The sequence below is a fragment of the Lampris incognitus genome, chromosome 5, assembly GCF_029633865.1.
Source record: "Lampris incognitus isolate fLamInc1 chromosome 5, fLamInc1.hap2, whole genome shotgun sequence".
Taxonomy (NCBI): Eukaryota; Metazoa; Chordata; class Actinopteri; order Lampriformes; family Lampridae; genus Lampris; species Lampris incognitus.
Genome location: NC_079215.1, coordinates 6,874,016 through 6,946,104, shown reverse-complemented (window position 1 = coordinate 6,946,104; position 72,089 = coordinate 6,874,016). Strand labels below are relative to the sequence as shown.

General features: G+C 45.7%; 2 protein-coding genes across 2 annotated transcripts; one reads left to right on the top strand and one right to left on the bottom strand.

Annotated features, from left to right (window-relative positions):
* Positions 1–471: 471 nt before the first annotated feature.
* Positions 472–11,543, bottom strand: lgals2b (lectin, galactoside-binding, soluble, 2b). The gene is made up of 4 exons (XM_056280013.1): positions 11,462–11,543; positions 5,101–5,174; positions 2,781–2,952; positions 472–1,173 (listed from the first exon to the last, which is right to left on the bottom strand). The coding sequence occupies exons 1-4, from the start codon at positions 11,462–11,464 to the stop codon at positions 1,027–1,029; spliced, it is 396 nt and encodes a 131-aa protein (XP_056135988.1). The 5' UTR covers positions 11,465–11,543; the 3' UTR covers positions 472–1,026.
* Positions 11,544–22,871: 11,328 nt separating this feature from the next.
* Positions 22,872–68,635, top strand: LOC130112746 (GTP-binding protein 1-like). Its single transcript, XM_056280226.1, has 14 exons — positions 22,872–22,974; positions 23,217–23,416; positions 23,941–24,052; positions 30,370–30,550; positions 34,755–34,938; positions 40,926–41,090; positions 41,839–41,962; positions 45,464–45,578; positions 51,809–51,953; positions 54,941–55,123; positions 55,411–55,546; positions 57,344–57,522; positions 59,165–59,311; positions 67,999–68,635. Exons 2-14 carry the CDS (start codon positions 23,228–23,230, stop codon positions 68,110–68,112), a joined length of 1,974 nt encoding a protein of 657 aa, XP_056136201.1. The 5' UTR covers positions 22,872–22,974; positions 23,217–23,227; the 3' UTR covers positions 68,113–68,635.
* The last annotated feature ends 3,454 nt before the right edge of the window (positions 68,636–72,089 follow it).

Sequence of the window (72,089 nt, the reverse complement as noted above, 5' to 3'; positions counted from 1 at the left end):
TCATTGTGTTTGCCTGTCAGACAGACATACAGATAGATGGACGGACAGACAGACGGAAATACTGCGTGTAGGTGGCGTTTCAATCTGTTGCATAAAAAAAAATTAGAAAAATCAAAACTGATATCCCAACAACAACAAACAAAGGGTTTTTTCCTTCCCGCAGGTTTTTTAATAAAAAAAAAAAACTAGAGTGGCGTCCACAGTATAATGTCAAGTTGCGCCCTCTTGTGGTCATTTATTATCACTACAATACAGCTGAAGTGGAGGTATGCATTTTTCTGGGTCTTTCACATTTATAAATGTCAAGCTGTGTGGTCTGTCGCCCTCTTGTGGTCATTATCACTACAAAACAGCTGAAGCATTGGTCGTACGCATTTTTCTTGGTTATCCAAAGGAGTTGAATCAAGTCCAGCTGCACTTGATTCAACTCCTTTGGATAACCAAGACCTGGATGAATGAGAACATTCACTGACATTTATAAATGTCAAGCTGTGTGGTCTGTCGCCCTCTTGTGGTCATTTATTATGACTACAACACAGCTGAAGCGGAGATATGCATTTTTCTGGGTCTTTCACATTTATAAATGTCAAGCTGTGTGGTCTGTCGCCCTCTTGTGGTCATTATCACTACAAAACAGCTGAAGCATTGGTCGTACGCATTTTTGATTCAACTCCTTTGGATAACCAAGACGTGGATGAATGAGAACATTCACTGACATTTTTCTGGGCCTTTCACATTTATAAATGTCAAGCTGTGCGGTCTGTCGCCCTCTCGTGGTCATTTATTATCACTACAACACAGCTGAAGCGGTACGCGTAAGTGGTGTGCATTTTTCTCGGTCTTTCACTTTTTTTTCTGCATGAACTTCACCGGCTCCGAGAGATTATCAGGTTTGTGCTCGTTGCTTTCTATATCAGATCAAACTTAAAACGGTTATGGATAAAAGGTGATGGATAAAAGGTTATGGATAAAAGGTTGTGGATAAAAGGTTATGGATAAAAGGTTATGGATAAAAGGCGTCGGCATCTACTTCATCTTGATGCCGACGATCTTGGCGTCTCCAGTGAGCTCGAAGTGGTTGTACTGCGGCGCCCCCAGGCGGTTGGGGAAGTTCATCATGCAGCCGTTAGGAAGTCTGACGTAAAACTGGGAGCTGTTGAAGCTGATGTAGAACTGGAGGAACGGGACGACAGGAACAAGAGACACAAGGGAGGGGGGGGGGGGAGAGAAGAGAAGTGAGAAGAAGACCCGCCACATCAGAAGACATATATGACTCAATCGCAACTATGAAATTGTTGAGCAAAGCTTTAAAATGTGAATTTTTCTTGAAAAGATCTGTGTAAAGGGGGGCTACGCAGTTTACCACAAGGTGGCGCTAGAGAGACATCTAGGCAGACGTATAGCTCAGCCGCTCCGTTTCATGAGTCCATACAAGCCATCGTCTTCTCGATGTAGTTATGACAGATTGACGAGCGCACCATTTGGGCAGGGTGGTGTCTGTTGACCCCCCACAGTGTCACACCACACATAAGGGTGGTGGGGGGGGGGGCACCAATTTCCACCCGCTGCCACAGATATTAAGGAGCTAAGATCCCGAGCCAACGCTTTCGCCTGTCAGAGGATCGCTGAATGGCTATAACACAGCTGCTCGGATGCGGTTGCTGTACTTGGCAGCTGCGAGCTGTGAAGGGGTGTGTCTGTTTAGTTTCTGCAAAACAACCCAAAACCAAAAATGCATGCATGCTCAGAAATCTCTCACCAGGAAACCACAAGTAAAAATGTTTTTTTTTTAAAAATTAGCAGAAAAGTTTGGTCTGCAAAACCTCTACCGGAATATAACTTGTGGGCTATGAACCCCCAACAACAAATATGTGTGTGTATGTGTGGAGGTGGGGAGTGGGGGGGTGGGGGGGGTGGCTCTCGAGAACACATCCAACATACCCCAGAAGTTACGGGGGCAAACTGGGCCGCACCTGACCGAACCTCTCCCTGGCTGGGAATAACGAGTTGTGGAAGCTGCGGTTGAAGATCCAGTCAAATAAAAACCACCTCTTCCAATCTCAAGGCCCTTTCTGTTTTTTAACAGAAAGTTGTTTAACGTGAAATAACCTAAAAATTCATCAGTCACTCTGTCAGTTGGTCTGTTTCCTGTTTTAAAAAAAAAAATTTTTTGGACCCCCCCCCCTTTCCTCCCCCTTTTCTCCTCAATTGTACTTGGCCAATTACCCTATTTTCTGAACTGTCCCAGTCTCTGCTCCACCCCCTCTGCCGATCCGGGGAGGGCTGCGGACTACCACATGCCTCCTCCCAGACATGTGGAGTCGCCAGCCGCTTCTTTTCACCTGACAGTGAGGAGTTTCACCAGTTTCACGCTATTTCCCCCAGTTCCCCCTCCGACCAGAGGAGGCGCTAGTGCAGCGACCAGGACACATACCCACATCCTGCAGACACGGCCAACTGTGCCTGTAGAGACGCCCGACCAGGCCGGGGGTAACATGGGGATTCGAACCAGAGATCCCTGTGTTGGCAGGCAACGGAATAGTAGCGGTTGCTGAGCAACTTCATGCCAGTTAACAAGCTAGCTAGCTAGCTAGCTAGCAATAGTCTTGTGAAGTCAAGGCCACACCACCTCAACCTCTCAACTTAGCAAGGAATGGCTGTGTTTTTAGAAAGGGCTGTGCTCCCTTTTTCTAAAAGTCTCCCACTCCAAACCACACCGAGGAGGAAGTTGTACTGTTTAGGCACCACACACACACACACATATACACACACACACCCACCTTGGACTCCATCCCACGTACGAAGGGGAAATTCCGTTCCCGGTGCTCGGATCCCCAGCATCCGCCGGAAAGGGAATTGCAAACAATGGTGTTGGTGTCGCCGCTGCTGTTGAAGCGGGGATTGAAGTGCAGGGCGATGTTGCTCGGGTCATGGCCGATGTTGATGGCAAACCTGCAGCAGAGCCAGTAAGAGACGGAGCGGATGTTTATCTGAAAGGCCGGTCACTGTGGCTTCCCTCTTGATAAAAACCTCCACCCGAGCCACAAAATCAGAACCTAAGAGACTACGGCCCCAAACTCAAAACGCAGTATTCTCATTAGACGACAAAATCAAAGAGTGCTTCACGTTTTTAAGCATCTGAGTGGTTGGTCAGCTGGACCTTCTAATTAGCCCTCTACTATTACATAACATCTTGGCTAGAATTTAGTTCCTGTCCAATGTGCCACCCCTGGGTTAGCATAATAATTCTCAATTTACACGCTGGAGTGAGTCAACCCTCAACCTGGTAGCCAAAATAGAAAAAGGTACCACTGTACAATAAGACATACTGTATACAGGGCTTGTAAGTGGTTACTAATTAATTCATTGGTCAAACTTCATGGTACACTAATAAGATGTATCGAGCCATACTTTGTATCAAATTAGACAGAAACTAGAACTATGTTCTCTATTAGACAGTACACAAAGTTACACCCTAACTAGACAACATATACCTAAATTGTGCTGTAATTAGAAACTGCATATAATGCAGTATTACACGATAAATATATTATACTTAGACACTACTACTACTACTACTACTACTACTACCACTACTATTACAACTTTCAGCTGCTCCCGTTAGGGGGCACCACAGCAGATCATCTGTTTCCGTCTCTTCCTGTCCTCTGCATCTTCCTCTGTCACACCAGCCACCTGCATGTCCTCCCTCACCACATCCATAAACCTCCTCTTTGGCCTTCCTCTTCTCCTCTTCCCTGGCAGCTCCATATTCAGCATCCTTCTCCCAGTATACCCAGCATCTCTCCTCCACACATGTCCAAACCATCTCAATCTTGCCTCTCTTGCTTTGTCCCCAAACCGTCCAACCTGAGCTGTCCCTCTAATATACTCGTTCCTAATCCTGTCCTTCTTCATCACTCCCAGTGAAAATCTTATCATCTTCATCGCTGCCACCTCCAGCTCCTCCTGCTGTCTCTTCATCAGTGTCACTGTCTCCAAATCATATAACATAGCTGGTCTCACAACCATCTTGTAAACCTTCCCTTTAACTCTTGCTGGTACCCTTCTGTCACACATCACTCCTGACACTCTTCTCCACCCACTCCACCCTGTCTGCACTCTCTTCTTCACCTCTCTTCTGCACTCCCCGTTACGTTGACCCCAAGTATTTAATCTCATATGCCTTCGTCACCTCCACTCCTTGCATCCTGACCATTCCACTGTCCTCCCTCTCATTCACTCATATGTATTCCGTCTTGCTCCTACTGACTTTCATTCCTCTTCTGTCCAGTGCATACCTCCACCTCTCCAGGCTCTCCTCCACCTGCACCCTACTCTCGCTACAGATCACAATGTCATCTATGAACATCATCGTCCATGGAGACTCCTGCCTGATCTTGTCCGTCAACCTGTCCATCACCATTGCAAACAAGAAAGGGCTCAGAGCCGATCCTTGATGTAATCCCACCTCCACCTTGAACCACTCCTACACACTTCTCTGCAACTCCTGACTTCCTCATACAATACCACACCTCCTCTCTCGGCACCCTATCGTATGCTTTCTCTAAATCTACAAAGACACAATGCAACTCTTTCTGGCCTTCTCTATACTTCTCCATCAACATTCTCAAAGCAAACATCACATCTGTGGTGCTCTTTCCTGGCATGAACCCATACTGCTGCTGCTGATCATCACCTCTCCTCCTCTTAACCTAGCTTCTATTACTCTTTCCCAAATCTTCATGCTGTGGCTGATCAACTTTATACCTCTGTAGTTGCTACAGTTCTGCACATCACCCTTGTTCTTGAAAATCGGTACCAGTATGCTTCTTCTCCACTCCTCAGGCATCCTCTCACTTTCCAGGATTGTGTTAAACAATCTAGTTAAAAACCCCACTGCCATCTCTCCTGAACACCTCCATGCCTCCACAGGTATGTCATCATACATAACCTTAAACACTACCTAACCTTATACTGAAGCTTAACAACTGTAACTGTGGCTGCCTTTGCTCGTGTGGGAAACGTTGCCCATGCACCGCATGACATTATTAAAATGTGTAACTTGTAAACTGCATTAGCATTATTCAGAAGACTTACCTGGCGCAGTGATCGGCGGGCTTGACGCGGACCTTTAGCTCCTTTCCCTCCTTGAAAGTCATGTTTTGTATTTTCTGAAACAGGAAATAAAACCAAAGATGAGGAAAAGCAAAGAAGATGCCGAGTATTTTTTTTTTACAAAGGAATGGGTGGATAGTTAGAGGACAGATGGATAGACTGATAGCGATAGACTGATAGATAGATAAGATGGATGACCAGTGGAATCAATGGATAGATGACCGAATGAAAGGAGACTGATAGTGGACACTTCAGCATATGACCTCTCATAGATGGAGTAACACTCAGAGGACAGCAATAAGATAGACTTCCCCTAGTACAGCACAAAAGTGACAGTACTGTTTCATAGAGCTTTACGACATATTTTGTGAAACTACTTGAGTCCAGGGAAAATCCACAAACAAACCTGTATTTTAGTGGTATTCCTTTACATAAGAGTGACCTGAAGGATGCTTCAAAATGTTTACAATGGAGCTGAAAGAATGTTGAGAATGTTTTTGTATCAATAGTAATAATCATAATAATCACTACATTTATATAGCCTTTTCCTAGACACCCAAAGTGCTCCACATTGGTGGGGGTAACTCACTTCGACCACCAACAATGTGTAGCACCCACCTGGGTGATGCAAGGCAGCCATTTGGCACCAGAAAGCTCACCTAACATCCTCTTGAGGTGGAGAGGGAGGACTCATTGAGCCAATCAGATGGAGGGATGATTAGGTGGCCAGATGAAGACAGCCAGGTTGGGAATTTTGCCAGGACACCAGGGAACCCCCTACTCTTTGTGATATGTGCCCTGGGATCTTTAAAGACCTCGGTTTAACGTCTGATCTGGAGGATGGCATTTCCTACAGCATAGTGTCCCCATCACTGCACTGGGACTTATTTATTTTTTTAATTAGGACCAGAAGGAAGCCTGCCCCCTACTGGCCCACCAACACCACCTCAGTATGCCCGGGAGGTCTCCAATCCAAGTACCAACCAAGCCCACACCTGCTTAGCTTCTCTCATTCAGCAGAGCCAGAGTACATGTTGGTATGTCTGCCGGCATCCACGGTAACTGTGCTAACGGGTGGTCGAGAACCATAACACACATTATAATGATGGTCACCATGACTTGCCCTTTTTACCCCAGGCTGACAGTAAAGGACTTCACCGTAGTATCATTTCATATTTAAGACAACCTTTCAGTCATGGGCGTAACTCATGGGGGGGGGTCAGGGGGGACATGTCCCCCTCAATATTTAGAAGAGGTGAATTTGTCCCCCCCAAAAAATATATCATGAATGATCATGTTAACTCCCCCGCCAAAAAAGGTAAAATAACAACACAGACAGTCGAACTACTTAAAATGTCATTCATACTTGTTTTCCTACACCCCTATGCTTGGACCGTACCATTTTAACCTTGCCGCCGGGCTTGCCGACCTCGTTGCTGTCTTGCAGTTGCCCCTGACAACCAGGAGAGCGGAGCGTGAATGATGGTGTAAGCAAGTGTAAGTAACATAGCTAGCCAGCTAGCTTGTCTAGCCCAGTACACCACCCTTTCTTACCTTTGGGGTTTCTGAGTTGGATTTTCTTACGTATTTCCGGATGAATTATAGCCTTACTTGTGTTTGGGGTTATCAGTTCAGACCCCCTCACGAACTAGCCAGCTAGCTAGCTAGCTAGCTAGTGCTTGCTAACAGTAGCCCCTTGACGCTTATGTTAGCTTAAATGAACTTGAACTGAGATAACATAGTAGGCACATGAGATAACATAGTAGGTACATCTACAAACCAATTTGTGCCAAGGGTATTGTATTAGTTCAAATGCATCTACATTTCCACAATAAATTGATGTAGAAAAAGAGCAAATTGGTGCATACAAATTCACCAGAATGCAGGAAATTAAATGTGTGATGCTCAAAATGAAAAGGGGGAAGTTCCAGAGGAAGGTACATGAGTGCTGTAGTGTTTCCTGACGGTGATTCATTAAAACCGTCAAAAGCTAAATAAAGCTCCCATGCAAGCATTTACATGGTTCCAACCATTGTTCGTTCCAGCCCTCACCTAGGGTCATGAGCTTGTGGTAGTGACTGAAAGGGTGAGATTGAGGATACAAGCAGCTGAAATGAGTGTCCTCCGTAGGGTGTCTGGGCTCAGCCTTAGAGATAGGGTGAGGAGCTCAGACATCCGGAGGGAGCTCGGAGTAGAGCCGCTGCTCCTTCACGTCGAAAGGAGCCAGTTGAGGTGGTTCGGGCATCTGATTAGGATGCCTCCTGGGCGCCTTCCTTTGGAGGTTTACCGGGCACGTCCCACAGGGAGGAGACCCCGGGGTAGACCCAGAACTCGCTGGAGGGACTACATGTCCAATCTGGCCTGGGCACGCCTTGGGATCCCCCAGGAGGAGCTGGAGGGTGCTGCTGGGGAGAGGGACGTCTGGAGTGCCCTACTTAGCTTGCTGCCACTGCGACCCGACCCCGGAGAAGCGGCTGATGCTGAATGAACCTTCTAGTTGCCAGCCAGAGAGTTTCATGGCATAACGATAATTTATAAGACAGTCAGCTTTTTGTAGAGATCAGAGTCATTTATTGGATTTTTTCCCCCTGTTCAAAATTAGTTGAAGCACTTTGTTCTGAAGTTACCAATACCTACAACGAGTGGCAGTGAGCCAGACATACAAGAAAAGTGGTTTCTGTTAAGTTTTGCATCACAATTTCAACAAGTGTACGTTTGATTTTGCGGTACAACTTCTTAATTTCCATGTTGCAAGGGAGGTTTGGCAAGTCAAAGGCGGCATGAGAGAAAATTGTAAATGATTATTCGTACGGTGAGACCACGGTGGCCTATAAAATGACGCACCAGAGGGGTTATCTTGACTTTGTTGATGATCAACCAGAGCGGGGTAACCGACAGCTGTTAAAGTGCTGAGAGGAAGAGGTCACGACGGGACAATAAAGCCATAAAGAGATGCTCATTCAGGAACCCTCTACCGTGTGTACTTAGTCTTCCAGGATTAGTGTGTTCTTTTGCCTTCTGTACAATCTATTAGATGCACCTGTCAGCCAAATATGGACAATTAGATCGTAAAATTAATAAAGACGTTAAATTAACTGTGTGAGGGTGCTTGCATGCGGGTACATTCGTGTGTCCCCACACACGAATGCAATTGTATGCATATGTCCCCATGCAGCCCCCGGGGACCAGCTCCAGTTGGTCTCGCCATCCCTCGGTCAAGGGCACAGACAGGAGTATTAACCCTAACATGCATGTCTTTTTTGATGGTGGGGGAAACCGGAGCACCCGGAGAAAACCCGGGGAGAACATGCAAACTCCACACAGAGGACGACCTGGGATGACCCCCCCAAGGTTGGACAACCCCTGGGGTTCGAACCCAGGACCTTCTTGCTGTGACGCGACAGCGCCACCGTGCCGCCCCATAATTTACCAATACGAGTAATTTGGTAATTTGGACATATGGGTGCAATGTCAGCAACTGCATGCGCTCCCAGTTAAATACCGCTTTTAAATGGCTTCTCCTTGTTTATAAATCTCTCCATGGCTTCGCGCCTCCCTACCTATCCAATCTTCTCCGTCCCTACACACCTACTTGCTCACTATGTTCCTCTGACGCCCATCTACTCCCCCTTCCCACCTCCTGCACCACGAGTGACGGGGCCTTCAGTGTGGCCGGCCCCAACCTCTGCCAGCCACCTGCATGTCCTCCCTCACCACATCCATAAACCTCCTCTTTGGCCTTCCTCTTCTCCTCTTCCCTGGCAGCTCCATATTCAGCATCCTTCTCCCAGTATACCCAGCATCTCTCCTCCACACATGTCCAAACCATCTCAATCTTGTCTCTCTTGCTTTGTCTCCAAACCGTCCCACCTGAGCTGTCCCTCTAATATACTCCTTCCTAATCCTGTCCTTCTTCATCACTCCCAATGAAAATCTTATCATCTTCATCTCTGCCACCTCCAGCTCCACCTCCTGTCTCTTCATCAGTGCCACTGTCTCCAAACCATACAACATAGCTGGTCTCACTACCATCTTATAAACCTTCCCTTTAACTCTTGCTGGTACCCTTCTGTCACAAATCACTCCTGACACTCTTCTCCGCCCACTCCACCCTGCCTGCACCCTCTTCCTCACCTCTCTTCTGCACTCCCCGTTACTTTGGACAGGTGACCCCAAGTACTTAAACTCATACGCCTTCGTCACCTCCACTCCTTGGATCCTCACCATTGAACTGTCCTCCCTCTCATTCGCGCATAGGTAATCCGTCTTGCTCCTACTGACTTTCATTCCTCTTCTCTCCAGCGCATACCTCCACCTCTCCAGGCTCTCCTCCACCTGCTCCTTACTCTTAATACATTACATTACAGCCACTTAGCCGACGCTTTTATCCAAAGCGACTTACAACAAGTGCATCATTTAACGTAGGAAATCAGGAGAACTACTGGTCATCAGAGGTCACAAGTGCGTCTAAACAAGCATCTAAGAGCAAAACCAGTGCTAAAGTAAAAGCGCAGGAAAGAGATTTATTTTTTATCTTTATTTTTTTTAGGAGTGAATCACATCACAATCGTCACGTCTGTGGCGCTCTTTCCTGGCATGAACCCATACTGCTGCTCACTGATCCTCACCTCTCCTCCTCTTAACCTAGCTTCTATTACTCTTCCCCATATCTTCATGCTGTGGCTTTCCCCCCCCCCCCCACTGTTACCTTTTATGAACTGTCTTATCTGGTTTGTAAAGTGTGTGACCTCAAAGGCGCTCATAAATATATTATTATTGCTAGATCACCATCCAACTAATAAACCTATAAATAGCTCTAGTGTCACCTGATCGTAGAGGCAACGCTCACGCATTGGATTTGAACATTTTGGGCCCTATGTACTTTGCCCACGCCAGTAGTGACCGTGTCTGACCTAGCACAGATCAATGCTGGTTTATCATTGACCACACAGTGCTTCCTCTTCCAGAATAATACTCCGTTCATCCGGAGTTTGCACGTTTTCGCGGCGCTCTCGGAGGCCGTCGGGCTCAGATTTGTGGATTTCTTACATTCGTCGCTGAGCTTTGAGGCCCGAGTGTCCGTTTTCACGCGCGGCTATATTCGTACGTACAAATTCACCGTCACGTGAAAGTGATCTGACCGTGCTGATGGATGCTGCCAACGTGGGTGGCCATATCCGTGCACCAGCCGCGGCAACCGCACAACAGCTGGAGCGCGTGACCCTTATCTCTCGAATGTCTCTGTGGGACGCGCCGATAAGTTGGGTTAGAAAAAGAGCTGGGAGGAAAGAGCTCGACGTGTTTAGGTTTGTAAAGTCCCAAAAGCTCGCGTATTAATATATAAAAAAAGAAAGAATTGATCTGGCTCTGCAGAGTATTTCACTCCTGTACCTCCTGCATTTCGGCCAAGGCCAACCAGGCCGTCCTTCTACGGTTATTCGATGGAGCTGAAGAAGAAGTCAAAACGTGCCGGTCTCCTTCTGACAACGTAAACGCGTGTTACCTGCGGACGTAAAATCAACGTACGGGTGGCAGTCTGACCGTGAGATGTTTGCACGGATCTACTCTTGTTTTTCGCTGGAGGTGCAACTCTTGCAAGACACAAGGAGGCTGATGTGATGCCTTGTAATTAGACCGCAGAGAGAGTTCACGGCCAAATGCATTGTTCAAAACAGAAATCTCTTGCCTCGAACAGGATGCTCTGCACAGACTGTGCACACCACTAAAGCTGCACAAAAATACTGTATGACACCTTGAATCGGGGGGCCTCCCTTCCTCTTAAAAGTTTGCAGAGTCCTCGTGAACATGCTACCGATAAAATCCTGTTGAAGACGAGACTGCCGTTGTGGAAATTGGGTTCTTCGTCTCACTCTCGGTCCCGGAGGTTGATCAGAAAACTGATGTGACAGAAGCCGTCAGGATGTTGACACAACCGAGAGTAAGATAAACACCGGCAAGCCCAGTAGCTTTTAAAATGATGTCAGAGCAAATATCAGATTAAGAGTGTCTACACCGGCCACCAGGCACCACAAAAAATACTACCGAGGGTATTCAATAAATGATGCAAGAGAGAAGTTTAAAGTACAAGACGGCGTTAAATATGGCTGTTGGGTTTTTTGTTTTGTTTTTTTGTGGATTGTGTTCAGTAAATGTCTCTGAGCGACGCCTACCCAAATACATTGACCCAACAGACCTACAGCAAAATGTGCAGGAGTCAGACTATAATAAATCTTATCCATCCATTACCCCAACTGCTTATCCTGCTCTCAAGGTTGCAGGTATATATATATATATATATATATAGGAAGTATGATATGGTGTTTCCCCTGGTTTCTCTACTTACCATCTTGGCTGTGTTCGGTGCTCGAGCCCCGGGTGACAAAGGCGGTGCTTGCGTGCGAGTGGGTTTATGTAACACTGGCTGGTGCCGTTAAGCAGGAAGCATGCAGTATATTGTGAAGGCTGTTAAAACTTCAGCCAATCCGGGTCAAGAAAAAGGCTACACGTCCCCAGCACGAAGAAGATTTGCAACAGATATGCCAAGAGAACAGCTGCTGCTATTTTATATTTTTTTACATTTTTTTTTGTGGAAATGTTTACGCGTCCATCCGGCGAGGACTTGCTGAGCATGTTCACACTTAGTCAGCAGTGATTCAAAGCACCGTCACGTGCTGTTTATTACGGCGCTCTCTGGTGCAATCTGAATGTCTTACCGAAGGCCTGTTGAAAGTACCCAAATCTCCGCTTCAACCGCCAACGTTTTCTGAGCCGGTCGAGGGTTTCAAACCAGAGACTCCCCGTCAACAAGTCTGTTTCTTTGTCACGCTCTAATAGTTTCTCCCGCTTTCGTGTCGCGGGCCCCGAACATATGTATTAGGGTTAAGTCGCAGGGATGTGATTTAGGCATTGATTTGGGGGGCAAGCAGGATTAGGGTTGACTCAGTGGGACAACAAACAACCCCTGTGTGTAATTAAAGCCGGGGTAGGCAGTTTTCTGGAAAAGGCGAGCAAAAAAAAACAGAATTTGAAAATATTTGAAAATGCAGCGCTCCTTCTGAAGCCCCCCCCCCCCATCGCCTTAACTCCTAACCACAGGAGATGAAGCAGAACTGCATGATGAAACCTGTAGTTCACCATAGGAGATGAAGCAGAACTGCATGATGAAACCTGCAGTTCACCACAGGAGATGAAGCAGAACTGCATGGTGAAACCTGCAGTTCACCACAGGAGATGAAGCAGAAGTGCATGATGAAACCTGCAGTTCACCACAGGAGATAAAGCAGAACTGCATGGTGAAACCTGCAGTTCACCACAGGAGATGAAGCAGAACTGCATGATGAAACCTGCAGTTCACCACAGGAGATGAAGCAGAACTGCACGATGAAACCTGCAGTTCACCACAGGAGATAAAGCAGAACTGCACACCAGAACCTGCAGTTCACCACAGGAGATAAAGCAGAACTGCACGATGAAACCTGCAGTTCACCACAGGAGATGAAGCAGAACTGCATGATGAAACCTGCAGTTCACCACAGGAGATGAAGCAGAACTGCACGATGAAACCTGCTGTTCACCACAGGAGATGAAGCAGAACTGCACGGTGAAACCTGTAGTTCACCACAGGAGATGAAGCAGAACTGCATGATGAAACCTGTAGTTCACCACAGGAGATAAAGCAGAACTGCACGGTGAAACCTGTAGTTCACCACAGGAGATAAAGCAGAACTGCATGATGAAACCTGCAGTTCACCACAGGAGATAAAGCAGAACTGCGTGATGAAACCTGTAGTTCACCACAGGAGATGAAGCAGAACTGCATGATGAAACCTGCAGTTCACCACAGGAGATGAAGCAGAACTGCATGGTGAAACCTGCAGTTCACCACAGGAGATGAAGCAGAACTGCACACCAGAACCCGCAGTTCACCACAGGAGATGAAGCAGAACTGCATGATGAAACCTGCAGTTCACCACAGGAGATAAAGCAGAACTGCACGGTGAAACCTGTAGTTCACCACAGGAGATAAAGCAGAACTGCACGGTGAAACCTGTAGTTCACCACAGGAGATAAAGCAGAACTGCATGATGAAACCTGTAGTTCACCACAGGAGATGAAGCAGAACTGCATGATGAAACCTGCAGTTCACCACAGGAGATGAAGCAGAACTGCATGATGAAACCTGTAGTTCACCACAGGAGATGAAGCAGAACTGCACGGTGAAACCTGTAGTTCACCACAGGAGATGAAGCAGAACTGCATGATGAAACCTGCAGTTCACCACAGGAGATAAAGCAGAACTGCACGGTGAAACCTGTAGTTCACCACAGGAGATGAAGCAGAACTGCAGATTCAAGATTCCGGCCTTGATCGCTGTGCAGCGCCTGTGGTGCTTGGTAACGGCACACCCACTCCGAGGCCAGCACTCTGGCTACAGTTACGGCCTGCTCACTGGGTAGGGGGAAGGCTTCCACCCATTTTGTGAAATAATCTTGCATCACGAGCACATAGCAGTTGTTGGCCTCTGTTTCATTCAGGGGCCCCAGGATGTCCAAGGCGATGCGCTCCATGGGGGCTCCTACTCAGACGGTGCCCATGGGCTTGTGGTGTCTTACGGGGCTTGGCTTTGGATGCTCAGCTGGTACAGGTGCCCCACCAGAGAGCGACATCCTCGCTCATCCGGTACCAGAAGTATCGGGTCCGCAGCCAGGCTACAGTGCGCTCCACACCAAAATGTCCACCTACTTGCCCCTCGTGCATTTGCCTCATGACATCAGACCGGAAGGCACTAGGCAGTACAACTTGTGGGTAGAACTGGGTGTCATCCAGGCAGTAAAACCGCCTGACCAGTGTCCCATCTCGGATGTAGAGCCGTCTCCACTGGCTCCAATATGTCTTCGTAGCTGGGCTGCATGGGGAGACTGTTACCCATGGGGGGCGCTCTCCGCTGGCCTCCATCCATGCCCTGATAGGTGCAATATCTGGATCAGCTCCCTGAGCCTGTGGCAGCTCCTCTGGGGACCAGCCGCCGAACTGTTAAGGGTAACGACCACGGATGTGTAGACTGGTTAGTCCTTAGCTAACGGGTCGGACCTTTCAGTCAACCGGTTAACGTAGTTGCCCGTGGCGCGGGAGACCCGGGTTCACGTCCCGGCCGTGGCAGTTCCCGGCTGCTCCCCCGAATTCGCTACAATACAGTCAAATGGGCATATACTATATGAACTGTTAGCTGAGCATGTGTGGGAGGAGTAGTGGAGCGAAACTACCCACAACTGTAGCTGTGCTGCCATAATGAGGCTGATTTGACATCTGCCATTTCGAGCAATTAGCATGTTGCCATCCCAAATTATGTCGCGTTAAGGAATTCTGTTGTAATTCTCTCAAACTGGGGTCATGGTATATTTCATTCAGGCTACGTTTCATGTGGCTAGTAGGATTGCCTTTTGGTGTAAAGAATATTATTGGAAGTGCAATCACTAAACTTAATACAAGAACTACGCAGCCGCATCCTAGCCGACTGAAGGGATCGCCACGGCTTTGCTGTAGGTGTCATGGTTTATACTCAGCAGGGTTGGAGCTCTTATGCTCTGTAAGGGGTGGCGCTTTCTTGCAATGGGAGGCGTGCACCCACGTGGCTCGGCTGATCACCTGAGCAGGACCTGGCACGGGTTGGACCGCGCTGGCTTTCTCCAATGGCTTCTTTTAAGCATTCTTATCGCCGCCCAATCTCCAGGTTTCAGGTCAGGTAGGGCTGTTGTTGCAGGTTTAGGTAGGGTTTCTTTTACTTTATTGTGTATGGATGCCAAACTGTTGGACAGATTAGTACAATACCTGATCATTTTATCTTCCATAACTTCAGATAGAGCCATCTCTTCACTACATAGATGCCAGTAGTCGTTGGCCTACCACAGAGAATTTCAAATGGAGATAATCCTGTCAATCTGGCTCTGGCTCTCATATGGAGGAGTACCAGAGGCAGTGCTTGTACCCGACTGAGGCCTGGTTCTTCACAGGTTTTGCGAAGTTTAGCTTTTAAGGTGCCATTTTCTCTTTCTGTTGCACCGGCACTTTGTGGCTGATATGCACAGTGCATTCGCAGATCAATCCTCACATATCCAGAGATAGCCTTTATGCGTTGCTTTACAAAGTGTTGTGCCATTATCACTTGAAATCTTTAGGGATTGTCCCTAGGTGTGAATGTGTCGGCCCTGTGATGGACTGGCGGCCTGTCCAGGGCGTCTCCCCGCCAGCTGTCCAATGACTGCTGGGATAGATTCCAGCATCCCGCGACCCCAATTCAGATAAGCGGCTTGGATAATGGATGGATCTTTTTTAGGGACTCCCCATCTAGGAATCACCTCTCTGATCAAAATCTTTGCCGTAGTTGCTGCATCCCGGTGTCCTGTAGGAAAAAATGTCAACTCATTTTGAAAACGTCAACAATTACCAGACAATAGCTCTTTTTGTCACATTGTGTTAGTTCAATAAAATCCATCATAAGATGTTTGAAGAGTAATGTTGGAGGTAGATGTCCCCCGGGGCTCTGCCTTATTGCCCCTCCTGCATTATTTTTGATGGAAGTAGGGCATGCTGATCGACATTTCTGGGAGTCATTTGAGAAGCCTTTAGTAAACCAACATTCTTGACCTAATCTTAGCATCTCTCCTCTCGGCCATGCATCAATTCAGCCAGAAATGGAAATAGGACTTTAGGCAGGCAGGGTTTACCCATGGGGCCCATCAATACTCCATCAGCCCTACGCCAGCTGAAATTAAGATATGGCCCGCGCGTCGCCATATCTTAATTTCAGCTGATGTAGCTCTTTTCTGTGCCTGTAAGAGATCAGAAAAGTCCGCGTTGAATTTATAATAAAGGAAGTGCTACTTCCCCGGAGTTGCAAGCTACTTGTTTATTAACTGTGTCTGCAGTTCTAGTTCCTATAGAAAGCAGATCTGTGGCGCTTGTGTGTGCAGCACATTTGCATACAGCCACCTGTTTTGGAGGCAAATAGCATTTAGTAAATCAATTACCAATTTGTGATGGGTTATGTGATGCCCGTGGATGTCAAAACCCCCTCTCATTTTCCACAATGTACCAAAGTCATGTACAACGCCAAAGGCATATCTGCTGTCAGTGTAGATAGTCACTGTTCGTCCTTCAGAGAGTTGGCATGCTCCGGTAAGGGTGCACCGTTCTGCTACTCGAGCAGGCCAACGCTGTGGGAGTTTGCCGGACTCCAGCATGGTATGTTCAGTGCCTACTGCATAACCAACATGAGCCTGCCCTGTCTGTGGGTCTTTGCTGCAGGAAGCGCTGCGTCCCCGGAGTTGCAAGCTGCTTGTTTATTAACTGTCTGCAGTTCCATTTCCTATAGAAAGCAGATCTGTGGCGCTTGTGTGTGCAGCACATTTGCATACAGCCACCAGTTTTGGAGGCAAATAGCATTTAGTAAACCATTTACCAATTTGTGATGGGTTATGTGACGCCTGTGGATGTCCAAACCCCTCTCATTTTCCACAATGCGGGAGCCCAGACGCCACTGGGTCTAATTTGAAGGAGAAATAAGCAATTGGCCTCCTTCTATCTCAGTGTTTTTGCATTAGTACTGGTGTCATGTAGCCAATCTTTTCATCTACTGTCTGAGAAAATGGTTTAATGTGATCAGGAAACCCTAGAGTTGGAGTGCACGTCAACTGTTGTTTCAATTTTGGAAATGATTCCTCGTCATCAGGAGTCCGAGTCAGTCTGTCACGTGCTTTCAGTCCATGTCCATGCGTTATCTGCTGTAATGGACCTGCCATTTCTGCATAGCTGGGTATCCACTGTCGACAATAGCCTGACATGCCTAAAAAGGTCATCATTTGCGTCTTAGTCCATGGTTTTGGTAGCTTCGTTATCGCCTCGATTCTGTCATTTTTCAGCGACTTCCTTTTTTTATGACACATTATGTCCCAAAACAACATCTGCTTCTGCCAGGGTGGCTTTGTGCCCCTGTTCTGCTGCATATTTTAGCAATGCAACTGTGTCCTTCTCAATTTTCAGTGGCGTTTTAGCACAACAGCAGATCCTCTACACACTGAATCAATGTGCTGCCACACGGTGGTTTGAAACCTTCAAGATTCTCACGTAGCACTGCAGAGAATACTACTGGGCTCTCACAGTAATCCTCTGGACACTGCGTTCATGTGCAGATTTTGTTTTTGAATTCAAATGCAAACCAGATTTGTGAGTCTTTGTGTGCTGGTATGCTGAAAAATGCAGTTTCCAGATCTGCTACAGAGAATACACAAACCTCCATCCCTGCGGCTGGCCATCAACTGGAGCCTTCTTCACCGGGAAGATGTGGATCCTGCATGGAGAAGTGAGACAAGGCACAATTGTTCTTGCCTGTTTCGATGCTTCAAATGCCAGAGAGATGCCCTCCACTACTTCTCTTTTCAGTGGGTACTACAATCTTTGAGGCCTGTAGTCAGATTTTGGCGTGACAATCAGTGGGGGTGCATTTTTCATTAACCCTACAATTGTACTTATGTTATGCCCATGGGGGCGGATGGGATATCCTTCAATCCGGGATCATCTGGCTTCACCCGAGTTGCTATCTCAGCGGGGTAATTTCCTTTCATGCCGATGTGAACTGCTCTTTTCCCCGTGAATACCCAGTTCAAAGGTTTCATGCAGGTTTTCATCCTGTAGCTGTATCGTACAACTGGCCCTTCGTCTGGCGCTGGTTGCCAATCGAATTCATCGTTACGCTCGGTGACAAAATTACCTCCATCTTTCCACCGTCTCTGTCTAGCCTTCGTCAGTGAGATGTGCAAATCAACCCGTGTGCTACAGCAAGACTTTTCCTGTAACTCATCTGAAGCTTTCACCCTCACAGCACAGTACCCTGTTCCAGAAGAGATGTCTGGCTTGCAACGTGTCTGTGGTTTGTGGGCTCTCTAACCACGCTCACTCAAACTCTTTGTCAGGCCCCGTCTGTGCTCTGTCATACACCGGACAATGCAAATCATCTGTATTCATCTATTTTGTGTCCTAATCTTCGTCTACTGCCTTTTTCCCTGTTTGCGGAAGCGCCTCACTCATGCTTCGTGGGTCTCTGTCTTTATTCACTAGGTCCCAACTATACCAATAGTTGCACTCTGTGGGGCAGTGAGCCACCCCCCTGAAAGTTTCCTTCTTTCGTTGTTCTTTCACCTTTTACTCCATTCTCGTCATATGTTATTATTATTATTATTCCTTTGCACACAACAAGCCCCTTTCCATCAAATTTATCATACAATTACTGGACACCAAACATGAATTATAGGAATTGCAAATCTCTTTAATGGTAATCCCACTGCTCCAATTATTTTTGATGTGTCTTCCACTGTATTTTGGTGGTTTATCAGGCCAACACATCTCTTACTACTGAATGTATGGCACCTGAGTCAACCCAAAAATGTTACCTTCTCCCCTTTAATCAACAAATCAACTTGTGGTAATTCACCCCATGTGGAAAAATGTGGTAATTGGCATACTGTGTCATTATAGTCATCTGGTAATTGTGCATAAGTGTGAAAGTGTACTGATCAATGAGTTGGAGGAGTAAATCAACAAACTTCTTACCTCCACACGTACAGGGGTGTGGGAGTCCTTCCATCACCTTTTTTGTAGACCAGCATCACTCTAGGGTTGTCCGGGCCTTCGTGTGCATCGATGTCAAAAGCAGGGTTAGGCGCTTTTAGCATGGGACAGAGAGGAAGAGCAGGGGCAATGAATGTTTCAGCCTTGATCCCGGCACCTCCTATTGGTGAAAGCTACCCCCAGTACCCCTAAATTTACCTGGAGGGTCCAGCAGGACTGTCTGGCTAGGCATGTAGGCTGAGGCAATTTAACATCAAATTTTTTCCTCTATCTCTCCGCCATTGATTGGCTCCCATCTCTGTTGGGTCAAGTTGCTGGACAACAGGTTGGTGCGACAGACATACCACAAAAGCAGGATCTGTAGTGGGTTCAAGCTGTGGATATAGCTGAGAAGTTGATTTAACAGCTGGGTTATATGCTACTAAGTGCTGGGCTGTCTCAGGGGCATCTTTGCGCAGTCTGCATCTTGGGTCTTGTCTGGAGTGGTAGACCCCTGCCTCAACCAATCTGGTCCTGAGTGCCTGTTCTTGTGCTGCTATGAACAAGAGCCTCTGCGCTGTCAGTCCAGCCTTTTCTAGCCACTGATAGGATTTCTTGATATCAGCTACTTCTCGATATCAGCTACATCTTGTATCTGTTGATGGTACATCCCGTGGAGGAGCTTGATCTTCCATGATACCGCCTCTTCTCCTTCCGCACTCTCTGTCTTCTGCTGCCTGAGGAACTCACTCAGCAATTCATCCTGGGGGGCCCTTGTTCTTGTGTACTCATAGATGTTCCTTGTTTCATCCTGGATAGTGGCCCTGATACTCACTAACCCTGGCCCCCATCTTTTGGCTTATCTTACAGTCTCAGGCTGCTGGACTTTGGGTGGGACCCTCTATGCATTGTGAGGAGTTTCTGTGTCCTGATACCTGTGGCCTTTATCTCCTCCTTTGGCCAGCTTATTATTCCAGCTGGGTAGCTGATGACTGGTAGGACACATGTGTTGATGGCTTGGATCTTATTCTTCCCATTCAGCCGGCTCCTCAGGACCTGCCTCACTCCCTGGAGGTATTTGGCTGTAGCTGACCTCCTTGTGGTTTCCGTTTGCCTGAAGAATACCCAGGTACTTGTAACTGTCCTGTATGTCTGTTATCCTGCCATCTGGTAATTCAAGCCCTTCAGTCTTCACCACCTTTCCTCTTTTTGCCACCATTCAACCGCACTTGTCCAGTCCAAATGACAGTCCCGAACGTTTTGTGTCAAGTAATGTTGGTAGCCAAGCTAACGCAGTTTGCCGGCTAGATAACGTAAGGTTCGCATCAAAACCCACGTCGGAGAAGCAGGCGAGCAAGACGATAGCGGTCCTCCTCCCGAATTTGATTTCACTCACCCAGAAGAATGGTCGCAAGGGTTCAGCCGCTCTGAGCGCTTCAGACAAGCATCAGGCTGAGACGAGCGACCTCAGGTGAGGCGAGTGAATACGTTGCTGTACTCTGTGGGCGCCGAGGCGGAGGCTGCCGTGCGCTCTAGAAACCTGCTGAAAGTCTATGACACTGTCACAGGGCAGCTTAATGATCATTTTGTTCCATAACGTAATGTGGTATTTGAAAGAGCCACATTCAACAAAGGAATCCAAGAAAGTGGAGAATCAGTTGACACACTGTGACTATGGACAACTACGTGATAAGGAAACAGCAAACCCTGCTAGGTGATGACAGTGATCCAGGACAAATGGTAGATGCTATAGCACACTCCGGGGCTCCACCACAGCGTTTTACACGGCAAAAAACATTTCCAAATAATCAGAGTGAACCAAGCAGGCCAGTGATTGCTAAGTTGACCTCAACCACATCAGGCTCAGCGATAGAACGAGTGAAGTCGTGGTTCTCTTGTCTGGGAGTTCCCCCCCAGGTTAATCAGGGACAATGGCCCCCAGTTTGCCTCAGAGACTTTTCGACAGTTTGCTGACACCTGGGGCTTCGCACACACAACCTCAAGCCTGCTGTTCCCCCAAAGCAATGGAGCAGCTAAGAGAGCAGTTCAAACAGCGAAGCAGCTCCTGTGGACATCACCAGACCCCTACGTAGCCCTTTTGGCATACAGTCCAATGGACTCAGCCCAGCAGAGCTTCTGCAAGGCAGGGAGCTGCGCATGACCCTTCCCACTTTGCTCCCACTGCGGGCCCCCAGGTGGCCATACCTGTCTGAGTTTGTAGAAAAGGACGGACAGTCCAAGCTCAACCAAAAAGCACACTTTGACCGCCGACACCGTGCAAAGACCCTCAGTCCTTTGCACCCAGGAGACCTGGTCTGGGTACAGGACTCTCATGAAAGGGGTGTGGTACAACAGCATGCAGACACACCACGGTCCTTACAGTGTCCAGGGCCAAACAATCGTAAGAAACCGTCGTCATCTCACTCAAGCCTACCCAGACACTGGCCCTCCATCCACTGACCCAGTCATGGGGATCCCCCACTGGCTGAGACTGATAATGCAGCTCCTCCCCAACAATCACCCCCTTGACGGTACCCTGAGAGAATCAGGTGCCCCCCAATGTACCTCAAAGACTTTACCAGTACATAGTAAACCCACACACCTTGAACGGGGCCAGAATAATGCCCCAGGTATGTGGAGAGAGTTACAGGTAGTCTACCCTGTACTCTGGGGGGGGGGGGGGGTTGTGTCATTGTTCCATGTTTAATGCATTGTTCCCCAGTTTAAAAAAAAAGGGGGGGCAGAAGTATTGTTCTCATGTTGAATGTTCATTCAGGGTACTATTTGCATGATACTGAGTTCAGCATTATTATGTGGTTTTTTTTGTTGTTGTTGACATTTTAGAATCTTAATTATTTGTTTACAGAGTTTGTTGTTCCTCTAGAACAGTGGTTCTCAACCTTTTGGGGGTCCTGGACCCCCTGCGTATTTTTGATCTACCCTGAGGACCCCTCCACCTGATCTTGGGGGAGGGGGGTTGCAATTTGATAGAAACAGTAGAAACCGCATTTTAAATTGCATTATAGCATTTATTCACTCTTTGGGGCAAAAATAAGAGCTTTCAGTTGTAACTTAGATATAGTTAACAAAACAGAATTCTTATGCAGTAACTTTCAGATATATGTAACAAAACAGAATATGTATTCAGTAACTTTCAGATATATGTAACAACACAGAATATGTATTCAGTAACTTTCAGATATATGTAACAAAACAGAATATGTATTCAGTAACTTTCAGATATATGTAACAAAACAGAATATGTATTCAGTAACTTTCAGATATATGTAACAAAACAGAATATGTATTCAGTAACTTTCAGATATATGTAACAAAACAGAATATGTATTCAGTAACTTTCAGATATATGTAACAACAGAATTTTTATGCAGTAACTTTTAACAATGCAAACGGGAGCGAGATCTCTTATTAAAATACAATAAATTACACTTGTGAAACAGATGTAATTAGAGAAAAAAGTCCTGTTACCCTTTATAGTTTAGGTAGATAAAGGTCGCAGTCACCTTTGAGTAAAATAATCCTATTTCTATAAATGTCATAGGATCTTTTTTTAAAAGATATTTTATTTTCACGGACCCCTTGCAATCACACCACGGACCACTAGGGGTCCGCGGACCCCCGGTTGAGAAACACTGCTCTAGAAAGGGAGATGTGGGAGTGGTCTCATCCCCCGGATAAAGGGGGCGCGAGGGAGTTAATAAAGGCAGTCTTGTGTACACGGTGTCAGAGTGTCTCTCTTATAACTTAACATTTGTCATAGTTCAAAAGATTCAGGTTAAACGATTCTATCAGAATCTATCATCGAGATCGTAGTGTTAATATAATTGTAGTCGATTAATGTGACGTTCAGAGCTCAGGTCCAGATTGCTCGCTCAGACACGTCATCATTTTAACATTACTAACTAACATTTTATTGCTGGTAACGTTAAAAAAAGAAGAAAATTGACGTCGGATCCTTTTACAAACAACGTACAAAGAATGAATAGCAGACTATTCAAAGAATGAGAATTTAAAAAAAATAAACAAAAAGAAATGAAAGGATAGTACCACTTTCAATCCAGTAGAGGGCGGCAAGGCAATGTTTCGTCCGAAAGCGCGTTTAAAAACCAAGGAGGAGGAAGAAGAGTTTCGCGTTCTCTAGCCAATCCGGGTTGAGCATTTGATGGTGGGCGTGGCATGAATTGAAAGACCTGACTAGCTGACGCTGCCACGTTAGCTTGGCAGCTACGTCTGGTACGCCGAAACATATTTTGCAGGTTTTCTACACAGTGGATGTTAAAAGTGGATCTATGAATTGAGTATTTTTAAGTGTTCCGTGCAACAAAAGTGGATAATTAGTTGGCATTGGCTGCCGTGAGATACTGATTAACGCAGCGTTAACTCTCTCTGCTAATGGCTTTTTGGCTAACGTAGCCAGCCGATCGCAGCTAGTTTGTTTACGTGTTTGATTCTGTTTGTATTATGTGTCTCTTAAGGACCGGCAGAAATGGCGTCGTTGACGGCGACAGAGCGAGGACTAGGGTCGGGTGCAATACCGCCAGCCGAGCCAGTTGTACCCGCCTGCATGTTTGCACCGGACCGGGGGTGCTCCGGCGATCAACCCGGCGGAGAGGGTTTTGAGGACAGCGAGGCTACAAACGGCGAGTCTGTGGATCATTTAGACTTTAGTAGTAAGGTAGGCCAGTCTGTTACTGCAGTGTTTGAGTCTCCAGTTGTTCTTTATATTCGTGCAGTTCAGCTCCTGACTTTGCAAAACTCCCTTAGTGTTGTCTGGTTTGCTTGACAACCCGTCACTGTATGCAGCCAGCCCGACACGTTGCATGTTATGGTGGCTCCACATAACATAGGAAAGGTGACACGTATGTAGTCATGGACTGCAACCAGCTGGCAGCCGACCCTGCATGTCATGATGCTGTTTGCTGTTAATTGTATTAGAACATAGCTGTTTTGAGAACAATGCTGAATATAGATTTGATTAAAAAAAAAACTTTGTCACTGTAATTAACTTGAGCAGACTAATATTAAACCTTATGAACATATTTTGTATCTGTTATTGTTCATCTCTTTGAAAAACTCCAGTTTCGACTTCTGAAAATTGGATGAAAATTGATCGTCGGTATAACTGTTGGTCCAAAAGCGTCAGCTCAGCACTTCCAAATATGCTTTTTGTCATCCTTCTTTCTACCTCCATTCATTCAGCTGGTCCTAGTCAGTCCGACAGGGGAACAGTATGAATCATTACTACGGCAGCTGAGGCAGCGGATGGATGAGGGCTGTGGGGAGACCATCTACGTGGTGGGAGTGGGCTCAGGTAAGGGACAACCTGTTCAAAGCAACACAGATAGTCGCCAATGGACAGATCTGATGTGACTGTTAAAGATCACTTCATGCCAGGCGTCTGGGTAGTGTGGCGGTCTATTCCGTTGCCTACCAACATGGGGATCGCTGGTTTGAATCCCCGTGTTACCTCCGGCTTAGTCGGGGCGTCCCTGAAGACACAATTGGCTGTGTCTGCAGGTGAGAAGCCGGATGTGGGTATGTGTCCTGGTCACTGCACTCGCGCCTCCTCTGGTCGGCCAGGGCGCCTGTTCGGGGGGGAGGGGGAACTGAGGGGGAATGGCGTGACCTTCCCACGCGCTACGTCCCCCTGGCAAAACTCCTCACTGTCAGGTGAAAAGAAGAAGCAGCTGGTGACTCCACATGTGTTAGAGGAGGCATGTGGTAGTCTGCAGCCCTCCCCGGATTGGCAGAGGGGGTGGGGCAACAACCGGGAAGGCTCAGAAGAGTGGGGTAATTGGCTGGATACAATTCGGGAGAAAAAGGGGGGGAAAAAAAGATTGCTTCATGTCTATGCTTCTGAGTTGAGACAAAATGCTTCCTGAAGTATGACCAGTTAAACACAAGAATGTCTTGTTAAACACAGGAAGGCAAAAGGATCTTCTTATAACAGATTCACCTGTCTTTTCCTTGAACCTCCTAAATGGGGTTCTCTTCCATGAAGGGAGAAATAAAGAAAAATGTATAAAGTCCTATTCATAGCACTCAAGCAAGTACTGAGCATAACTCTAAGCACAGCTGCTGCACTGACTTAGGCAACTCCTTAATGATGATCATCATGTATATCCAAGTCCTGGAAAATGATTTCATATAAAGAGGAACCCTGACATGTCCTCCCTCGGAGTAAGAAAAATACCTTTTCATGCATTTCCCATCACAGTTGAAAGTGTCGTAATTGCAGGCACTTCATATATTTTATTTATCAGATTAGGTCTAAAATGGAAATGGTTTGCACTAAATGATTACTAAGGTTTCAACTGCAGTGATAAGCTGAGTAGCCAAATTGATCAATTTAAATCAACTGTTGAGAATAAGGGTGAAATGTTCGCTCCTAAATTTGGACTAATGTTGGCTGTGAAATTGCTGCTTCACTTGGAATATAATTTTCCTCAATATGTAGTTTAAAGAGAATATCATCTCCTTTCAGTTTATAACCACTGTTTTATTCCCCTGATGGTTGGCTGTTTGATTTCAAAACCCCCAGCTAAAACTCTCATTCATCAGCCACAAACACACATACACACATGCAAATGCTTTTGTTGACAATTGGGTTAGTTTCTGCTCACCACAGCAAATGTCTGACCCATGTGACCTGTTAGGGGTCAAAGGGCATGTGTGGTAGGGATCTCCTGGTACCCGACTCTGCACTGGGATAGTCGGTAGTTTAAAAGTTGTGCTCAGACGACTTGGCTGACCGAACACATCAGGCTGCCATGACCAGTGTCGGTCGGGGACGTTTTGTTTACATTTACCGCATGTAGTCAAACACAGGTGGGGTTATCTGAAGATTAAACAATCGGTGTGTTTATTGATTTAGGTTAGGTGAAGGCCTAACATGAAACTGAAAAAATGGAAAGTCTGTGCGCTTTCGTTTGAATCAAGTCAAATTCAGATAATCCCAGCTGAGCTGTATTTTATACAGCACTTTGATCAAGAGGTCCGTAAATCAGGAATGAGATACTTGACTTGTTTTAGTAACACTTCACCATCACACATCAGCACATGATAAAATCATTATTACAAGTCATGTCTGCTGTAAACCGCAATGCCTTAATTACTAAGGTATCATTGTAAAAAGAAAAGTAATTTCAAAGATGACTCCATGACTTTTCCTTTTTTCTTTTTTGTAGTTTACATAATCATGGAATATTAGCAGAGGTACCTGGAGTTGCCCGGGGAAAATGTTGTAACCAAAACAATCAACACAATCTGCTGCCGCCGCTGCAAATCACCACAAAATAAACTCAATTTCGCAAATAAATCAAATTTTTTTACTTGGTTTTTGAAATATTTTTTGAACTGTGCAATCCTTGGAAAGTGCTGATTCTAAAGATACCTTTCTTTTTGTTCTACAATGAGTATTTCTGGAGTTTTAAGTGAACATACAAACATACAATCTTGCTTTATATATATCTATATATATGTAGATATACACTCACCGGCCACTTTATTAGGCACACCCGCCCAACTGCTCGTTAACGCAAATTTCTAATCAGCCAATCACATGGCAGCAACTCAATGCATTTAGGCATGTAGACATGGTCAAGACGATCTGCTGCAGTTCAAACCGAGCATCAGAATGGGGAAGAAAGGTGATTTAAGTGACTTTGAACGTGGCATGGTTGTTGGTGCCAGACGGGCTGGTCTGAGTATTTCAGAAACTGCTGATCTACTGGGATTTTCACGCACAACCATCTCTAGGGTTTACAGAGAATGGTCCGAAAAAGAGAAAATATCCAGTGAGCGGCAGTTCTGTGGGCGAAAATGCCTTGTTGATGCCAGAGGTCAGAGGAGAATGGCCAGACTGGTTCGAGCTGACAGAAAGGCAACAGTAACTCAAATAACCACTCATTACAACCGAGGTATGCAGAAGAGCATCTCTGAACGCGCAACACGTCGAACCTTGAGGCAGATGGGCTACAGCAGCAGAAGACCACACCGGGTGCCACTCCTGTCAGCTAAGAACAGGAAACTGAGGCTACAATTCGCACAGGCTCACCAAAATTGGACAATAGAAAATTGGAAAAACGTTGCCTGGTCTGATGAGTCTCGATTTCTGCTGCGATATTCGGATGGTAGGGTCAGAATTTGGCGTCAACAACATGAAAGCATGGATCCATCCTTCCTTGTATCAACGGTTCAGGCTGGTGGTGGTGGTGTAATGGTGTGGGGGATATTTTATTGGCACACTTTGGGCCCCTTAGTAGCAATTGAGCATCGTGTCAACGCCACAGCCTACCTGAGTATTGTTGCTGACCATGTCCATCCCTTTATGACCACAGTGTTCCCATCTTCTGATGGCTACTTCCAGCAGGATAACGCGCCATGTCATAAAGCTGGAATCATCTCAGACTTGTTTCTTGAACATGACAATGAGTTCACTGTACTCAGATGGCCTCCACAGTCACCAGATCTCAATCCAATAGAGCACCTTTGGGATGTGGTGGACCGGGAGATTCGCATCATGGATGTGCAGCCGACAAATCTGCTGCAACTGCGTGATGCTATCATGTCAATATGGACCAAACTCTCTGAGGAATGTTTCCAGTACCTTGTTGAATCTATGCCACGAAGGATTAAGGCAGTTCTGAAGGCAAAAGGGGGTCCAACCCGGTACTAGCAAGGTGTACCTAATAAAGTGGCCAGTGAGTGTATATATAGAAGATGAAAGTGTAGCAATCCTGGTGGGGACATTGGGTCATCATGGCAATACAAGTTGGGCGTACTGAAGGGGGGTGTAGCACAACCAGAGATTTTCTACGACATCGGTAGCCGAAAACAAGAGTAGACGCCTGTAGATAAAAAGTGACGACGAAAGGGACAAACGATAAGATGATATATCATCCAAACAGAGACCTGCCGTCTCTATTGTTGTACAGTCAAGTGGATGTGTTGACGTACATCACCAGCGGCTCTCAGGGTACGGGAGAGCCGATTTAAAGATGTGCAAGTATTCTTATAAAGTACAAAGACTAGGTTTAAACACAACATGGAGATAAGTTTAAAAAAATCTCTTGTATCTTAAAGAATAATAGTTGTTATTTTTGGGGTTTGAGTTTTTTTTTAATTAGCTGCTTTTGACTAACCCAGATTCAGGCAAGCCATTTTCAAGTACATTTTTTATTTCAATAGATAAATCTTAAAATAATCAAGTTATAGTGTAACATACCATACAGGAAGTTAAATCTCAAAAGTCCTTCTGTCCCAACTATACTTAGCACAAAAAGTAAGGAATTTGTGTTTGGTAGATTATTTCTTTGTTGTAGCAATGCTTCTTGGCAATAAATCTTATAGCGTTGGAAAGCCTGTTTATTTCCCTTTTAAATGGGGCCACATTTGTGAGGAACATGCATTTGTGGGATGAGCAGCAGAGCTGAGTATGTGGGTTGCGCCCATGAAAAATTTGCCAAATCTTCTCTGCCAATGCCAAACAGCTTATTTTGCTGTTGCTATTGACTCTTGTTTTGAGCTTCTGGTACCCCAGGTGCTGACAATCAGCTGCCTGATATAAGATTTATTGCCAAGAAGCATTGTTACAACAAAGACATAATCTACCTAACACAAATTTCCTTACTTTTTGTGCTAGGTTTAGTTTAGGATTGTTTGCATTATGTCTGAGGGATATTTTTAAACGTGGAGTAGGAGCTAACTGTTTGTTTTCCAGTCATTTAGCGTGGTGATGTGGTTATGCTATGGGAGGGTTCTCTCATCTGTGCTCCCACTCCCTTTTCTCCCTTCAGATCCTGTGTTTTCTAACCTTTCCTTACAGAACGCATTGTCTCCTCATTCTAACAGCCTCCTCTCGTTCGAGCATCTCTATCTCCCTCCCTTATTTTCATATTCTCTTCATCTGTCCTTCATTATTTTCCATTAGGCAAGGCAAGGCAAGTTTATTTGTACAGCAGCTTCCATCGCAGAGGTCATTCAAAGTGCTTTACAGGCAAAAGATAAGAAAAGCATTATAAAAGCATAAGATAAATAAAAGTAGAGACAAATTTTATAAAAGTACAGACAAGTTTAAAATTGAGTAGCTAAAATAAATAAAAGTGCCCTAAAAACTGATTTATTAAAAGTATCAGCAATCACAGCAGAATATATAAAAATAGCAAAATATACAAGACACACACACACCAAGAACTTGGCCATAGGCTGTTTTAAAAAGTAAGGTTTTTTAACCTGCTTTAAAATGTGTCCAGTGTGGGGGCCTCTCTCAGGTCCTCAGGCAGGGCATTCTATCTACTTGGGGCGTAAATACAAAATGTAGCTTCCCCTGCTCTAGACCTAGCATGAGGGGTGGTTAAAAGACCACTGCCATTGGACCTGAGAGTTCTTGCTGGCTTGTAAGAAGTTAACGTGTCTTATATTGTGTGGTGCAAGGCCATTTAGGGCTTTGTATACAATTAACAGAATTTTAAAATCGATTCTAGTTTTGATGGGGAGCCAGTGCAGAGATCTAAGAACAGGTGTAATGTGTTCATACTTTTTAGTTCTGGTGAGAACACGTGCTGCCGCATGTTGAATTAACTTTAGTTGGCGCACAACTGATTTTGAGAGGTTGATGAATAGTCCATTACAGTAGTCTAGTCTACTTGTTGAAGGTAGTCAGACGTCCTGGGTACGACATTAAACTGCAATCGTCGTGTCGCTGGCGACTAAGCTGGCCCCCCCACTTCAACCCTTGGGTTGTTGTGAGGAGGGTGTGTGGACACCCAGCAGGACCCCTCTTTCTATGTTGTATTATGTAAATTGCGTGAACACAACATCCATTGCACGCTGTCCGTCTTGGGAGAGAGATCCCTCCTCTGCTGCTCTCCCTGAGGTTTCTTCCTATTTTTTTTCTCCCTGTTAAAGGTTTTTTTTTTTTTAGGGAGTTGTTCCTTATCCGATGAGAGGGTCTAAGGACAGGATGTTGTGTTGCTGTTAAGCCCACTGAGGCAAATTTGTAATTTGTGATATTGGGCTATACAAATAAAATTGATTTGATTTGACTAAAAACAAAACCTGTCAAAGGGCGGATGAGTTCCTCTGTGAACCAACGCCCATCCATACCTGGAGAGGAGATAGGGACCGCCAGGTACTCCCCCTACTGAAACACAATGATGACTCAACCTGAGGCATCAGCTGTGCTTCTACGACCTCCATAGGTTACAGAACTGATGATGATGATGATGAGTCTACTTGTTAGAAATGCATGGATTAATTTCTCACAGTCTGATTTTGATAGAAAGCCCCTTAGGTTTGAAATGTTTTTAAGATGGTAGAAGCTTTACCTTTCCATCTGCTCTGCATGTTCCTCATTCTGTCCATACTCGACCATTTCTTTGCCTCTTGTATTTTCTTATTGTTCTGTATAGCTTAGCGGTTAGAGCTAGCCACTGTCATGGTCAGGTGTTTCAAATATATTTACTCATGCTACTGATGGGGATTTGGATCAAAGTGTCTACTAAATGGCATTCTCTGAATTTTACATACAATCTGCTCATCTTAATTTTTGTATCGCACCTTACTTTCACCTTCCACCATTTTTACCCAATCCTTCCATCCTCTGCTTCAACTCCTCCTCTCTGTTAGATGGGGGGGACTATGGTTTAGATGAGAAGGACATGGAGGCATCGGTGGCCACAGTGCGGTCGATGTGCGAGCAGATTGAGGCTGACCTGATCCTTCTAAGAGAGAGGATGGACACAGGTGGCCAGATCCAGGACTATCTCATCCGCCGACGTGTAGGTGAACAGGACTTCCTGGAAGTTAGGTAAAACAAATCGAAAGGGGCATGTGACTGGAGCATCACCATTTCAAATCCTGGAGCAAATTGTAACTAACCCCTAATTCAGGTATGGGCAACATGATCCAGAAAGAGCCGGTGTGGGAGCAGGTCTTTGTTCCAACCAAGCAGTTACACACCCGAGTCTACAAATCAGGGTCCTTAGCAAAGACTATTGGTTGACTTAAAGAATCAGCTGTGTAACTGCTTGGTTGGAAAAAAGACCTGCACCCACACCGGCCCTTTCTGGATCATGTTGCCCATCGCTGCAATTCCTCCAATAGACCTGCATACAAATTTTAAATGATAGAGCAGGGGTGGGCAGTCTTATCCAGAAAGGGCCGGTGTAGGTGCAGGACTTTGTTCCAACCAAGCAGTTACACACCTGATCCCACTAATCAACCAGTAGAGTCTTTGCTGAGGAACTTGATTAGAAGACACAGGTGTGTAACTGCTTGGTTGGAACAAAGACCTGCACCCACACTGGCCCTTTCTGGATAAGATTGCCCACCCCTGTGATAGAGGGAAATTGGATGAATGAGTGATGAGTGTCATGGTTGTGTGGTCTGGGCCATCAAGGCTCACCTGTTCCCTATCCCCTGACTGGTGTTTCTGTTCACCCGTGCTCCATTTGCATGAGTAACCCTGACTGCCCCATGATTGCCCCATTCACCTGATTGCCCCTGCTTTTCTCACCCGTTCCCCTTTCCCTGATTGGCTTTTCTGTCCCTGCCCTGCTCATCTGTGCCCAGTCTCCCTGATTGACTGCCCAATGTTACATATCCCCCCTGGTTGCCCTGGCACTTTGTCGGATCGACACACACACACAAATACATATTGACTTTTGGTAGCCAGATGCTTCGCCTCTCGTCTCGAGTCTCCCTTGCTCCCTGAATCTACGTTCCTGTTTTGTAAGTTTGTTTGTTTTATGAAAACATTGTTCTAGTCTTTCTTTGAGTCGTGCATTTGGGTTCTCAATTCCTGCCCTCGGCGTGACAAGGAGTGCAATAATAGAAAGCAGATCATTGCTTAAGAAGAGGGTGTGTGTGTGTGTGTTTTTTAAGAAGAGGGTGTGTTTAACTAATCCCTCTGAACAGGGTGTGTGTTGTGATATGTCTTTTTTTTTACATGTTAGTTTTCTTTAACACCAGCGCTCATTGTTTTGGCCGCTCCCTGCTCATTCAGGACTCCTTGTCTGGATGTGGCCAAAGGGGTTAGACAAGCTTTGCTGTAGATCTCCTCGGTGTGAATGTGTGTAAATTTAGTGCCTTTGAACAAAGGTGTTGCTGAAAAAAGGGCATGTTTGCACAGCAGACCTAGCCTGAATTTGTAGAGGTTATATATTACAAATGTGGCGGCACGTTTGGGGTTTTTCTTAAGTACAATAGTAAAGGATGAGCTGCTAGGCTCCCACTACCCAGACCTTACCACAGAAGTCATTTATTTGACCATTAAAATATGTGGGTCATTCACTAATTATATTGAAGGCTTGTATTGTTAAAATAAATCTTTTTTAAATATATCTTTATTAGTTCTTCAACGACTCAATCATTCAAAATTTGGGGCAATAATATTGCTCTCTACCTCCAGGCGAGTGCCTTCCTGCTTCTCTTGAGTGATAGCTGTTGACAGATATGCGTTCCATGCTTATCTCCTTCAGGCAGGGAAAGTAGCATGTCACAAAATGTAGAGACATGGCCTCTGTCATGCAGATTGTGTTCTCAGTAGTTCTTGGAGGTTATTTGAAAGTTTTAATTTCCGAGTTTATGAGGCATCTTAACTGCAGTAATGAGATGGCACCATAACTCCATCTTGGCAGTCGGAAAATTCTTCAGCCTAGCCTGGTACACATCCAATATCTGGCTACTTTTTGGCATCTTTTTCACTGCTTTTTGTGAATGTATCCTTGACTGAAATGTGGTATTAATCATGTATTTTGTTAATGGGATGGTAAATAATGTATATCCGCTCTCTGAACATAGTCTCACTTGTATATCAGCCCCCAATTTACACTTAAAAGTCAGCCTGTGCCTTGTTTCTTATAGTTCCCCTGAAAGGCGTTAGATCACAGTCATTACTACATGATGCGGTAACACTTTAGTATGGGGAACATAGTCACCATTAATTAGGTGCTTATTAGCATGCAAATTAGCAACATGTTGGCTCTTAATTGGTCATTATTACGTACTCATTAATGCCTTATTCTGCATGGCCTTATTATACAACCAGTAAGCCATTAACTACGAGTTTTCCCTCTATAACCTCAGAATTATTGCTTATTAGTAGTACCATCTCAATATGCTTTGCTTAGTATGGCCTTTATAAGGTGGTAGTACCACAAGAAGAGTTATTCTCCCTTACTAACACTTAATGAATATGGTCTGTTCTTGCATAACAAAACACAAAACTACAAGTGTTAATAGTGTTAAATTACTGTAAATTAAGTTTTTGTTACTTAGAATATGTTCCCCATACTAAATTGACATCTTGATCATTACTAATTCACTAGTAATTAAGTTTTTTTATGTTCCCCATACTAAAGTGTTACCCATGATGCTATAAAATTCATAGAAATATATATATTTTTTGATCTTTCCACGAAATTAGCATTGATTAGCAATCTCATGGGAAAATAAACTAATTGGCAATTGCACTTGCCGTTAGTGATGTAAGGTATTTTTAGACCAGGATGAATGTGCTGCATGTAGCAGATGTTCCAAATGACACTCGGTCTTGTGCTGGAAAAAAGGTAAAAAATTAGAACCTATTTGCCACGTTAGTGTATTAATAGCATGTACTATGTCAAAAATTCTTGTGATATGCAGCGCTGTAGTAACTACAGTGGTACAAAGTTGATCAGCCACAGCATGAAGATATGGGAAAGAGTAGTGGAAACTAGGGTAAGAGGAGAGGTGATGATTAGCAAGCAGCAGTATGGTTTCATGCCACGAAAGAGCACGTGATGTTTGCTTTGAGAGTGTTGGTGGAGAAGTATAGAGGAGGCCAGAAGGAGTTATATTGTGTCTTCGTGGTTTTAGAGAAAGCATATGACAGTGCTGAGAGAGGAGGTGTGGTATTGTATGAGGAAGTTTGGAGTGGCAGAGAAGCCCTTTCTTGTTTGCAATGGTGATGAACAGGTTGACGGATGAGATCAGGCAGGAGTCTCCATGGACTATGATGTTTGCAAATGACATTGTGATCTGTAGTGAGAGTAGGGTACAGGTTGAGGAGAGCCTGGAGAGGTGGATGTATGCACTGGAGAGAAGAGGAGTGAAACTCAGTAGGAGCGAGAGGGAGGATAGTGGAATGGTGAGGATGCAAGAGTAGAGATGATGAAGGTGGATGAGTTTAAATACTTGGGGTCAACTGAGGATGCAAGAGTAGAGATGATGAAGGTGGATGAGTTTAAATACTTGGGGTCAACCCACTCCACCCTGCAGGCAGGGTGGAGTGGGTGGAGAAGAGTATCAGGAGTGATTTGTGACAGAAGGGTACCAGCAAGAGTTAAAGGGAAGGTTTACAAGATGGTTGTGAGACCAGCTATGTTATATGGTTTGGAGACAGTGGCACTGACGAAAAGACAGGATGTGGAGCTGGAGGTGGCAGAGTTGAAGATGCTAAGATTTTTGTTGGCAGTGACGAAGATGGACGGGATTAGGGACAAGTATATTAGAGGGACAGCTCAGGTTGGACGGTTTGGAGACAAAGCAAGAGAGGCGAGATTGAAATGGTTTGGACATGTGTGGAGGGGAGATGCTGGGTATATTGGGAGAAGGTTGCTGAAGATGGAGCTGTCAAGCAAGAGGAAAAAGAGGAAGGCCAAAGAGGAGGTTTGTGGATGTGGTGAGGGCGGACATGCATGTGGCTGACATGACAGAAGAAGATGCACAGGTCAGGAAGAAATGGAAACCGATGATCTGCTTTGTGGCCTCTAATGGGGGCAGCTGAAAGAAGATGACTCTGTCAAAGCTTTGGTTCACATTTTATCTTGTGCTGTGAATTAACAGATCCAATTTTGTGGAAAAAATGGTCCAACCCCTTAATTCTTCAGGCCCTGTGGTGTGTGTGTGGGTGTGGGTGTGGATGTTTCTGGCCTTTCTTGTGATTTCATAAAGAAATGTTTCATCATAGAGTGGTCAAGTTAAAGTTGCCTCCTCTCTCTCTGCCTCTTGTCTGTTTTCTCCTCCCCAAGGGTGGCAGTGGTGGGGAATGTGGACGCTGGTAAGAGCACCCTGCTGGGGGTGCTGACCCATGGTGAGCTGGACAACGGCAGAGGCTTTGCCCGCCAGAAGCTGTTCAGACACAAACATGAGATGGAAAGTGGAAGGACCAGCAGCGTGGGGAATGACATCCTAGGCTTTGACCAGGAGGGGCAGGTGGGTGTTTTAACAGTCTACAGGATCAGATCTAACTATTGCTGAAGATTATAAAGGTTATGAAGGAGAACCTCCCAATACTAATATTAGTTGAACTGGGACCACAACATCTCTGCAAGACTCAATAGTAAATTCTGGTGGTTTCGAAGCATCCATCGTTCTAAGCCTGCTCTCAGTCAGGTATAATCAGCAAAGCTTAGAAATCATTGGGTCAGGCTGAGAGGGATTGCGATGGTTTTGCCATATTGTATAAATCAGAAATTCCTACAATATGACACCAAACAATTCAGTGTGACGAATCTCAGTTGAATTCTTAAACATAGTATTTTTTGCATATGTAAGTAGATATTGTGATAAATATATCGATATTGTGTAATATTGTGATTATCACAATATTGTCCATATCACCCAACACTACTACCATTATTGGTGTCTACTGTTACTTTTGTGCCTTACAGGACTCCCTATTTGTATACCATTTCATCCGATAACGCCTCCTTAATAACCTTTTCTGATCTTATCGTTTTTAACCTGAACCCCAACCCAACCCTGGCCCTAACCCTCATGTTAACCTATCATGAACCCTTATCTTAACCTAAAGGTAACCCACATGAAATGCCATGCAAATAGTGTGTCCATGCCCTTTGCTTAGTATTACTGGTATCTACTATTGGGCACTTCTATTTGCACTTGACATATGCACAGATAGCAATGCTGTGTCTGTGATACTGATATGCGGCATTGTTCATCTAGTTTTCTAAAATTTGATTCTCCCATCAATCTGTTGTAATGATCTAAAGCACTCTTACACTAAATGTACTCGACCCCCTGCAGTTTGCCTACTGAGCAAACAGGTCAGTAGAGGATGCAGTCGACATGGGATTGCACTACATCTTCGAACACCGACTCCCTAGGGACATACACAAGGGTCTTGTTTGTGGACTTCAGCTCAGCGTTCAACACCGTCGTCTCGGAGATCCTCCACTCTAAACTCGCCCAGCTCACTGTACCAGCTCTCATCTGCTCGTGGATTAAAAACTTCCCGACAGACAGGAGGCAGCTGGTGAGGCTGGGGAAACTCACATCCAGCACCTGGGCAATCAGCACTGGCGCCCCCCAGGGATGTGTGCTCTCCCCTCTACTCTTCTCCCTCTACACAAATGCCTGCATCTCAGGTGACTCACTCGTCTGTTAAACTCCTGAAGTTTGCAGACAACACAACCATCATTGGCCCTATCCAGGATGGTGACGAGTCTGCATATAGTAGACGGGAGGTTGATCAGCTGGCCCTCTGGTGCGGCCATGACAACCTGGAGTTGAACGCGCTCAAAACAGTGGAGATGACACTGGACTTCAGGAGGAGTCCCCCCAGCACTGCCCCCCCCACCATACTCAACAGCACGGTGTCTGTGGTGAAAACCTACAGATTTCTGGTTTCCACAATCTCCCAGGACCTTAAGGTGGGCATCCAGCATAGACACAATCATCAAAAAGGCCCAGCAGAGGATGCACTTTCTCTGCCAGCTCAAGAAGTTCAACCTGCCTCAGGAGCTGCTGATTCAGTTCTACACTGCAATAATCTAGTCTGTCCTCTGCACATCCATCACTGTCTGGTTTGGATCGGCCACCAAACAGGACAGGGACAGACTACAGCAGACAGTTAGGTCAGCATAGAAAATCACTGGTGCCAACCTGCCCTCCATTCAGGATTTATACACCTCCAGACTCAGGAAACAGGCAGGCAACATCACTGCAGACCCATCACACCCTGGTCACAACCTGCTCCAACTCCTTCCCTCTGGCAGGCGCTACAGAGCACTGTACCCCAAAACAACCAGATATAAAAACAAGTTTATTTCTGTGGGCTGTCATTCAGATTAACGCTTAACACGTTCAATAAACCCAACCATTTAGTATACACTGTACTGTACATTTGTACGTATTCTAGTACTCTGTCATGTCCATCTACCTCATGTATGTATGTATGTATGTATATAAGTACTGTTTACTGTTGCATTGCTTTTCGTTGGCTTTGTTCTTCTCCCTACATGTTGTATTTGTTTGCCTAATGTGTTGTGTGGAGTGTTTGTATGTTTAAATGTTGCCGCTGTTACACAACAATTGCCCCTCTGGGGACAAATAAAACCTACTTGACTTGATACCGCAGACATGTATGTAAGTAACCTGCTAACATCTATTTCAGCATCTCTGATACAGTCTCTGCACCATTGCACCTTATCACCTCTTTATTTCGCCTGTATAAGTCAATCCTTGTGTATATATCTGAAGATTGTTGTGTTGTAGTGTTGTTATTCTATGTTAAGTACACTGAGAGAGCCTTGAAACTGGAGTCAAATTCCGTGTTTATGTAAACCTATATGGCCAATAAACAGGATTCTGATTCTGATGGTGTGCATTCTTGGTGTATTCATGGCCAAAACAAACTAATTGTCCAGGGCAAGTAATTGCCTGTCAGATATGTTAATATTTTCATATGAAAGTGTCATTTAGTATGCAATTGCTAATTGTAGGTCAAGAGGAGAGGTGACGATTATCGAGCAGAAGTATGGTTTCATGCCATGAAAGAGCATCTCAGATGTGATGTTTGCTTTGAGAATGTTGATGGTAGAAGTATAGAAAAGGCCAGAAAGAGTTACATTGTGTCTTTGTGGATTTAGAGAAAGCATATGACAGGGTGCCGAGAGAAGAGGTGTGGTATTGTATGAGGAAGTCGAGAGTTGCAGCGAAGTATGTAGGAGTGGTGCAGGATATGTATGAGGGTGGTGTGACAGTGGTGAGGTGTGCAGTAGGAATGTCAGATGGGTTCAAGTTGGAGGTGGGATTACATCAAGGATCGGCTCTGAGCCCTTTCTTGTTTGCAATGGTGATGGACAGGTTGACAGACAAGATCAGGCAGGAGTTTTCATGTACTATGATGTTTGCGGATGACATAGTGATCTGTAGCAAGAGTAGGGTGCAGGTTGAGGAGAGCCTGGAGAGGTGGAGGTATGTACTGGAGAGAAGAGGAATGAAAGTCAATAGGAGCAAGACAGAATACACATGCGTGAATGAGAGAGAGGACAGTAGAATGGTTAGGATACAAGGAGTAGAGGTGACGAAGGCGTATGAGTTTAAATACTTGGGGTCAGCTGTCCAAAGTAACGGGGAGTACAGGAGAAAGGTGAAGAAGAGCGCGCAGGCAGGGTGGAGTGGGTGGAGAAGAGTGTCAGAAGTGATTTGTGACAGAAGGGTACCAGCAAGAGTTAAAGGGAAGGTTTACAAGATGGTTGTGAGACCAGCTATGTTGTATGGTTTGGAGACGGTAGCACTGATGAAAAGACAGGAGGTGGAGCTGGAGGTGGCAGAGTTGAAGATGCTAAGATTTTCATTGGGAGTGATGAAGAAGGACAGGATTAGGAACGGGTATATTAGAGGGACAGCTCAGGTTGGACAGTTTGGAGACAAAGCAAGAGAGGCATGATTGAGATGGCTTGGACATGTGTGGAGGGGAGATGCTGGGTATATTGGGAGAAGGTTGCTGAAGATGGAGCTGCCAGGGAAGAGGAGAAGAGGAAGGCCAAAGAGGAGGTTTATGGACGTGGTGAGGGAGGACATGCAGGTGGCTGGCATGACAGAGGAAGATGCAGAGGACAGGAAGAAATGGAAACGGATGATCCGCTGTGGCGAGCTCTAATGGGAGCAGCTGAAAGTAGTAGTAGATTCAGTATGCAATTGAACACTTTGTTTCTCTAGACTGTTCTTTATGATTAGTCCAGTCATCTTTTATTGGCAGCTTTGTAAGTTTGCACATTCCAGAATCTGACTTGGTGGGATGCTTCAGTGAAGAACACAAAGGACATAGAATGTTCTTAGATACCTTTGTTTTGTTTTTTATTTAAGGTTCTTTTGCTTAGGATGTAAGGTATCTAATTTTCAAAGAAGGTCTAAGTTGATGAGCGGGGTACTCTTGTTGCTTAACCAGAACTTGATGAGGATTTCACAGGGCATCTCCGACCCTGATTAGGATGTCATCACCTTGGCGACATCCTTTTCATAACGCTTAGTTGTGTAAATTACATGTTCATTTAATTAAATTTTGATTCGTTCTGTGAAAGAATAATCAGTTCCTCACCCCCCCCCTTCTCATGCATGCAGAAACATAATTACTCTGCAATTCTCTCAAATTCTGTCCAAAAAACAAAACACACACACGCACGCACGCACACAGGCCTTGTTCAGACTTCAAGCCCAAATCCGTGTTACCCAGATTGATATTTGAAGGTCTGGACTGTAAAAAACCCCACATGAAATGGGATTTTTGCAGATCCAATCTAAACCACCTGACCTACATTTCTTTGGACTGTGGGAGGAAACCCACGCAAACACGGGGAGAACATGCAAACTCCGCACAGAGGACAACCTCGGATGACCCCCCCCTCCCCCCCAAGGTTGGACAACCCCGGGGTTTGAACCCACACACTCCCACAGTCCAAAGACGTGTAGGTCAGGTGAATTGGCCATACTAAATTGTCCCTAGATGTGTGTGTGTGTGTGTGTGTGTGTGTGTGTCGGCCCAGTGATGGACTGGCGGCCTGTCCAGGGTGTCTCCCCGCCTACCGCCCAATGACTGCTGGGATAGGCTCCAAGCGTCCCGCGACCCCAGTTGGGATAAGCGGCTTGGATAATGGATGGACGGATCTAAAGCACATTTGGAGGTGGTTTGAAATCCAGTTGGAATTCTACAGTTGCATCTCAGTCCGAATGCTCTGGGTTCCCAAATCAGATTTCTAACTTTGTTTTGCGTCACTTGCAAAGCTACGCACAGTGACGACGTCAAATCCAGAGCGACGGAAGTGCATCAGAGTGGCCTCCATGCTGCTACTAGCAGAGCGGTATGGAGGAAAACGTGGCGAACAACAGTCTGTGGAGAGATGCTGAAATTGTGAAAAAATAAATTTAACAATGCCATTGTCGGGAGGGTGAGACGATGGATCTCCATTTCATATTGTTTCACGTTGGTAATCCACGTCACCAGCATACTAGGGGTGTAAGAAAATATCTCACACTTGAGTAACTTAAACTTAATTCCGTTTCCCGCAGCCCACAGCAGTGCAACACAAAGGACAAAAACCTCCAAAAACATACAGAAATGGAGAGAACAAAGCAAAAAAAACAACAACACACAAATGGCCAACAACACCGTCCACCCAGTGCAACAGTCCAAAAACTCCACTGTCCAAGGGAACCAACGCCAGCCAGGATGACTGTCGTAACTGCTGGTCTGCATGGGCTAGCAGTTAGCCTACCCTGCCCCGCCTACGCTTCCCGTCAGCCTGCCCTCAGCGTTTCCCCGTCGGGCGCAGCTCCAGGCAGGGCCGTGGTCCCTGGGCCCAGCGGACCAGGCTCCCCCAGCCGATCCATCGCCAGCTCTCCAGCCAGACACCTTCGACACACCTCCCCCACACGATGACACAAATGCAGACAAAAACACTGCACAGTTGATGCTAGGCGAGGCCGCCGCCAGGCCTCCTCGGTGTTTCCTCTCGGGCAGGGTTGTGGGCTAGCAGTTAGCTTAGCCTGCCCCGGTTCCACGTCCTGTCAGATGGCCCTCAGTGTTTCCTTGTCGGGCCCACAGGACCCAGCAGACCAAGCTCTCTCAGCCGATCCAGCGCCAGCTCTCCCCAGCCAAGCGAGATCGACGATCAAAATAAAACCTTAACACAATGACACAAACATAGACGTTGACGTAGACACTGCATAATTGGTACTGGGTGAGGCCGCTGCAAATGTGAGTCCCCGCCGCCATCTTCCCACACCGGAAGTGGTGTTGTTGAATCGTAACACCTGTATCATGATACGTATCGTATTACCAGATTCTGGCCAATTCACGGCCTTACAGCGTATGTAGTTACTCACGGCTACGTCGTTACCACAGCAACCTGACTCTAAATCCATCCCTCTATTTTTTTGTTTATCTTTTAAAACAGGTGGTAAACAAGCCAGACAGCCATGGGGGAAGCCTTGACTGGACCAAAATCTGTGAGAAGTCCTCCAAGGTCATCACCTTTATTGACCTGGCCGGCCACGAGAAATACCTCAAGACCACAGTCTTTGGCATGACTGGACACTTACCTGACTTCTGTATGCTCATGGTGAGAGAGGGGGAAGGAGTGTGTATGAGTGGCAGTACGCATGTGCCTTCATGTTTTGTATTTGGACATAAATGTAGTTATACATTTATACATTTCTAAGCAGTGTAAAAGAAGACATAAAACTCTCTTGTGGTACTGCAAGCATCGTATAGACCTCAATGTGTACACTTTTTTATTGGCACATTTAAATTTAACATGTTTAGGCACGGTGGTGCAGTGATTAGTGTGGTCGCCTCACAGCAGGGAAGGTCCTGGGTCCGAGCCCCGGGGTAGTCCAACCTTGGGGGTCGTCCCGGGTCGTCCTCAGTGTGGAGTTTGCATGTTCTCCCCGTGTCTGCGTGGGTTTCCTCCGGGGGCTCCGGTTTCCTCCCACAGTCCAAAGACATGTAGGTCAGGTGAATCGACCGTACTACATTGTCCCTAGGTGTGAATGTGTGTGTGTGTGTGTGTGTGTGTGTGTGTGTGTGTGTGTGTGTGTGTGTGTGTGTGTGTGTGTGTGTGTATATGTCGGCCCTGTGTGATGGCCTGGCGGCCTGTCCAGGGTGTCTCTCCGCCTGCCGCCCAATGACTGCTGGGATAGGCTCCAGCATCCCCACGACCCTGAGAGCAGGATAAGCGGTTTGGATAATGGATGGATGGATGGATGTTTTGTCATATGTGCGAGTGCTATTTGGAATGCAGTGCTCACACCATATTTCTTCACCCTCCTTTCCCTCTTTACCCCCCACTCACCCCCTGCCCCTCCCAGGTCGGCAGTAACGCTGGTATTGTTGGCATGACGAAAGAGCACCTGGGCTTGGCACTAGCCCTTAATGTGCCAGTGTTTGTAGTGGTCACAAAGATAGACATGTGTCCCGCCAACATCCTCCAAGGTAGAGTGAACCTTACTTTCATGCAGAGCTGCTTTCGCTTATTTGACACTGTTTAGGTGGTGTTTGTTATATGCAAGTAATTTTTTTAGACGCAAACCAACTCATCGACCTGCAAAAAAAGCTCGCTCAAAATGTGGTAACATATTTAGATGAATGAAAATCTGTTATTGACTACACTTCTGCCCCTTTTCCACTACATGGTACCGGCTCGACCCGACTCGACTCGCTCTTTTTTCGTTTTCCATTACTGGAAAGTACCGGCATTTTGGTAACTGTTACCTTTTTCCTGGTACCACCTTTTGTCGAGGTTTCAAAAAAAACTGGAGAGGGTACCAAAATCAGTGCAGACCTCTGATTGGTCAGAGAAATGCGTCACTGCATCATTTTGCATCACTGCGTCATCAATGCGTGCATGGGATATCACCCGGCGTTTTTAAATACCGAAGCGGAGTTATCTTAAAAGTACATTTTGAAATTGGAAAAAAAAAATGGAGAGCTGAAAATCCACACCGTGGTCTGTCGAGGTACAGACGATGTCCGCCATTTTTGTTCTTACAATGGTGGCGTTGAAGATGACGTCACAGCAGTTTAACCAGGCGTCGCTATGACGACCAGCTGCACTGAGGGGGTACTGTTACGGTGATGGAAAACGACACGGAAGTGAGTCGAGTCAAGCCGGTACCACGTAGCCGTAAAAGGGGCATTAGTGATGACAAAACCATGCACCAAAGAAAAGTGGACGCGGGGAAAGCACAATATAGAGACACATGTAAAGCATCTTCCTGAAGTTCCTACGTAATGGCACCGTCCCATGCAGCAACAACAACATGTGAGTGCTGCAGAGCCCTGGAAACAAGAATGGAGCTCCCCTACGCACAGCAAGCAAACCTAGATGGGGGAATCCCATCTTACTAGAAAACCTAACCATGCATTGAACCCGAGACCTTCCCAGTGAGGGTCTCGGTTTCAACGTATAAGTAGGTCTTTAGTATAGATTTTAAGGAAGCTTGCAGACTCAACCTCTCTGATGTGAGCAGGAAGACTGTTCCAAAATAAAGGCGTGCAGTAATACATCTCTGCACACTAGTGAATTTTTTTAGGCTGTGGAAACAAAGAGGATGCCTGTGCCCAGGGATCGGTGTCTTTGAATGGCACAAAAGGCTTTATAAAGTGATGGATGAGACGGAGCAAGCGTATATAGTATGTTATACAGTCACAGCAACACTTTAAAATTGAACCGAGAATGGATAGGGAGCCAGTGAAGTGAGGCTTTCCGTGTAAAATCAGGTACGACTGGGCGTCCGGGTAGCGTAGCGGTCTATTCTGTTGCCTACTAACAGGAGGATCACCGCTTTGAATCCCCGCGTTACCTCCAGCTCGGTCGGGTGTCTCTACAGACGCAACTGCAGGTGGGAAGATGTGGGTATGTGTCCTGGTTGCTGCACTAGCGCCTCCTCTTGTCAGTTGGGGCGCCTGTTTGGGGGGGGTGGGGACTGGGAGGGAATACCGTAATCCTCCCACACGCTACGTCCCCCTGGTGAAACTCCTCACTGTCAGGTGAAAAGAAGCAGCTGGCGGCTCCACATGTATTGGAGGAGGCATGTGGTAGTCTGCAGCCCTCCCCGGATGGCTCGGAAGAGTGGGGTAATTGGCCAAGTACAATTGGGTAGAAAAATAGGGGGGAAAAGCCACAAAAAAAATACAAATGATAGACAGTTTATTTGAGATTTTATAAACGGCTTATAATTAACTGTTTATATAAATAAACCGTTTTCTGTTCTCAATGCAATTTGATATATTTTTGGTCTTTCTCTACTTTTGGCAAAGCAGATCAGGGTTTTTTTTCCCTCTCTGGATCGGCCCCTCCTTCATCCTTATTGGTGATTGGAACTATAAGTGACGCTGAGGTTGCATGTTGAGATATCGTTTCAACTTAGGAAACAGGTTACGGGCTCAGGTGATGGCTCTAAAAAGAGGTTAGGGATCTGCGTCAGGTTGACGGTGCACAAAGCTTGACCTTTCCAGAGAAAATGACAAGAATACAGGATGCGGCCTTTTACAGGTCTCCAGGGGACACGCGTTAAAGGTGAAACCACACTAGAAGCAGCAAAGTCGCCTCCTGCCTGCTACTATCTCTGGGTGTGTCATCTTGCCTGTAGATGCATCGGTTGTATATTGCACCCAGTAAATTTGCGCTCTGTAGTAGTTGGTCCCTTCTCATTCAAAAAGAAAAACGATGGCAGTTCAAGGTGGCTTTGGCTTTGCTGTTTCCATTGTGGTTCCCCTGTAAGTCCACTGAAGGTAGTTTAATTAAATCTTCGACTGCTTGGATTCAGTAACCTTCACGTCTACCCTAGTTTTTCTCATTTTTGATTATTTTATGAAATAGTAACGCATCCAAATCATCTAATGCCCCTTCCACTGCATGGTACCGGCTCGACTCAACTCTGCTCGCTTTTTTTGGTTTTCCATTGGGCAAAAGTTAGGGAGAGTACCAGGTACTTTCCACCTCCGTTGAGGTTGCAAGTGAGCTGAGCCGATACTAAAAGGTTACATGAAAATACCATCCATCCATTATCCAAACCGCTTATCCTGCTCTAATACCACTATATATAAATAAATAAAATAAAATCTAAATATATATAAATATATGTATATTTATTTCTATTTATTTAAATATAAATAATATAAAGTAAAAATATTTAAATATAAATAAATAAAATATAAACAAAATGTAAAAATGTATTTATATTTATTTAGATATAAGTAAAATCTTAAAAAAGATTAATAATAATTAGATGTAAATGTAAATAAAAATAAATATGATATAAATAAATTTTATTCATATTTATTTAAATATAAATAACATCTGACCACTGTTTGGTCAGAGAGAAATTGAACAGCTGTGTTTATAACCAGGAAATGCCAAAGCGAGACTTGTATTATAGTTGATAATCTATCCATGTAAAAAATTATGTTTTGTCAGCAAATTTTAGTTACACTAATATTGTCCATATGAAGCACATATTTAGAGTTGATCGTGTTGATTTTTCTTTTTTAAATAACACACTCGTGTTGGCCGATGGTAGCGAAGGGAGGAAAAACTAGTCAACACGCCCACAAATGACCAGCGGGGCTTCACCATGAGGGGGGTACCATAAGCAGTGGCAAACCAAATCCCAAAAAGTAAAGCGAGCAGAGTCGAATAGAGTCGAGTCGAGTTGAGCCAGTACCATACAGTGGAGAAGGGGTATAAGATGCCACATATGAGTGGTGGGGGACGGGCTGTTTGTTTATGTAGACAGCAAATAATTGAAGAAGTCATTCACCAGAACTGTGTTTTCTTTGGGCTATACATTTTTTTTTTTTTGCATTGGCGCGCAAGTCAAATTGATTGTACATTGTGCTCTATAATAGAATGCTACGCGGCCGTATCATACTCAGTGATTTATTTCCAAGTTTGCATACACTATATTTTTATGTGTGTTTGTGAATCTGCAGAGACACTGAAGTTGTTACAGAGGTTATTAAAGTCACCAGGCTGCAGGAAAATCCCAGTACTGGTCCAGAACAAGGACGATGTCATTGTCACAGCCTCCAACTTCAGCTCTGAAAGGTAGGATAGAGATGCAGAACGAATGCTAGGAAGAGCGGCCCTTACATTTATGTTTTTCATGTTATGTAACGGGCGGCATGGTGGCGCAGTGGTTAGCGTGGATGTCTCACAGCAAGAAGGCCCTGGATTCGAGCCCCGGGGTAGTCCAAGCTTGGGGGGGGTCATCCTGGGTCATCCTTTGTGTGGAGTTTGCATGTTCTCTCCATGTCTGTGTGGGTTTCCTCCGGGTGCTCCGGTTTTCTCCCACAGTCCAAAGACATGTAGGTCAGGTGAATCGGCCATATTAAATTGTCCCTAGGTTGACTGTGTTGGCCCTGTGATGGACTGGCAGCCTGTCCAGGGTGTCTCCCCGCCTGCTGCCCAATGACTGCTGGGATAGGCTCCAGCATCCCCGCAACCCTGAGCAGGATAAGCGGTTTGGATAATAGATGGATGGATGTAATGTAACTGTGCCTGTGCCATATACACTGCTCAAAAAAATAAAGGGAACACATAAGCAATGCGATGTAGCTCCAAGTCAATCACACTTTTGAGATATCAACCTGTCCAGTTAGGAAGCAACACTGATTTGTGACTCAATTTCACCTGTTGGTAAATTGTCTAATTTCCACCAGGTTTAAATTAGACAATTTGCAAGACAACCCCTATAAAAGGAATGGATTTGCAGGTGGTGGCCACAGACCATTTGCCTGTCCTCATCTTTTCTGGCCGATCTTTGGTTAGTTTTTCATTTTGCTAGTGCCCTCACCACTAGAGGTGGCATGAGGCGGTATCTGCAACCTACAGAAGTTGCTCAGGTAGTGCAGCTCATCCAGGATGGCACATCAATGCGTGCTGTGGCAAGAAGATTTGATGTGTCTCCCAGCACAGTGTCCAGAGCATGGAGGAGGTACCAGGAGACAGGCCAGTACACCAGGAGACGTGGAGGGGGCCGCAGGAGGACAACAACCCCGCAGCAGGACCGCTATCTGGTCCTTTGTGCAAGGAGGAACAGGAGGAGCACTGCCGGAGCCCTACAAAACGACCTTCAACAGGCCACTAATGTGCAGGTTTCTGCTCAAACAGTGAGAAACAGAATGCATGAGGATGGTATGAGGGCCCGACGTCCACAATTGGGGCCCGTGCTCACAGCCCAACACCGTGCAGCCCGATTGACCTTTGCCAGAGAACATCTTGGTTGGCAGATTCGCCATTGGCGCCCTGTGCTCTTCACAGATGAGAGCAGGTTCACACTGAACACATGTGACAGACGTGAGAGAGTCTGGAGACGCTGTGGAGAACGTTCTGCTGCCTGCAACATCCTCCAGCATGACCGGTTTGGCGGTGGGTCAGTGATGGTCTGGGGAGGCATATCCTTGGAGGGCCGCACAGACCTCTACGTGCTAGCCAGAGGTACCATGACTGCCATTAGGTACCGGGATGAGATCCTCAGACCCATTGTCAGACCATATGCTGGTGCAGTGGGCCCTGGGTTCCTGCTCATGCATGACAATGCTCGTCCTCATGTGGCCAGAGTGTGTCAGCAGTTCCTGTATGTCGAGGGCATTGATGCTATGGACTGGCCTGCACGTTCCCCAGACCTGAATCCAATCGAGCACCTCTGGGACATCATGTCTCGTACCATCCGCCAACGCGATGTCGCACCACAGACTGTCCAGGAGTTGACCGATGCCCTGATCCAGGTCTGGGAGGAGATCCCTCAGCAGACCATCCGTCGTCTCATCAGGAGCATGCCCAGACGTTGTAGGGAGTGCATACAGGCACGTGGAGGCCACACACACTACTGAGCCTCATTTTGAATCGTCTTGAAGAATTTCCACAGAAGTTGGATCAGCCTATGTTCTCATTTTCCACTTTGATTTTGAGTATGATTCTGAATCCAGACCTTAATGGGCTAATGATTTTGATTTCCATTGATCATTCTTAGGTTATTTTGCTCTAAACACATTCCTCTGTCTAATAAATAAAGATTTTCAGCTGAAATATTTCATTCATCGAGGTCTATATTGTGTTTTTTAGGTGTTCCCTTTATTTTTTTGAGCAGTATACACTACCGTTCAAAAGTTTGGGATCACCCAAACAATTTCGTGTTTTCCATGAAAAGTCACACTTATTCACCACCATATGTTGTGAAATGAATAGAAAATAGAGTCAAGACATTGACAAGGTTAGAAATAATGATTTTTATTTGAAATAAGATTTTTTTTACATCAAACTTTGCTTTCGTTAAAGAATCCTCCATTTGCAGCAATTACAGCATTGCAGACCTTTGGCATTCTAGCTGTTAATTTGTTGAGGTAATCTGGAGAAATTGCACCCCACGCTTCCAGAAGCAGCTCCCACAAGTTGGATTGGTTGGATGGGCACTTCTTTGAGCAGATTGAGTTTCTGGAGCATCACATTTGTGGGGTCAATTAAATGCTCAAAATGGCCAGAAAAAGAGAACTTTCATCTGAAACTCGACAGTCTATTCTTGTTCTTAGAAATGAAGGCTATTCCATGCGAGAAATTGCTAAGAAATTGAAGATTTCCTACACCGGTGTGTACTACTCCCTTCAGAGGACAGCACAAACAGGCTCTAACAGGTACTATTTAATGAAGATGCCAGTTGGGGACCTGTGAGGCGTCTGTTTCTCAAACTAGAGACTCTAATGTACTTATCTTCTTGCTCAGTTGTGCAACGCGGCCTCCCACTTCTTTTTCTACTCTGGTTAGAGCCTGTTTGTGCTGTCCTCTGAAGGGAGTAGTACACACCGGTGTAGGAAATCTTCAATTTCTTAGCAATTTCTCGCATGGAATAGCCTTCATTTCTAAGAACAAGAATAGACTGTCGAGTTTCAGATGAAAGTTCTCTTTTTCTGGCCATTTTGAGCGTTTAATTGACCCCACAAATGTGATGCTCCAGAAACTCAATCTGCTCAAAGAAGTGCCCATCCAACCAATCCAACTTGTGGGAGCTGCTTCTGGAAGCGTGGGGTGCAATTTCTCCAGATTACCTCAACAAATTAACAGCTAGAATGCCAAAGGTCTGCAATGCTGTAATTGCTGCAAATGGAGGATTCTTTGACGAAAGCAAAGTTTGATGTAAAAAAAATCTTATTTCAAATACAAATCATTATTTCTAACCTTGTCAATGTCTTGACTCTATTTTCTATTCATTTCACAACATATGGTGGTGAATAAGTGTGACTTTTCATGGAAAACACAAAATTGTTTGGGTGATCCCAAACTTTTGAACGGTAGTGTATATTGACTCAACTCGTATGAGTGCGAAAGTTTTTACATTGGTGTTTCTACTAGCAATGTGTATTTCACCTGATTTCCCCATTCAAGTAGTCACACGAAATACTGTAATTGATGTACCTTAATTGATACATATATATTTGTGTGTGTGTATATATATATATATATATATCATGTATCTCACTATGTGTGATTTTTTTTTCCATGTGTTAAGCGTTCATTTGAATGACAGCCCAATTACAGTGCTCTGTAGCGCCTACCAGAGGGGAGGAGTTGGAACAGGTTGTGACCAGGGTGTGATGGGTCTGCAGTGATGTTGCCTGCCAGTTTCCTGAGTCTGGAGGTGTATAAGTCCTGAATGGAGGGCAGGTTGGCACCAATGATTTTCTCTGCAGACCTAACTGTCCGTTGCAGTCTGTCCATGTCCTGTTTGGTGGCCGATCCAGACCAGACAGTTATGGATGTGCAGAGGACAGAATTGATTATTGCAGTGTAGAACTGAATCAGCAGTTCCTGAGATAGGTTGAACTTCTTGAGCTGGCAGAGAAAGTACATCTTCTGCTGGGCCTTTTTGATGATTGCGTTTATGTTGGAGGCCAACTTTAGGTCTTGGGAGATTGTGGAACCCAGAAATCTGTAGGTTTTCATTGCAGACATGGTGCTGTTGAGTATGGGGGGGCAGTGTTGGGGGCCTCCTCCTGAAGTCCACTGTCATCCCCACTGTTTTGAGCGTGTTCAGCTCCAGGTTGTTATGGTCACACTAGAGGGCCAGCTGATCAACAACCTCTTGTCTATATGCAGACTCGTCTCCATCCCGGATAAGGCCAATGATGGTTTGGTTGTCCACAAACTTAGGAGTTTAAAAGACGGTTCACCTGAGATGCAGTCATTTGTGTAGAGGGAGAAGAGTAGAGGGGAGAGCACACATCCCTGGGGGGCGCCAGTGCTGATTGTCTGGGTGCTGGATGTGATTTTCCCCAGCCTCACCAGCTGCCGCCTGTCTGTTTGAAAGTTTTTAATCAACTAGCAGATGGGGGTTGGTACAGTGAGCTGGGTGAGTTTAGAGTGGAGGACATCTGGGACGATGGTGTTGAATGCTGAGCTGAAGTCCACAAACAGGACCCTTTAGTATGTCTCTTGGGAGTTAAGGTGTTGGAAGATGTAGCACAATCCCATGTTGACTGCATCCTCTACTGACCTGTTTGCTCAGTAGGCAAACTGCAGGGGGTCAAGCAGGGGGCCTGTGATTTCCTTCAGGTGGATCAACACCACTCTCTTGAAGGATTTCATGACCACAGATGATAGGGCAATGGGCCTTTAGTCATTTAATCCTGTGATACGGGGCTCTTGAAGCAGGGACGGACTTCACACAATTCCAGTGATCTGTCGAAGATCAGTATGAAAATGGGGGCCAGCTGGTCAGCACAGACTATAAGACAGGAGGGTGACATGCAATTCAGGCCCGGTGCCTTCTTGGTCTTCTATTTCTGGAAGAGCTGGCGCACGTCCTCAACACAGATCCTGAGTGCGGGTGGGGGGTCAGGGGGGTGGTGGCTGGCAGGGAGTGCAGTTGGTTGTGTGTCGTTGCAGGAGAGGGTGAGGGGTGTGAAAGTTTGCTTTTCAAACCTGCACCAAAACCCATTTAGGTCATCGGCCAGTTGATGGTTCCCTGCAGTGTGGGGGGGGTGGTCTCTTATAGTTGGTAATGTCTTTCAAACCACTCCAGACTGATGATGGGTCATTGGTAGAAAGCCTGTTTTTCAACTTTTCAGAGTCGCACTTTTTTGCCACTCTTGATCTCCTTTGTGAGTGTATTTCTGGCTTTGTTGTACCGGATCCTATCTCCACTCCTGTAGGCTTTCTCTTTGGCCTGATGAGGCTGCCCGAGTTTTGCTGTGAACCAGGGCTTGTTGTTGTTGAAGGTACAGAAAGTTTTGGTGGGCACACACGTGTCCTCACCTAATGTACAATTATTTTGTTCAATGAACAGCTAACTCTAATTCTATTACAAAGCACAGCTCAGCAACTGCTCTTTTCAGCCCATTACTTGGCCGCTTATAGTAGCAGGAGAAACGCTCAATGATTTTGATATTTGCAACCTACTGCCTCGCTTTTTCTATATTAAGTTAATTTTAGCATCAAAACTTGAATGAAACTCAATTTAGACTCATTTCAGCCTTACTTGCTACCCATTTAACACCAGGTATTACTGCCTTTCACCTCTGAAGGGGATCATTTGCTTTCAGTGTTGTACAAACCTGCCAGTGTCAAGTTTCGTCTGAAGGCTGGAAACACCTCTGCTTCTGACTGTAATTGACCTGAGATTACAACTGCAGTTTGATACTGATGATTTCCCCATTTGTCTGTGTTGGGGCGGCACGGTGGCACAGTGGTTAGCGCTGTCGCCTCATAGCAAGAAGGTCCTGGGTTCGAACCCCGGGGTTGTCCAACCTTGGGAGTCATCCCAGGTCGTCCTCTGTGTGGAGTTTGCATGTTCTCCCTGTGTCTGCGGTGGGTTTTCTCCGGGTGCTCCGGTTTCCTCCCACCATCAAAAAGACATGCATGTTAGGGTTAATACTCCTGTCTGTGCCCTTGGCTGAGGCAATAGGAAGAAATAACTGGAGTTGGTCCCCGGGTGCTGCATGGTGGCTGTCCACTGCTCTTAGCTACACAGCTAGGATGGGTTAAATGCAGAGTTTGATTTCTCCACGGGGATGAAGAAAATATCTCGCTCAAATCTCCAAGTGTTGAAGCCCAGTGTGAAGATTCAGCAAAGTGATGCGTTTCTCAGTACTGAAGTGATGAGTGAAGCATTTGTTCGTATGATTCTAAACACCGCCCGACAACATTTTAATGAAGTCTGGGTTCAAAAATTGTGAACCCCTCTTAACAATTAATATAGTAAATCATGATTGTTGAATTGAACCCTCCACTTCTCTCTTCCTCCTTTCATTTTCTCCCTGTTTTCCTCCTCCTCCTGTCTCCAGGATGTGTCCAATCTTCCAGATCTCTAATGTGACAGGGGACAACATGGACCTCCTGAAGATGTTCTTGAACCTGCTGTCCTCCAGGACCACCTGCTGTGACAACGAACCTGCTGAGTTCCAGATAGATGACACCTACTCTGTGCCGGTACAACATACACACAAGCTCACTCACTTCTTCACTCATGCATTACCTCACACACTCGGTTGTCTTTTGTTTTTTTGCCCGCTCGCTGTCTTTATCTTGTCTCCTCTTTTCACACACACATGCATGCAGAAGCTCAAGCTAAATTTATTCTTAACGGTCTGTGTGTTTGCAAATGTCAGCGTTGCCTTAACACTGAAGTGTTTGCCTACATACTCGTATGCAGTGCTCACTTTACCCCTAGAGGGGAGTGTTGGGTTTACAAAACCAAATTAAACTGCAACAGCCAAAGAAATCTGTAAATGGAAACAGAACTAAACTCAAAAACAAAGTCGAGCATGAAAACCCTAGGTGTATATCCCTTTCTTGTTCTGTGTTGTGCTGATTTGTTCTTTGTTCCATTGCATTGATCTGTATATTGCCTTGGCTCCTTTGTCCCCACGGATATTATGGTTTCATTTTGAGGTCAAATTACCAGAAATCATTCCCGGCTTGACCAAAAGTAACAGGGAGTGTAGAAGAGAGGTGAAGAAGATGGTGCAGGCAGGGTGGAGTGGATGGAGAAGAGTGTCTGGAGTGATTTGCGACAGAAAGGTACCAGCAAGAGTTAAGGGAAGGTTTACAAGATGGTTGTGAGACCAGCTATGTTATATGGTTTGGAAACAGTGGCACTGACGAAAAGACAGCAGGAGGTGGAGCTGGAGGTGGCAAAGTTGAAGATGCTAAGATTTCAATTGGGAGTGATGAAGATGAACAGGATTAGGAACCAGTATGTTAGAGGGACCGCTCAGGCTGGATGGTTTGGAGACAAAGCAAGAGAGGCAAGATTGAGATGGCTTGGACATGTGTGGAGGAGAGATGCTGGGTATATTGGGAGAAGGATGCTAAATATGGAGCTGCCAGGGAAGAGGAGAAGAGGAAGGCCAAAGAGGAGGTTTATGAATGTGGTGAGGGAGGACATGCAGGTGGCTGGTGTGACAGAGGAAGACGCAGAGGACAGGAAGAGATGGAAACGGATGATCCTCTGTGGCGCCCCCTAACAGGAGCAGCCGAAAGTAGTAGTAGTAGTAGTAGTATTAGTAGTATTTCCAGCTTGACCGATCAGCTTTGGTGCAACGCGTACCCTGCAGACATGGTGATGTGCATGTCTGTGCCTCCGTGAGCCACAGTCACCCCAAAACCTCTAATCTGCATTTCTTTACAGATGTTTAAGCATACCTGTGCAAAAGCATGACCAGCTTTCACTCGCTTGTTCATTCCCACTCCTTTTATTCTCTTGCTCACCTGCTCTCTGCCACCCACTCTCACTGACTCGTCTCATATCCCCCAATGGCATTTTTCTATTTCCTTATTTCAGACAAACATATGTGTACACAGGCTCAGATAATGGAGACATTGATTCCACCGTTTGCTGGCCTGCTCCCTCTCATATTGATCATTCATCATTCTTTCACGTTTTCATTCTTTCTTTCTCTTTATTTCTATAACTTGCAATACCCCGATATATTTGTTTTCCACTTTGTCTAACGGAGGACGGGGTAAATGGTGACTAAAATCACTAGGCACATGACAGGAATATGTCCTGCTGCATTGTGGTGAAGTCATATTGTAGAACAGTTTTACAGAACATAGTGACATGCATGGTAGAGGACCATATAGGGAACGGCAGGTTGAGCTAGTGGTAACAGAAACAGTCCTGCAAACAGTCTGTCCCTACCCGGTCAGTAGGGCCGCTTTCTGACCGTGCCGCTTTCTGATTGTGCCGGTATGTTGTCATCTGGTATTCCTACCTGTCGGTAGTATATGCCCAGGTAGGCCTATATATGCCCAGAGGCACTGCATTAGTCTGTAATTCATCAAGGATGGAAAGATGTGGGATGAATAATCCATACAACTTCTCACAGATGTTTAATAAGTCCAGTGTGTTGTATTTGTGTATACATGTTGATTTCCGTACAGTTGACACCAGTAAAAGTGAGTCACACAGCAACCGAGCTTGTACCTAATGGCCGCCAAAAGCAAGCATAGATTCATTCCACTGAGGTCAGCAGCTTAGACTTAGGTCAAAGACAGAGGGAACAGAACTATTTTTTAAAAAGTACATTATTTGTGAATGGGGAAAATGCCAATATTAATTAGCCAAGGTAACATTTAAAAAGAAAAAAAAAGCATAAAAACACCCCTTGAATTATTAAGTAGATACTACTTGTTAATAGAAAGCAAAAATAAGAGAAAGCAAAAATAAGATAAATCATTCTTCAAGTACTGTAAGGCATTTATGAAATTGAACAGACCACAGTTGTAGAGTTACTGACTGAATTTGCCTGTCACTGCCCAGGGCACGTGCCCATGGCTTCTACACTTAGTAGAATAGTGTTACCAGCTTTGTGGCCCCGAATCGTAGTTGGAAGCCTCTGGTGTCTTGCTAGCCTACTTAGCTTAGCCTGGTTCGTAGCTGGTAACAAGCGTTACAAAGAGCCCAGACCAACTCTGCGATGGAGAACGGGGCACTTTATTTCGGCACTGCAGTCCAGTGCAATACACAGCCTCCCTATGATGCACTAAAATCCTCGCTTGGTGATGGTGGCAACTTTCCTCTCTGTCGGCACACTGCTATATCTGTGGCTACGGCTAAGAAGCCTTTTCTTTTTTTTCCAAATCCCAATTTTTTCCAATCCCAGGTCATCCTCTGTGTGGGGTTTGCATGTTCTACCCGTGTGTGCGTGGGTTTCCTCCCACAGTCCAAAGACACATAGGTCGGGTGAATCGGCTGTACCACATTGTCCCAAGGTGTGAATGTATCTGCCCTGTGATGGACTGGCGGCCTGTCCGGGGTGTTTTCCTGCCTGCCGCCCAACGACTTCTGGGATAGGCTCCAGCATCCCCGTGACCCTAATTTGGATACGCGGCTTGGATGCCCGTGGGCACTGTGGGGCAAAAACATGTCTTTGACTATAAATGTTCACGTTGTGTGTGTCCTCCGTCTGCAGGGTGTGGGCACAGTAGTATCAGGGACTACGTTACGTGGACTGATACAGCTAAATGATACGCTGCTGCTTGGCCCTGACCCGCTAGGCAGCTTCATCCCCATCACCGTCAAATCCATCCACCGTAAGAGAATGCCTGTTAGAGAGGTTCGTGGTGGACAGACTGCTTCCTTCGCCCTCAAAAAGGTTTGTGGCAGAACACTGTTATATGTTGTAGCCACATTTTTAATAACTTTTATCACCTAATGTAATTATATAGGCACCCTAAATGATTAAAAGTTACTTTATTCTGAAAAAAGTTGGGTGCAAGCTCCGTCTTAGATATTTACTCTCCTTAAGATCAGTTTGAGAATACAGACCATATGGTATGGAAGTATGTGGTACTCTGTAAATGTTCACTCCGCTTGTTTCTCAGCTGCCTTTCCTGTCTTAAAGTTTGTCTTTGCCCCCATCCATCAATATCTGTCTCTCAGATCAAGCGTTCATCCATAAGGAAAGGCATGGTGATGATTTCTCTCCGGCTAACACCCCAGGCCACCTGGGAGTTCGAGGCTGAGATCCTGGTCCTACACCACCCCACCACGATATCCCCGAGATACCAGGCCATGGGTCAGTAGTCACGCGCACGCAATCAGAGACGGTCTAAAGCACGCATGGTCCCAAGAAAGTAGGATCTTGCATACAACACCGAGGGACTGCACAACACACTCAATGAACAGTACACTGCATGCCGTTGTAATGGCTCAGTACATTCAGTATTTAATAGCTTTCAAGCATCATGGGTTGAAATATGGTTGAAGAGTTCATGGATCCAAGAGGAAGTCACACAGAGTAGAATAAGATGCACAAGGAAGAACTGGAACGGATGTGGAAGGTGAAATCCAAAGTTGTGTTCCTGTGGTAATAGGAGCATGAGGGGCACATACCACCAACCCCACAGAAGTGGGGTGAGGTGGGGGGATTTTTTTAATTATCTAAATCTTTATAAGTACACCCTTGCTTCACAGACAGGCAACCTTTGGACCATAATGGCAACCACAGTTTCTGCCTATCACAATGCTCATCTTCTCCCCCCCCCCCCCCAAACTATTAGTATCTTGTCAAAATATCCAAATTCTTCTGTTAAAACTTATTCAATCCATATTAGTTTTACTTGGGGAAAGTCCTGGAATTGGAATTATTTGGAATTTGTGATTTTAATCAAGTACGAATGTGCCATGACTCTCATTTTTGTTTTACTTTATCTGGAAAGTAAATGCCTGTGTTTTGTCAAACGGATTCAATCCTACAAAATGTGTTGCACAGGTAATGCAGTAGAGTTTGTATCCTTTTGTGTCGTAACCCTAACCCACATCAAGGGGGCCCAAGGGAGGGAGAAATAAAATGACTCCTGAAATATTGAAAAGTGATGCAGTTTCACATGTTTGCAGCATCTCACGTTTGTATGAACTTTCCAGTAACACTCACTTGGTAGAAGTGTTGGGTAGAACGTTTTTAACTTTTGTTAATTGTAAAATTATGACATTGTGATCTGTAGCGAGAGTAGGGTGCAGGTTGAGGAGAGCTTAGAGAGGTGGAGGTATGCACTGGAGAGAAGAGGAACGAAAGTCAGTAGGAGCAAGACGGAATACCTATGTGTGAATGAGAGGAAGGACAGTGGAATGGTGAGGATGCAAGGAGTAGAGGTGACAAAGGCGTATGAGTTTAAATACTTGGGGTCAACCGTCCAAATTAATGGGGAGTGCAGAAGAGAGGTGAAGAAGAGCGCAGACAGGGTTGAGTGGGTGGAGAAGAGTATCAGGAGTGATTTGTGACAGAAGGGTACCAGCAGGAGTTAAAGGGAAGGTTTACAAGATGGTAGTGAGACCAGCTATGTTGTATGATTTGGAGACAGTGGCACTGATGAAAAGACAGGAGGCGGAGCTGGAGGTGGCAGAGTTGAAGATGCTAAGATTTTCATTGGGAGTGACAAAGGAGGACAGGATTATGGTAATGACATTTAGGCCCTGTGATGGCCTGGCGGCCTGCGCAGGGTGTCTCCCCGCCTGCCGGCCAGTGACCGCTAAGATAGACCCCAGCATCCCCGTGACCCAAATTCGGATAAGTGGCTTGGATAATGGATGGAATGGAATGGGTGGGATATTTATCTCCAGCACTCACTACAGTTCTTCATATTAGGCTTGGAAAATTACATTGCAGAATCTCCTCCTGTAAAACTAATCGGGGGGTTTTGACTTGTCCAACTGTACACAAATGCCATTTTCTCCTTGTATACAAACATATGAAAAATCCCAATAGTTTAATTTACTTTCTTCTTTTGAAATTACTGGACAATACAATTAAGGGGTAAGTCAGCCAGATATCAACCTCCCTCTCTCTCTATTCCCTTCTCCTATCCTCCCCTAGTCCACTGTGGAAGCATCAGGCAAACAGCCACTATCCTGAGCATGAACAGAGACTGTCTGAGGACAGGGGACAAGGCCACAGTCCACTTCCGCTTCATCAAGACCCCAGAGTATCTGCACTGTGACCAGAGACTGGTGTTCAGAGAAGGACGCACAAAAGCTGTGGGCACCATTACTAAGGTACTGGAGTTTCTGGGGGGGAGGGGGATTACTTTCCTTTCCTCAGATTGTTTTATTGGTTTATATCAACTTGTTTAATCTTATTTTTGTCTGTGGACATTGTATTCCCCCCCCCTTTTTTTTCTCACAAATTGTATCGGGCCAATTACCCCACTCTTCCCAAGCTGTCCGAGTCATTGCTCCACCCTCCTCTGCCAATCTGGGGAGGGCTGCAGACTACCACATGCCTCCTCCGATACATGTGGAGTCGCCAGCCGCTTCTTTTCACCTGACAGTGAAGCGTTTCACCAGGGGGATGTAGCATGTGGGAGGATCATGCTGTTCTTCCCCCCGAACATGCGCCCCGACCGACCAGAGGAGGCGCTAGTGCAGTGACCAGGACACATAGCCACATCCGGCTTCCCACCCGCAGACACGGCCAATTGTGTCTGTAGGGACGCCCGACCAAGCCGGCGGTAATTCACAGCTATCTTAATGGTTTGGTTTTTGACAACATAACATGAGCCAACCTTGGGAAACTCAGAATTGCATCTCTGCATTCTGCAGATGATGTGGTTTTGTTTACTTTATCAGAACGCGACCTCCAGCGTGCACTGGGGCAGTTTGCAGCTGAGTGTGAAATGGCTGGGATGAGCGTCAGCACCTCCAAGTCTGAGGCCATGGTTCTCTACTGGAAAATGGTGGATTGCTCCCTTCAGGTTGGGGATGAGTTGTTGCCTCAAGTGAAGGAGTTCAAGTAGCTCAGGGTCTTGTTCACGAGTGAGGGTAGGATGGAGTTGGAGATTGACAGGCGGATTGGTGCAGCATCAGCAGTAATGTGGACGTTATACTGGACCGTTGTGGTGAAGAGGGAGCTGAGCCAGAAGGCAAAGCTCTCAATTTACCAGTCAATCTTCGTTCCAACCCTCACCTATGGTCATGACCTTTGGGTAGTGACTGAAAGGGTGAGATCGCGGATACAAGTGGCTGAAATGAGTTTCCTCCGTAGGGTGTCTGGGCTCAGCCTTAGAGGTAGGGTGAGGAGCTTGGACATCCAGAGGGAGGTCGGAGTAGAGCCGCTGCTCCTTCGCGTCGAAAGGAGCCGGTTGAGGTGGTTCGGGCATCTGATTAGGACGCCTCTTGGGCGCCTTCCTTTGGAGGTTTTCTGGGCATGTCCAACTGGGAGGAGACCCCGAGGTAGACCCAGAACTCGCTGGAGGGACTACATGTCCAATCTGGCCTGGGAACACCTTGGGATCTCCCAGGAAGAGCTGGAGGGTGTTGCTGGGGAGAGGGACGTCTTTGAGTGCCCTACTTAGCTTCCTGCCACCCCGACCCGACCCCGGAGAAGCGGCTGATGATGAGATGAGATGAACATGAGCCATAACCACCTCAGTATATGCTGTACTGAACTGCTTTTAATATTAAGCATACCAATAAGAAAACCAAATCCAACATGTACACGGTTGTTGATGTTTTTGTCCGCTGCACCTGCATAGGAATAAAGAATCATTTTGCAGTAGGGCAACTCACGGTACCAATACAGGTACTTATTACTGAAATATAATCTGGATACAAGCGTCCATCAAATGCCCAATGTTATTGTATAACATTCAGTGAAATAATCTCTTCACATGGCTAATCTTTCCTATCTGTGTTTCAGCTTCTCCACTCAGTGAACACCCAGGCAGCCAAGGCTCAGCAGGCCAAGATGCAGGCCATGAAGAGAGCTTCGAAGGAAGGCACAGCAGCAAATGAGGAGGCTGGATCATCACTGCGGCCGGCAAGTCCCACAGCAGCACAGCTACCAGTGAGTAGATGAGCCCTGTCTTTTTTTTTTTAAATTATGTTAATGTAGTAAGGATTATAAATGTATTGCTTGTCTGTGCGTCAAGGCTGAATTGAAAATGATTACTTTTGGGGTTTTCATCAAATATTGTGAACTGCATCTAAGTGATTTACATCTTGGAAATTGTCCAATAAACTTAACTAAGTTAGTCTTGAACATGTACAATAGCATCTTTTGTGTGTAAGGCTATTTCTTTAACACTAGAACGACCAAGGCGGTCATTTTGACTGTTTTAGATTGTCAATGTTTAATAACTTTGTGAAAAAAAAAGATACAGACCTGCCGCTCCCTGCATGCTCATAAAATTGCATATATTTGCAATAAAATGAGTTTTAGATCAATTGCATAAAAAAAATTACGATAAGAGCGACCTAAAACGACCATGAGCAGTCAAAATGGCCACACGTAATTTGCACGTCATGTCACTATTTATGACGTGTGTTGGTGGCGTCATTTCCCTCGTGAAGTTCGTTGCTCTGTCCTAGAAACACACTAGCATCCTCCAGTGCAGAGAAATAGTCTAAACTTGATTTTTGATTATTTCCAACATGTCTGGTTACAACTGCCATTACAGACACACCATGACTACCACCGAGGCGTTGCAGTATTTACAGGTGTTGGACAGCAGCCATTTTAAATTGTTTGAGAAATAGTATTAAAGTTGTTAAAATGTTAATTTTGGTGTCAGTTAGTTTTATAACAGACATACAAACATATGTAATGCATTAATATCTCAACTGGATATTTATCTTAACAGAATATAGAATTTAAAAACCATGGGCGGTTAGGTAGGAGTGAAGTCCTGGTCATTCTAGTGTTAAAGGGAATTCATGATTTTCAGCATAATCTCTCTATATATATGTGCTGTAAGGATAACACTGCATTAGCAGCCATAATACTGAGCAGGCTCCTGTGCGTCTGAAACACTGCTGAAATTGTGTAGAAATGTGTCCACCAGTGACATCATTAGCAGCAAGTGTTGGCTGATGTGGAAAATATTATCAGAGTAATCATAGAGAATTTTACACCATATCTATATATCACGAACGAAGATTGACTGGTAAATTGAGAGCTTAGCTGGAAGGCAAAGCTCTCAATTTACCAGTCAGTCTTTGTTTCAACCCTCATCTATGGTCACGAGCTTTGGGTAGTGACCGAAAGGGTGAGATCATGGTTATAAGTGGGTGAAATGAGTTTCCTCCGTAGGGTGTCTGGGCTCAGCCTTAGAGATAGGCTGAGGAGCTCAGACATCCGGAGGGAGCTCGGAGTAGAGCCACTGCTCCTTCACGTCGAAAGGAGCCAGTTAAGGTGGTTCGGGCATCTGATTAGGATGCCTCCTGGGCGCCTTCCTGTGGAGGTTTTCCGGGCACGTCGAACTGGGAAGAGACCCCGGGGTAGAACCAGAACTCGCTGGAGGGACTACATGTCCAATCTGGCCTGGGAATGCCTTGGGATCCGCCAGTAGGAGCTGGAGGACGTTGCTGGGGAGAGGGACGTCTGGAGTGCCCTACTTAGCTTGCTGCCACCGCAACCCGACCCCGGAGAAGTAGCTGATGATGAGATGAATGAATGAATGAATCTATATATCAAGAGATTTGCTTACATATACAAAAATACAGTTTTTAAGAATCCAGATGAGATTCATCCCATTGAACTGTTTGGTAATATAATGTATAATAGCCAACAAATACTAATTTTCAAATCGTACTCCTTCAGACATTTCCAACATTTTGCTAGAAATTTTAGGCAATAAATTCTTCACATTAATTTTGACAATATCCAAATTTTATCCCAATACAATTAAAAATTATGAGCGATAATATTCAGTCGTCACTCAGCCCTACTGGCAGACAACCCGTGAATGTTGAAATTTACTTCCTGGTTTGCTGAGCATCTGCATTCTATAAGAAAACGTGAATAACAGCACTACACACATATGTAATGTGTATTACACATTCATGTATGTATTACACATGTATGTGTAATAATGTATGTAGTGTGCAGTATGTGCATTATAAATGCTGTATAATGTAGCGTTATTATTTATAAAGCCTTTTAGAGTGTTTGTATTCACATTTTCTTATACAATGCAGCCTGCTGGGAAATTAGACAGTAGGTTTTAACATTCAGGGGTTGCCCGGCAGCGATGTCCCAACAGTGTTCCAGAGACACACAGAAAGAAGGCCGCTGAATTTTATAATTGCTCATGGAGTGTTGTCCCGACTACAGATGGAGAGAGGTCATGTTGAAATGCTGATTGTTTCCCTTTAAGTTATTAACGGAAAATTAGATTTAAATTGTTTTTGGGGTGAAAGATTTAAGTAATCGGTTTTTGAGGTAACCTGTTCCGAATGTTGTAAATTGTCGGTGTGTGCGTTTGTATTTGTGTGTCTGTATGTGTGTGCACGTCTAAACAGTTTTAGTGCAGCTGTATTCCTTTTCTTCTTCCATTTATCAGCTAATTTCTACCCTTCGTTCATCCCTTTGCCTCGTTCCATTACTTACCCCATGTTGACCCTCGTCCAACATCTCTTTCCTTGGACTATCTCATTCCACTGCACATAAAATCCCTTGCCTCCCCTGCACATCTGGCTACATCTGTCGTTTCATCATCCGACATTCATTTAGTCCTCTCCTCCCTTACCGTCCAACCCTGACTCGTATCGTCTTCTCCTGTTACATTCTATGTTTTTCTCTATTTGCTAACACGCCCTTCTCCATCACCTTCTCTTTCACCTTGCTCTCATGCTTTGTCTCTTTCCTTCCACTCCCTCTTGTAATGCTGCGTTAGACAGTGGCAGAGGTGGAGGCCTTATGTAAAGATGGCAACAAAGAAAATGAGGTAAAAAAAAAAAGTCCCCTTGCATATTAGGTCTTTGTCAACCAGTGGCGGCTGGCCAGTACAGAGAGCTGGGGCGCCGCCCCCTTTAAATATCAAGAGATGAAAAGCTACCTAAACATGTTGAATATAATTTAGTTGTTTAATGCAAATAATTATGAAATAAAAGTGTTTTCAGTTCGTGAGTACCTGTCAGCAGCCATTAAATATTGGTTCCAAATGGTATTGTTTTAATGTTTTTTGATCTAATGTGATTGGACAATTCTCGTGGCTGTCAATTATGTTCACACCCACCACGACGCCTCGTCTCGACTGTCAGTCATCCACCGTCTGCGAACCCTGATAAAATCTATAGGCTACATTGTCCTTCTTAATAACTCTGTGACTGGGTGGACATTAGAGCAGCTGTCAGGTGTGCTGCACCAAGGTAAATTGCGCCCCCCCCTCAATTTTTTTATCACCAGCCGCCACTGTTGTCAACTAATGGCTCAAGTTCTTTATTACATTTTTCTGTTAATTTGTTTGTCTGTCTGACTATTTTCTTCACATTAAACTTTTCAAGATGCTTTTCAAAGCCCCCTCAGAGATAATGCATAGTCATATTCATGGAAAGTAACCTGATAACCACAGACCTGTCATCATATTCCGCAAACCAAACTGTCCAAAGATTGATTCTTTTTTTCTTTTTCTTTTTTTCTGACAACTCTTTTGATAGCTCCCATGTCAAAATACTTACCATCACTATGTATGACGTATTACCACCTACTGGACTAGTCTCCTCTTTCCTTTACCTATCTTGAGCTCTGTCATTCTAGTCGTACTCTTTTGCTCCTATGGGACCTAGGGTTTGCGTTAACCTCGAATTTTCATTCGGTGAATTTTAAAAGCGTTAAATGGATGGAACAAACACTATGTTCGAACATAAGGTAGTTCATAAGTGTACTTGGTACCAGAACACCTTAGGCGGAAGATCGATGAAAGACTCTGTGGTCGTATCATCAGATCTACAGCCGTATCTTTTGGACACTCGGGTGAAGAGAGGAGCAGAACTGTCAACTGATCACCACCTGGTGGTGAATTGGATCAGATGGTGGGGAAGGCTGCCGGACAGACCTAGCAAACCCAAACGTGTAGTGAGGGTGAACTGGGAATGTCTGGCGGAGGCCCCTGTTCGAGAGGTCTTCAACTCCCACCTCCGGAAGAAGTTCTCTTGTATCCCGAGGGAGGCTGGGGACATGGAGTCTGACTGGGCCTTGTTCAAAGCCTCTATTGCAGATGCGGCAGGCAGGAGCTGTGGTCATAAGGTCATCGGTGCCTGTCGAGGCAGCAACCTAAGAACCCGCTGGTGGACACCGATGGTGAGGGAAGCTGTCAGACTGAAGAAGGAGGCCTTTCGGACTTTGTTGGCCCAGGGGTCTCCTGAAGCAGCAGACCGGTACCAGGAGGCCAGAAGTGCTGCCGCTTCAGCAGTCGCGGAAGCAAAAACTCGGGTATGGGAGGAGTTCAGCAAGGCTATGGAGGAGGACTTTTGGTTGGCCTCAAGGAAGTTCTGGCAAACCATCCAGCAACTCAGGAAGGGGAAGCAGGGCTTGACTCAGGCTGTGTTCAGCCGGGGAGGGGAACTGTTGACCCAGACTGAGGATGTTGTCGAGCGGTGGAAAGAACACTTTGAGGAGCTCCTGAACCCGGCTAACACGTCCTCAGTGGAGACGGTAGAGTCTGACGACTCAGGGGAAGCCCCACCCATATAACTGGCAGGGGTCTCCTCAGTGGCAAGGTGCCGGGTGTGAATGAGATTCGCCCTGAGATGCTGAAGGCTCTGGACATTGTTGGGCTGTCTTGGTTGACACACCTCTTCAGTGTCACGTGGAGGTCGGGGACAGTGCCTGTGGAGTGGCAGACTGAGGTGGTGGTTCCCATATTTAAAAAGAGGGACCGGAGGATGTGCTCCAATTATCAGGGCATCTCATTGCTCAGCCTCCCCGGGAAAGTCTACTCTCAGGTGCTGGAAAGGAGGCTCCAACTGATTGTCGAACCTCGGATCCAGGAGGAACAATGCGGATTCCGTCCTGGCTGTGGAACAACGGACCAACTCTTTACCTTTGCGGAAGTGCGGGGGGCGGCATGGGGGGACCAGCCAGTCTACATGTGTTTTGTGGACTTGGAGAAGACTTACGACCGTGTACCCCAGGGCACTCTGTGGGGGGTACTGCGGGAGTATGGGGTACCGGGGCAGTTGCTACAAGCCATCTGGTCCTTGTATAACCAAAATGAGAGCTGTGTCCACATTCTCGGCACAAAGTCAAACGTTTTCAGTGGGTGTCGGACTGTCTCTTGTCTCCGATTCTGTTTGTGATATTCATGGACAGGCTCTCAAGCCAAGGTGAGGAGTGTGTCCATTTTGGGAACCTCAGAATTGCATCTCTGCTCTTCGCAGATTATGTGGATTCTGTTGGCTTCATCAGAACGCGACCTCCAGTGTGCACAGGGGCGGTTTGCAGTTGAGTGTGAAATTGCCGGAATGGGAGTCAGCACCTCCAAGTCTGAGGTCATGGTTCTCTACTGGAAAATGGTGGATTGCTCCCTCCGGGTTGGAGATGAGTTGTTGCCTCAAGTGAAGGAGTTCAAGTATCTCGGGGTCTTGTTCAGGAGTGAGGGTAGGATGGAGCGGGAGATTGACAGGCGGATTGGTGCAGCATCAGAAGTAATGTGGACGTTGTACTGGACCGTTAGAGGGTGCTGAGCCGAAAGGCAAAGCTCTCAATTTACCAGTCAATATTCGTTCCAACGCTCACCTATGGTCATGAGCTTTGGGTAGTGACCGAAAGGGTGAGCTCGCGGATACAAGCGGCTGAAATGTGTTTCCTCTGTAGGGTTAGGGTGTCTGGGCTCAGCCATAGAGTTAGGGTGAGGAGCTCGGACATCTGGAGGGGAGCTTGGAGTAGAGCCACTGCTCCTTCGCGTTGAAAGGAGCCAGTTGAGGTAGTTCGGGCATCTGATTGGGATGCCCCCCTGGACGGCTTCCTTTGGAGGTTTATTGGGCACAGCCAACTGGTAGGAGACCCTGGGGTAGACCCAGAACTCGCTGGAGGGACTACATGTCCAATCTGGCCTGGGAACACCTTGGGATCTCCCAGGAGAAGCTGGAGGGCATTGTTGGAGAGAGGGATGTCTGGAGTGCCCTACTTAGCTTGCTGCCACCATGACCCTACCCCGGATAAGTGGCTGAAGATGAATGAATGAATAAATGGATGGATAATCTAAAAGTCATTTTGATGGAATCACTATAAGGAATTGGCTTTGTTTGCTTTTTGAGAAATCTGTCTTATATTTCTGTCAATTAAGGTGCAGATAAACCTGTGTGGAACAGAGCAAATATTACACGGAAAAAATACTTAAGATTCAAAAATTGTATACAAGTAACCGTCTCATTGAATCTTAGTCTGTCTACGTGGTAGACCGTTATTTTGATGTCTGTTAAATAGTACTAGCAGAGGGGGCATCTGGGTGGCGTGGTGGTCTATTCTGTTGCTTACCAACACGGGGATTGCCGGTTCGAATCAACATGTTACCTCCAGCTTGGTTGGGCGTCCCTACAGACACAATTGGCTGTGTCTGTGGGTGGGAAACCAGACATGGGTATGTGTCCTGGTCGCTGCACTGGCGCCTCCTCTGGTCGGTCAGGGCGCCTGTTGGGGGAGGGGGAACTGGGGGTAATAGCGTGATCCTCCCACATGCTACGTCCCCCTGGTAAAACTCCTCACTGTCAGGTGAAAAGAAGCGGCTGGCGACTCCACATGTATCGGAGGAGGCATGTGGTAGTCTGCAGCCCTCCCCGGATCAGCAGAGGGGGTGCAGCAATGACCAGGACGGCTCGGAAGAGCAGGGTAATTGGCCAAGTACAATTGGGGAGAAAAGGGGGGGGGGGGAATCCACAAAAAAAAAATAGTACTACCCTTTTACAAAGCACATTCAATATAGCTGAAACCCACACGAGGTTCCAGTATGAAAATCTTGTTTATTTTAATCTTTCCATAACTCAAGATTTTTTGTTAAGCACAGCTCTACTAAGTCCCCTTGTACCCTAGGCATTACATTTGTAAGTACATCCAACAACAACAAAAAATTAATAAACATGAAAACAAATATGATGTGTAGAAATGTGTCTATGACAGAATTTTTACAACCCCGTCCTTCACAGTGACGGGATCATGAATAATTATTGCACAAGCCTTGACAGTCTGAAGTCTATCCTCTGACCTGGTCTCCATTGGTCCTCCTGGTCTCTGTGGAAGACATCCTGCCTTGTTCCTGTGCCTAAAACATCACATCCCAGGGACTCCAAGGACTGCATCCTTGTAGCACTGACCTCACACATTATGAAGACCCTGGGAAGACTCATCCTGAAGCAGCTTTGGCCCACAGTCACGCAACATTTAGACCCCCTCCAGTTCGCCTACCAGCCCCGACTGGGAGTTGAGGATGCCATCATTTACCTGCTTAACCGTGCCTATGCCCACCTGGGTAAGCCAGCAAGCACTGTGAGGGTCATGTTCTTTGACTTCTAGTGCCTTCAACACCATCCGGCCAGCTCTACTGGGTGAGAAGCTGACAGCAAGACAGCAACGCAGGTAGATGCCCCCTTGTGTCCTGGATTTTTGACTTCCTTACTGGTAGACCACAGTATGTGCGCTTGCAACACTGTGTCAGACAGAGTGGTCAGCAACACTGGGGCTCCACAGGGGACAGTCCTGTCTCCCTTCCTTTTCACCCTCTACACCACAGACCTTAACTACCACAGAGTTTTGCCATCTTCAGAAGTTCTCTGATGACTCTGCTATAGTCGGATGCATCAGTAAGGGTGAGGAGGCTGAGTACAGGGCTGTGGTGGGAAACTTTGTCACGTGGTGTGAGCAGAACAATCTGCAGCTCAGTGTAACTAAGACAAAGGTGCTGGTTGTTGATCTGAGGAGGGACATGACACCAGTGACCCCTGTCTCCATCCAGGGCATCAGTGTGGACACTGTGGAATACTACAAGTACCTGGGGGTGTATATAGACAATAAACTGAACTGGGCTAAGAACACTGATGCCTTCTACAAAAAGGGACAGAGCTGTCTCTACTTTCTGAGGAGGCTGAAGTCCTTAAAAATCTGCCAGACAATGCTCAGGATGTGGTGTGAGTCTGTGGTGGCCAGTGCTCTCCTGTTTGCTGTTGTGTGTTGGGGCAGCAGGTTGAGGGTAGCGGATGCAAACAGGCTAAATAAACTGATCCGCAAGGCCAGTGATGTTGTAGGGGGGGAACTGGATTCTCTGGCGGTGGTTTCTGAGAGGAGGACGCTGTTGAAATTACGTGCCATCGTGGACAATGTCTCCCACCCACTCCATGAGGTGCTGGTTGGGCACAGGAGTACTTTTAGTAATAGACTCATTCTGCCGAAATGCACCGCAGACGGCCACGGGAGATCATTGCTGCCTGTGGCCATCAAACTTTACAACTCCTCCCTCAGACTGTCAGACACTCGGAGTTAATGGTCATTGGACTGCCCTTCCACTTGTGTTTACCCTGCCGGGTTTTGTTTGTACCGTTTGTTTTGTGTTGCGGTAGTGCAGTATAGATAGGGTGTTATGTGCACCATGCTTTTGATATATTTTGTTCTTGTTTCTATTTTTTCTATTTTCTTGTTATCTTGTTCGTTTTTGGTTTTTTCTTACTAGAGCATGAGTGTCTGTAATAGAACCCGATTTGCCCTCGGGGATGAATAAAGTGTTCTGATTCTGATTGCAGTTTCCTTTTCTCTGTTTACAGCCAAAGTCGGGAGGTGGTGGACGCAGGAGAGGAGGCCAAAGACACCGAGGGAAAGGCTCAAATACTGCCACCACCTCCACAACTACACCTGCTGGTGGAGCAGGCAATGCCTGAAAAGGACCATCCTTCTAAATCCCACCCGCTGCTCCTCTTTGTCAGCCTCCCTCCCCCATCTCTGCTGCAGGAAAGGAGAGCCAACACATTGCCCTTTGACCGCGTTCGAAACGGAGTGACAAAAGACTTGACCTCAGCACTGGGAATTGGATGTAAAACTTGCATTTGTTCACACTTGTGAATTACATACAATTGAATATACTTGCGTATTGTATAAAAAAATATTTTCTATTGGTTCTAATTTCTTACAGACGGCCAAAGATAAAATTAAGTTTAAACAAGATTATCTTGAAGCCAAGTCATTTGGTTGCCATAATTCATAGCCTTGTATGTATGATGAAGAAAGATCATTTCACTTCCTTCAGTTGATAGTTCATGAGGAAATGTCTTGATGCATGCTCAACAATGCAGGTAAGGAAATCACAGGAAGGTGAAGCAGTTCATCTGGACACAACGTTTATTGACAAAAGTTTCATTACTCGTCTAATGCCCCTTTTCCACTACATGGTACCGGCTCGACTCCCGTCGCCCTTTTTTCGTTTTCCATTACTGGAAAGTACCGGCATTTTGTTAACTGTTACCGCTTTTCTGGTAGCACCTTTGTCGAGGTTCCAAAAAAACTGGAGCGGGTACCAAAATCAATGCAGACCAGCTACACTGAGGGGGGTACTGTTACGGTGATGGAAAACGACACTCGTCGAGTCGAGCTGAGCCGGTACCATGTAGTGGAAAAGGGGCATTAGATGAGTGATGAAACATTTCTCTCAATAAACGCGTCCAGATGAACTGATTCACCTTTCTGTGATTCATGAGAACATATTCTGCATTTACTCGTAAGATTATTTTTCACTTTTGAAAGAACCAAACCATTCGAGCTGAGTCCCTTTCCCATCCTTTAAACCTTGTTTGTTTTTTTTCTTCTCCCGTGTTGCTCACCCTCCTCTTTTCTAGATTCGTCCAACTCCTCCCATCTGCCTAACACTATTTTATTATTTTTTTGTCCTGAGGCAGTTTGGGTCGTTTCACTGTCGGTGTGTTTAATTCAGAAGGGAGATTTTCCTTAAAATGCAAACAAACTGGAAACCCTTTGCCTGTTTAAATGCTGTGATACCCAAATTCATAGTGAAAGACAGTCAAGGGACATGACTTGAACCTTGTGAAGCATTACTGCCCCTAAAAACAACCAGCATTCAGAGCAGGACAAACGACCTGTAAGCACTTCTATTTGAGTTGTTATGCCCCTTTTCCACTACGTGGTACTGGCTCAACTCTACTAGGCTTTTTTGTTTTCCATTACTGGAAAGTACCGGCATTTTGGTCACTGTTACCACTTTTCTGGTACCACCTTTGTCGAGGTTCCAAAAAACTGGAGCAGGTACCAAAATCAGTGCAGACCAGCTACACTGAGGGGGTACTGTTAAGGTGATGGAAAACGACACTCTGCAAGTCGAGTTGAGTCGAGCCGGTACCATGTTGTGGAAAAAGGCATCAGTGTTGACCTTTTGGCACGGCCTTGCTAGGCAGAGAAATTGACTGTTAAAGAGAAGTATGTTAATCCCGTTTTATTTATTCAGAGGGAAAAGCTCCATCTGAACCACATTTCGTGCAGATATTTTAAAAGATCTCACGACGCGCGCCTTGTTTAGTTGCAGTTTTTAAGCATGGACTGTCATGCCCCATCCTGAAACAGAATACAGAGCAAGTGTACCAATACCGACTAAGTAATTTGAGCCCCGAGGAACTGGTCAACAACTACTACTAACCTTTTTCTGTTTTCTTTTTCTAAATATTTAGTCTGGCTGTTGAAAATTGTCAGCTTCCCACATTATGTGAAACCACTGCTCAAAAAGTGACCGACACTATGCGCCGATCAGCCAAACCATTAAAACCACCTGCCTAATATGGTGTAGGTCCCTCTTGTGCCGCCCAAACAGCTCTGACCCGTCATGGCATGGACCTCTGAAGGTGTCCTCTGGTATCTGGCACCAAGACGTTACCAGCAGATCCTGTAAGTCCTGTAAGTTGTGAGGTGGGGCCTCCAGGGATCCGACTTGTTTTTCCGGCACATCCCACAGATGCTCGATCGGCTAGAGATCTGGGGAATTTGGAGGCCAAGGCAACACCTTGAACTCTTCGTCATGTCCCTCAGACCATCCCTGAGCAATTTTTGCAGGGTGCATTATCCTGCTGAAAGAGGCCGCTGCCATCAAGGAATAGCATTGTCATGAATGGGTGTACCTGATCTGCAACAATGTTTAGGTAGTTGGCACATGTCAAAGTAACATCCACGTGAATGCCAGGACTCAAGGTTTCCCAGCAGACCATTGCCCAGAGAATCACACCGACTCTGCTGGGTTTGCTTTCTTCCCATAATGCATCCTGGTACCATCTCTTACCCAGGTGACGCACACGCACCTGGCCATCCACATGATGTAAAAGAAAATGTGATTCATCAGACCACCTTCTTTCACTGCTCCTTAGTCCAGTTCTGATGCTCACGTGCCCATTGTAGGCTCTTTCAACGGTGGACAGGGGTGATCATGGGAACTCTGACCGGTCTGCAGCTACGCAACCCCATACACGGCAAGCTGTGATGCACTATGTTCTGACGCCTGTCTATCATAGCCAGCGTGAATTTTTTTCAGCAGTTTGAGCTCCAGTAGCTCTTCTGTGGGATCAGACCAGACGGGCTAGCCTTTCCTCCCCACACACCTCAATGAGCCTTGGGCACCCATGACCCTGTCGCCGATTTACCGGTTGTCCTTCCTTGGACCACTTTTGGTAGGTACAGACCACTGCATACCAGGAACACCCCACAAGACCTGCCGTTTTGGAGATGCTCTGACCCAGTCGTCTAGCCATCACAATCTGGCCCTTGTCAAAGTCACTCAGATCCTGACGCTTGCCCATTTTTCCAACTTCCAACACATCCACTTCAAGAACTGACTGTTCACTTGCTGCCTAATATATCCCACCCTTTGACAGATGTCATTGTAATGAGATAATCAATCTCATTCACTTATCTGTCAGTGGTTTTAATGTTTTGGCTGATCGGTGTATGTACTCCGCGAAAATAGTGAATTTTTCTTAATTCACGAAAGCGCTCCATTCTGGCAAAACAGCAGTTTATTGAAGGTCATTTACCAAAGGGAGAAAACAGACACTTCCCTTTGACCGTCCTAAAATTTTAAACAGTTGTAATAGCATTGACTACTCGGTCATGCTGCCAAATTGTTATAGGAACTATTGAATTGATAAAATGGCAAAATCAGCCGTTTGAATCTGAGGCCGCTTTGTCATGTTTCTTCCCTAGACATACACTACCTTGTTGACCTGACCTTGAAAAGCTCCTTGCACATGAATGCACAAAAAAAAAATCATCCATTTAATGCTTTATTTCCCAAACTTAGTCCTGGAATAAATGTTTTCCCTTTTTTAAATTTCATTTAAACTCCACTCTTCAGTAAAAAAAAGAAAACAAACCTGTGTTCCTGTTTAGACAAACTGACTTAATAAGTAATTCAACCTCAAGAGGGAATTAATCCAGTTTAATAATTTCATCAAACTGGAATTAATCCTAAACTATTTGTACATATTCAAATGTCAAAACATGTCACACCTCAATCTGCCCTCGACGCCTTAACCCATCCTCTGAGAAATCCATTGTTGACCCCAAAAACTCTCTTTCCTGTGCAGAGAAACTGCTTCACTTGTCACACGATGTAAAATACCGGCACTCTGACACTGCTGGCAAACAAAGCTCAGTCAGCAAATCAGAAATACGTTTGATGCCATTCCAGTGTGGTCGCTATAATCAACTTGGCAGCACTTTTGCATCGTCGTATTGATAAAAACACTGCCAAATACCCAGAAGAGGCCTCTGCTACATGTGTGATTGAATTGCAAAGGTCAAATACTGAAGAGGGGAAAAAAAAGCTTCTCTAATTGTTAACCCAATTCGGTGCAGCTGAAACCTC

Coding starts and splice junctions, on each gene's coding strand:
- lgals2b (XM_056280013.1), bottom strand. Junction 2,953..5,100: donor CCCGCCGATCACTGCGCCAG/GTAAGTCTTCTG, acceptor GCTCTGCTGCAG/GTTTGCCATCAACATCGGCC. Junction 1,174..2,780: donor TACGTGGGATGGAGTCCAAG/GTGGGTGTGTGT, acceptor CCGTTCCTCCAG/TTCTACATCAGCTTCAACAG.
- LOC130112746 (XM_056280226.1), top strand. CDS start 23,228: ATGGCGTCGTTGACGGCGACAGAGCGAGGACTAGGGTCGGGTGCAATA. Junction 30,551..34,754: donor CAGGACTTCCTGGAAGTTAG/GTAAAACAAATC, acceptor CTCCTCCCCAAG/GGTGGCAGTGGTGGGGAATG. Junction 45,579..51,808: donor TCCAACTTCAGCTCTGAAAG/GTAGGATAGAGA, acceptor TCCTGTCTCCAG/GATGTGTCCAATCTTCCAGA.